Consider the following 72089-nt stretch of genomic DNA (forward strand, 5'->3'; position numbering starts at 1 on the left):
TTTTTTAGAAGCCCATGAAATGGCTCCTGAACCCATGTGAAAAACATAACCGGATGTGCTTTTCCGATCATCTACACTTCCAGCGCAATCACTATCAGTGTATCTAATTAATTCTGAACATTCTGAAGCAGTATATAAAATGCCAAACCTTTTAGTACCTTTAACATACCTCAGAATCCTTTTTGTTGCCTGCCAATGTGCTTCTTTTGGCCTCTCCATGAATCTTGAAATCAAACTAACAGCATGCATTATATCCGGTCTAGTTGCAATCAAATACATGATGCTGCCAACTATGCTCTTGTACAAACTAGGATCAAAATCTTTGCTGTTGTCCTCTTTGCTGAGTTTTAATCCCATCACTGTGGGAGTGATTGCTGCTTTGCTGTCCTGTATATTAAATATTTCCAACACTTTATTAACATATTTCGCTTGTGAGATAAAAATCCCATTTCCATTTTGTTTTACTTCTATTCCTAAGAAGTATCTCAGCAAACCCATGTCAGTCATTTCAAATTCTTCTTTCATGATTGTTTTGAAATTTTCAATAAGGTAATCATCATTACTTGTGAAAAAAACATCATCAATGTATACCACAACAATTAGTATTTTACCATCCTTTTCTTTGATGTAGAGGGTGGGTTCTCCCTCACACTTTTCAAATCCATTTTCCAGTAGATAGGAATCTATCCTACTGTACCACACTCTTGGTGCTTGCTTCAGCCCATAAAGAGTTTTCTTCAATCTGCACACTTTGTGCTTTTGGCCTTTCTTTTCATACCCTACAGGTTGTTCAATATAAACCTCTTCCATTAACACTCCATTTAGGAATGCTGACTTCACGTCCATTTGGTAAACATTCCACTTGTTTTGTGCTGCTATGGATAGCACTGCTCTCACAGTTTCCATTCTAGCAACCGGTGTGAAAGTTTCCTCATAGTCTCTCCCATGCTACTGCTTATATCCTTTGACAACAAGTCTTGCCTTGTGTCTTTCTATTTTGCCTTCAGCATTACTCTTGGTCTTGTAGACCCATTTAACTCCATGACTTCTTTTCCTTTTGGTAGTTCAACTAAATCCCATGTCTTGTTTCTTTCTATGGCATTGATCTCCTCATCCATAGCTTCTATCCATTTCCTATCCTTAATTGCTTCTTCGAAATGAACAGGGTCATCAACATGACAATATAAAGCAAACAAAGAGTTCATACCTTCATTTGTTGCCTCTTATTCATAAATGTCACTTAAATTTATGAACTTCTTACCTCTTTCATTTGGTGTACAAGTGCTTGAAGAAGCACTTGAATTTCCTCCTTGTGGTGTGCTTGGAGAAGCACTTTCATTTCTCCTCAAGGGTGTCTCTTGCTGCCCTTGTGTTGGTGCTGCTGTTTGGGGATGCATTTCAACCATCTCCTCATCATCTTCATCATGAAACAAAGAGTTTTTAACATTCATTGTTTTTTCTATGCTTCCATCCCAAGCTTCCTCCTCAATGAACTGAACATCTCTACTCACAATAAGCTTCTTGGTGGATGGGTAATACAACCTATAAGCTTTTGATTCTTCACTGTATCCAATGAAAATACATTTCTCCTCTTCACTGTCCAACTTCTTCTTTAGTTGATCTGGAATGTGTGCATAAGCCATACATCCAAAAACTTTCATGTGGGTGACTCCATGCTTTGTCCCATTCCATGATTCTTCCAGCACTCTGTTCATGACTGCTTTTGTAGGGCATCTATTCAAAATGTACGCTGCACAGTGTACAACGTCAGCCTAATAATCATTTGGCAAATGCTTTACCTTTAACATACTCCTCGCCATATCCATGATGGTCCTATTCTTCCTTTCGGTAACTCCATTTTGCTGTGGAGTGTACCTAGTGGTAAATTGCTTATGAATTCCATTTTCTCTACAAAAACATAGAAATTCTTTGAATATATACTCACCTCCTCTATCAGTTCTTAGAACTTTGATATGCAGCCCACTTTGGTTTTCTACAAGTGCTTTGAAATTGCAAAATCTTTCAAACACTTCACTTTTGTTCTTCAGGAAATAAATCCAAGTTTTTCTAGTAAAATTATCAATAAATGTTAGCATATAGTGGCTGCTTGCAAGTGATGGAGTTTGCATCGTTCCACATAAATCTGAGTGGACAATCTCTAAGGGTGCTTTTGCCCTTATGCTTTTGCCAGATGGAAAACTTTTTCTGTGTTGTTTCCCCAAGATACAACCTTCACAAAGGGTGTCTGGTTTCTCTATCAATGGTAATCCTCTTACCATTCCTTTTTTATTCAATAAGTTAAGACCTCCAAAGTTGAGATGTCCAAATCTCAAGTGCCACAACCAATTTTCATCTTTTTGTTCGCTTTGGAAAGCCTCTTGTGTCACTGTTGCTATTTCTTCTTCATTTTTTAAATCTGCTTTCATTCTGAGAGGGAACATTCTGTTCCTTGTCATCTTCACTTCAGCAATACATTGTTTGCTGGGTGGTTTATCCATGATGGTGCATACATCATCCACAAAGAAAACATTGTACCCCTTTTGAATAAGTTGTCCAATACTTATGAGGTTACATTTCATTCCAGGAACATAATAAACATCTATTATGGTTTTCTTTTCACCTTTCCTTGTTAAGACATTTACTTCTCCTTTTCCCATAACAGAAACTCTACTATCAGTCCCTAGTGTGACTTGTGACTTCACACTCTGATCTAACATAGAAAACATGGCTATGTTTTCTGTCATATGGTTACTGCAACTGGAGTCTAGAAACCATACATCTTCACTCTTTGCTTCAGCCATATAGGCTAAAAACAAATTATCTTGGCTGATATTTTCTCTAGTGAAATTTGCACTAGTTCTATTACTTATATCATGCTGCTTCTTCCTACATTCATTTGCATAATGCCCATATTTTTTACAATAGTGACATTGGACATTGGATTTATAATACCTTTGTCCTTGAGCATGATGTTGTCCACTTTGTTGACTGCTGCCTTGACCTTGGTTCTGATTTGGATTGCTGCCTCTTCCTTGAGCATTTGCTGGACTGTTTTTTCCACCTCTGTTTTGGCTTCTGCCTCTTCCTCTCTTGTTTCCTCTGCCTTGACCTCTTCCTCTTCCGAAGAACATCTGGGTCTTAAAGGCATGCTTTAGAGATGAGTTTTCATTTCTACTCAATCTCTGCTCATGTGTCATCAGTGATGCATGTAGTTCATCAATTGAGAATTTTGTGAGATCCTTTGTCTCTTCTATGTTGGTGACAATCACATCGAACCTTGAGGGTAGGATCCTCAATAGTTTCTCCACAATCCTCCTTTTTTCAAGAATCTCTCCATGAGACCTTATCTATGTGACCATTCCAATCACATGTGTGAAGAATGAGTCAATATTATCTGACTCCTTCATGCAGAGAGTCTCAAAGTCTCTCCTCAACAACTATAGTTTTGCTGTGTTCACTTTCTCCATGCCTTGATAGGCTATCTTGAGAGTTTGCCATGCTTCTTTGGATCTCTTGGCTGCTGCTATCCTTGGAAACACACTCTCATGCACTGCTTCATACAAAAAGTAGAGGGCTTTAGAATCCTTCTTCTTATTGCTTTTCAACAGTTCTTTCTCTGCCTGAGTTAAATCATTAAACTCATCTTCATCTGTTGGTTCTTCAAAACCATCCCAACAAATTCCCATAAGTCTTGGGAAGCAAGAAAAACTCTCATAGTTATTGCCCAATAGTCAGAGTTTTTCCCATTAAATTGTGGGAGCTGAGTATTATAAATACCCATGCTAGTGCTGGCTCCAATCATTCTTGCACTCTTAACTATGCTTCAAAATACTTGACTGTGTATTTAAAATAACTCACTGTCCTCAACAGTAACACAAAAAAACTAACTTGAGAAATACCTTGGATTCTTTCTTGACTGAGTCTTCACTCTGCTGGAGAAGCTGCTGCAACAAGAAATCCTTCATTCAGCTTCTTTGACACCTTCAAAGAGCCTGGACACGCTCCGATACCATGTTGGGAATTTCTAATAATTCCAAAACAAAAAAGAACATAGAATAATGCTATGTTTCTTAACACAGAAAAATAAAAAATGTTTCGGGAAGACAGAGTTTCACAAAAAAAAAAAAACTTGTATTCATTAACAAAACTAACTGTTACAAAAGTCTTCCTCTAATAGAGGGATTACCACAAGACTGCTTCAGAGGCAGTTTTTTTTTTTTAAACTTCACTCTGTCTCTCACTATATAAATTAACACTGTTGTGTGTAATTTTTTTTTACTTTGCACTGTTGTGCATTACATTGTATCTCTCATTTACAGTGCCCACACAAAACAAAAGAAACTCACAATATAAAATAGCAGTGCCATAAATTCATGCCCAGAAGCGGTTAAATTCATTCACCTTAGTCCACAATAGGTAATTCCAATTTTAGAAATCGACTATATGAAGTCGTTGCCGCACTTCAAGGACATTTACAAAGACAAGCCGATCTCTGCATCGAGCTCCACTTTGACAGCAGACTTGACACCTCTGATGCCACATCACGTAAATTATGGAGCTCAAGAATTCGAACAGTCGCCTTCACACAGATACGTGAGTAGCTTAGGTACATGTTTCACAACAATGCCACACAATGCACAATTACTTTTGCGCACGGTCTCTTTCACTGAACTTTACGCACCGGGGAAAAAGGTTGTATTGGCGAACCGCTCAAGGTACGTGTCGGCCGATGAGTGTGTTCAGTGCCCCCCAAGAATTACCACCATTTCGTAAAAGCGGTGCGGGGAATCCCATGACGGTTTTCCGAAAAAAAACTATTTGCGGTCGCTGTTTAATGGTGGATTCTGGCAAAGGACTAGCGCTATAGTTGAAAGTAATATTTCAACAAAATTCGAATCGAATTCTCGAAAACTTTGATAAAATTACAAACGACTAGAATCTACAAATTATAATGGAATTCTTGAAAAAATTGATAAAAATATGACAAAATAAGGACAGAGAAGCTTAAAAGGTAGAAAGCTTAGATACTATTTGGATAACATTGGTATGAATTCTGACTATAGTTACAAGGTTACTGCTCCTAGGTATTGGAGAGCATGTACTCAAAGATTCTCCGCTCTTTGGAGTTTGGGAGTTGATTGGAAACACTCCAAAACGGCTGGGAGCTTCAACCGGTACTTTGGAGCTTTTTGGATCTTCACTGCAACCAATTTTTGACGTTTTGGGAGTTTCACTACAATGAATAAGTGCAAACTTAGGTGTATTCGACGTTGCCAGCTTAAGTGCTACTTAAACTGATGGAACTGTGCGTAGGGAAGGGTATGCCGTTGGGTTTAGATTTGGATATGGGTCTGGAACTAAGAGAAACAACTTGTTTATGGAAAGCCCTTCTATCCAAATGAAGATGAGGCCTTTGGCCAATCCTGATCTTTGTCATTGGAAAGCTATTCATTCTCCTCATATATGCGGATGGCAGATGGATATAAAATAATTTAGGAAGATTGTTGGACACTGGCAAAACCATCATTATCGCAAGGGCTGAATGGACGAAAGATAGAATACTACACAAAAAAAAAATAGTTGAAATTATGAAATATAAATATTATTAAAAAAACAAATTTTAATTTAATTTTCATATTTATTCGAGTATAAAATATATATGAACTTGGAAATTTATAATTTTATTATACAAACTCTTTTTAAAATAACAATAGATTTAAACTCTATTATTTTACCCTTTTTTTTAAATTTCTATTAATATATATTTTATTTTTCTTATCTCTATGATAATTATATGTAATATATATAATATTGGTGAGGTTATATTTTATTTTTCTTATCTCTATTATAATTAGATGTAATATATATAATCTTGGTGAAGTTACATTAAGGGCTAAGAATTGAACCAATGACTTAACATATAGTGTTACATAAAATCACTTAATAATGGAGTAATAACAATTTTTTTTCCTGGTTTGGGAGTTCTGCATGTTTCTCTGCTACGAAAGAATTTGATTGAGAAATTGCTGATGGATTAATATTTTGATTTTTTTTTGGCAATGTTTCAAAGTTCAATCTTTTACATGTTTCTTTGCCAGATAGAATTTGATTGGCAAGTTTTAGATAGAAATAAATAAATTATTTTATTTTTATTTTTAATATATATTAAATTTTAATATATTATATTATTGCTATTCCCAATTTAACATTTACTGTAAATTTAGGCAATACTTCTAGCCGTGTCATATACTCGTTCCGGGTATCAGAAATACCAGCGTACCAAAGACTAACCCATTTCATATATTTTTGATACATAATAAATTTATATGACACCAAAGATGGATATAATCTATGACACCAAAGATAGATATAACCGAATTTTATTTCAGGGCACAAAAACAAATCTCGAACATGGATAATCATTGTTGGTGTCGTCGGAGGCGCAGCTGTAATTTTAATTATGACATTAATCGCCAGACATTATTTTTTCAGATTATACACTATCCGCTCGCAACAAAGACAAGGTATGCCGTATGCGCTTTGATTTCACATTTTAGAGTGTGCGTAACTTCTTTATGTCTTTATGTTTGGTTGCAAACTTTACATCTACCTATTTGGAATTGTACAACAGTCGACACTCTAGTGGCAACGGAACTCCGAGGACCCGTAGACTTTGATTTCAAAATATTAAGAGATGCTACCAATAAATTTGACACTGCAAATAAGCTTGGAGAAGGAGGGTTTGGTGAAGTATATAAAGTGAGTTACAATCATTAATGGAATTAAGGTCTTGGAGAATTGCCTCCCTTCAATGGTTTCTTAGACGCTGAAGTTTGATTTGATGCAGGGTACGCTGAGGAATGGGAAGGTGATAGCAGTAAAGAAACTATCTTTAGTGCAATCTGCCCGTGCCATATCCGAATTTGAGGGCGAAGTGAAGCTCATATCAAATGTTCACCATCGAAACCTGGTACGCTTATTAAGATGCTGCAATCAAGGCCCAGAAAGACTGCTTGTTTACGAGTACATGCCAAACAGTAGCCTCGACAGAGTATTATTCGGTTGGCCCCCTCATACTTAATCCCTCTGGATCTTCGTTTTCTTTTCGCCCAAAAGTTGTTGTGTTGTAGCTGAGATCATATAACTGTAATGCATGTGGCAACAGGAGAAGGCAGACAGAGTCTGAGTTGGGAAACGCGTTTTGGCATCATATTGGGCACTGCTCGCGGCCTTTCATATCTGCACGAAGATTTCCATGTTCGCATCATTCATCGCGATATCAAATCCAGCAATATATTGCTTGACGAAAATTTTTGTCCAAAAATTGCAGATTTTGGATTGGCCAGGCTTCTTCCGGAAGATCAGAGTCACCTCAGTACTAGAGTTGCGAGAACCCTGTAAGAAAAATAATCCTTTATACGACTGTTCTGATTGCATTTGCATTTAGGTTGTTTTGATTATATTTGCAGTTAGTGTTGAACATAATTAAAATGGAGTTTTCTTTGGTCAGCGGATATACAGCACCAGAATATGCCGTTCATGGGCAATTGACCGAGAAAGCGGATACCTACAGTTACGGTGTTGTAGTTCTTGAGATTGTCAGCGGAAGAAAAAGCATTGACATGAAGCAACTACCGCATATGCAATATCTTCTAGAATGGGTATTTTCTCAGTCCATTCACGCTATATTTCTCAAACTGGTGTGGATAAGGGAACTTAGGCCGTCTCAATTTGTTTTTAATTATTATTTAATTTATTTAAAGTTTTAAAAATAATATAATAAGAATATATATTTGTAATAGCAAATTTGAAGAATTGGGTTATGAATGTTGCAGGTCTGGAAACTATACGAGACCAACGAGGTTTTAAAATTGGTGGACGAAAGCATGGGAGATGAGTACGATAAAGAGGAAGTGTTGAGAACTTGCTTCTGTTGCACAAAGGCCGTCCATGTCTGAGATAGTGGCGATGCTGGTAAGCAAGAGGGACTTCAATAATTTGCAGACAACACCCATGAAGCCTGCTTTAGGATATACAGCGCGGACTACCAATTCTGAATCGGGCACGTCTTCATCGGCTTGGAATGCAACGGTGTCAACATCCCTCACTGCTCGTTAAATACAATTACAGATAAACAGCACTAATAGTTTCCTACCAAACTATTTTCATGCATTTTATAGATAAAATGCAACAATAGTTTCCTACCAAACTGTTTTCATGCATTCCGCAACGGAACGACTTTATAATCATACAATTCACATATTGTATATTTCACTTGTGTCAAATATTTTTTTAATAAATAGATTGATAGATTTACAATAATTTAAATTTGGTAAATTAATATAAGACAAATCATATAAAAAAAAATTATAAAAAGTACCAACACAGATAGGAAGTTAAATTACATGAAGGCGATTTTTTTTTTTTTAAATATTGGATTTGGATTAACCAAAAACCAATAAACAAAAGTTCCAAATGTAAGTCAAAATATGCAAATTTTAATTACCACCCTTACCCAAAAAACAAGAAATATTTATAGAATCCCAAGATAATAATGAATCTAAATCCAGGCATCCGAGGAATAAACCAAAACTGAAACGACTGTATCAAATCAGTTTTGATAAGTTTTAATTCTTTTAAATAATTTTTTATACGCTATTTTTTCTAAATTTAAGTAAAGAATTGAAGCTGGTAATGCAAAATTATTTAAACTCTTTTGTGAATTCTGCAAAATTATTTAAACTTTTTGTGAATTCTTAACTTTTTATTTGAAAGGGTTCTTAAATAAGTATATGAGGGCATAAATAAAGTTGTTTTTGTGAATAGTGGTGGACGGTAGTTTTTTCCATGTTTTTAATTAAATAATTTACATTATCAAAATATATATATATATATATATATATATATATATATATATTATTTTTGTTATTTTTAATATAAAAAATTGTATTTTTTTACTATTTTATATAGAGTGGGCACACCCCCTTTAAAATAATATGTATTTTTATTAATATTAAAATCAATCTAATAAAATGTGTAATTCTTATATATATATATGTCACACAATTTTATATAAATAGAGAGATAAAGTAATTGAAAATGAATATATATATAATAGGAATTGAGAAAGATGTATAATGTTAAGGATGAATAAAATTCTTTAATGTTCACATTAAATAACATAATTTTACATCAACGTTTTACATATAGAGAGAATGATAAATTAATAGAAAAATAAAAAATTCCCAATTTATTTTCTAACTATTATTTTCCTTTTTATATGAGCAAATTAAATTGCTTTACTATGGGTTGTTATCCTTTACTCATTCTTAGATTGTGTGAGGTGGACTCCTAGTTTAGTTTAAATGTTGAGGGGTAATGATATTAATAACACTAGAGATGAAAGTCTTGAGAATGATAAATTTTTGAACAAAATATTGTAGATATTTTATACATGTTACTATGCATCTTCTTTTAAAAGATTTCATGAAAAAAACTATTAAAATTATGCATAATTATAACATTTAAATAAAATAAGATCTTCTGAAAACACATTTAAAATAAGAAAAAAAACATGTCTTATTTAATTTCCATCTTAAATGTAAAATATAAATTCTTGACATAAATATAAAACAAAAATGATAAAATTATGATCAACCAATTGAGAACAACATTAAAATTTTAGAGAATATTTGTTTAAAAGTTAAACCTAAAAAAGCAATCTTTTAAAACAAGTTTGTAAATATAAAAGATAATGGAAATCCCATTCCAAACTTTTCTATCTTTTAAAATTTAAGATAAAAAATGTTTAGAACTCTTAAAATTAAAATTATGAAAAATGAAAAACTATATCAAAATTTATCATACTGAAATTAAAACTACAATTCATTATTAATATATTTTTTATAATTTATACCAAAAAAATAAAAAATTAAATATAAAGTAATATTTAAAAAAAATTAAATTAACATAGATTTATATTTAACTTAAATTTATTAAATTTACAAATCAAATTAAATTATTAAAATTTATAAATAATTTTTTTTTTAAAATAAATTTAAACATAACAATTTTATTAATAACAAAAATATAATATTATGATTTATCCAATTTATTATTATTACTAAATAAATAAATAATTATAAATCTTAATAATAATAATAATGTGTGATAAAACCATCCTATAAGAATAACGATGATAATATAAATATGATAAGAATAAAATTATCGATACTCCTCTGTCGAACAACTCTTCCATTAGAGTGTAGTGTAGTGTAGTGAGGTAGACTCATTTGCCGTTTCAGATGTGTCACCAACATGTGAAGCCTTTCATCAACTTCTCCCACGAGTTTTTGGTTTTCAGGCGCCCAGAAAAACATGTGATAGATAACAATGTACCAAAAACTGTGTTTTTCTTCGGATCTGAGAGAAGCAAATTCGCAACTGCTCCGCTGTGTCAGGGGCAGAGTTGGCAGAGTTATTTATGATGAGGTAAATATTCAAATTTATAATTACTAGCAATTGCCCCAAAAGGTGCAAAGAGAGGCCGATAGAAATGTTAAATTGAAAGAATTGTATTAATATTCACATGGACTTATTGAACAGTTTGGCAGGTCATAAAAGAAATAATCAAAATGAAACTAAAGGCCGTGGGAAAGAACAGTGTCACAATTTATCAAACATGAAATAAACACTGTGGAATCCCACCATAAAATGAATCATTCCAAATTTAAAAAGAACAATAGAGTCTGGAGGGACATTGCAGCACTAAATAGTAAATACCACAAGTTCCACTGCAAGTAGAGTTTTCCAGCATCAATCCTAGAGTGAAAGGGAAAACAAATGAAAGCATAATAAAAAGAGAAATGTTGAACTATCATCCATCTAATCCCCACTTTTCAGTCTGCACTTCATCATAGCTTCATTTCTAGTGTATACTTTCCCCATGCAACCTAAATCACATGATTCGCCAAATCTCAACAATGAAGTTCAAAAGTGGGCAAATTTGAAAAAAGGCATTGAAATTTGTTAATATTTGGGAAATTTTAACGGAAAATCAACTATGATGAGTCATCAAATTTTACGTTTGAGTTGCACCACATATGAAAGATATTCATTCTATTAAAAAAAAGAAAAAAATTAAACCAAACAATTAGCCTAAATCTAAGTCTAACCTACTCAACTCATATTTCCTTTCCCACCACCATGAGACATCTCCTCAATGGTTCAACCTCTCTCTTGACTCAAACTATGCTACACACTATAGCACATCTTTTCCAGTTCAACCTCTTTTACAGGATACACGCTCAATGCCACTCTCTCAACAAAGCCAAACCCTATCAGAGCTCGATCTATTACAGCCTCTGGAACATCTACAGTCTGCCTCGCATACAATGCTTAACAACTGCATATCTCATCTACTCGTTTGAAATAAGGAACCAAACATAGCTACAAAAACAAGTACAACCTTCTCTTTCCTATTTTATTTGTATATATGAGGCAAATAACAGTTTGTATGGTCCTGAAAGAGAGGATACATTAACGAAATACAAGTAGGGAAATTATTTGGGTGCAGAACGATACCACAAACTATTTATTAGTATTATTTAATGATTTACTAGAAGGAAACTACTTTTAGCTATATATTATCTTGATGAAAGAAAACCTACTTAAAGCACAAACTATTTATTAGTATTATTTAATGATTTCCTAGAAGGAAACTACTTTTAGCTATATATTATCTTGATGAAAGAAAACCTACTTAAAGCAATGTGAATGTGGAATGTAATCTAACAAGGCTAAATTTCCATGGTGAAACAATAATAAGGGCATACTACTTAGTGCCTGCCAAAGGTATGACAATATAGAGATAGGCAAACCTGCAGCAGAGTGCCTTATTGATATGGAACCATATAACATTAGAACATATGTGATGCTCTCAAACATGTACGCTGCTACTGGAAAGTGGGATTTTGGAATAATATTCAATTCATAACCTGGGCCTTAATTTTGGCTTCTGAATGCTTTGTTCTGGAAGGAAAAAAAACAATAACATGACCGGTCTCATGTTACATGAACAAATCTACTACACGTGATCTATTTTATTCTGGCACCTTGAGAAAGAAGACTATTTTTCAGATAAAATTTGAAGAGGTTGTTTGCACTCTGATTTGAATGCAATGGAAGTTTTAGTGCAATATGTCTATGCCATGTTCTAACCTTTGTAACAATAAACTAACTCCCAATTTTTTGGTAACATGATCTTGTGAACACTTATGCAGGTTTCTCAAGGTTACTCAACCTTCGCCGATGGGACATGCTGTGAGACAAAGCATACTATGCAAAGTCATGCTACGAGACTCTTATAAATTACGGTAAGTCGACCCAAATGATCATATTCGAAGAAGAAAAACATGGTTTCTACGGATTGAAGAAGAAAAACTTGGTTTCTACGAATTGAAGCAGGACATAGGGAGAACAGAAGCACTAATACAACATATTGTCGTCGATGGTTGATTCGTTACACATTGTTATGCCAGATACTATAAAGTTAATGAACAGTTAATTTGAAAGTTGGCAGAACATATTTCTATATGGTTATTTTACCATATGGTAATTTCACTACTGTTTAGGAAGACTTTCTCGTTGGGTTAAAAACTTAACCCCATCTTCGACGGGGTTAGCTGCTGACTTAAATGGAAAGTAAGAAATAGGCCGTACGAACGACCATTCAGTGATATGGCACATGCCTACCTCAACTTCACACAAAATGAGTAGGAGACCACATGTAGACCGTGAAGAAGTTAGCGATTTCATACCCTCTCCTCGACCCTCGTGTCTCCTTTTTCTTCCAATCGACCAAAGTAACTATTCTCTGTCCATTCCTCTGCAACCTAACAAGTACTTTTTGTCCTTTCTCCTGCAATTCCAGCGTAAATGAATGATTTTTGCGCGGGAGAAACAAATATATAATCACGGCTCAAATAAACCAAAACAAACCTAACCTCTTTCATGTTCAATTCCTTGTAGTGATCCCCATTCTTCACTGCTTTCCCTGTTACAAATAATTAACCAATTAGCAAGCAACTGCCAAGAAATATGAAAACCTGCAGATTCTATATCAATAATACCGTAGGACGACTACTGTTGCTCTAGACAAGAAATTAAAACCCTTGCGAGTGTGAAATAATATATTAAAACAGGTAACCTCTCGTATGGTATCAAGAATACAATAAAACTACTCTGGTTTTATACAACAAAATAAAATAAAAATTCCCCGCCAACGAATGCGCATAGGAAAATACAGAATAAATTAACGCTCATCCTCCACGACGTTAGCTGTTTACCTTGGGCATCCTTATCGATCGATTATAGGTTCAGGACATAACTCAATTGTATGTAAACAGAGAAATTATCAAATGCTTGCTGACAAACTGACGGAATTTTTACCCGCAAATAGAATGACGAAATGATTTCTCCCTTTTTGAGAACTAAGAGTATAATGAGAATGACTGAATGATTTCTCTCTTTCTGAGAAACTGAGAAAGAGAAATCTGTCCTTAACTAACTTAATGAAATGGAGGCAAAAAGGTATACGAACATCCTTTGGCATGTTCAAATTTTTGTCCTGAGTTTCCTCTCATCTCACAAAAGTCTCTGCAAAACTTTTAAGCACTGCCTTAAAATAAATTTGCGAATAAAAAATATAGAAATGAATGAGAAAACATAAGACAAATACAAAAACCAAAGCTTAAGTTCTCATATTCTCCGTCCATGGGGAACCTTTCTTCCCCTGTTAGCAAATTTTTTAAGCAGGTCAAAACGATTAAGCAAGAACGGCCAAACAATCTAAATGTAATCTCTACTATGAAAGCATTTGGGATTTTCCATGTCCTCAGTGTGAAATCGAAACAATGAATAAAAACTATCTGGGAAGTACTAAAAATACCAAACGATTCATCATCAACCTAGGATGAAATGCGTTCAGGGGGAGATGAGTTCAGGGTTTCCAAGCCCCACTCTGCTGGTTTTCCTCCACTGCTAAAATCATGGAGGGAGCAGTTCTGCATGTTGTTGTGGTTTTGGAGAGCTAGAGGAAGACGAGGGCAGAGAATAGGGAGGGAAGGGCGCACATTGAAGCAGCCCCTGCCTCCATTGTCGGACTGGGCGCAGCTGCCTTCACCTCTGCTGCTTCTGCTGCTCCCATCACCATCATGACAATGACCAACAGGGTTACAGATAAGTATTTTCCTGCGCCTGCCATTCTTTCTCGCACTCACAAGAAACCTGCAACAACATAGACTCGTTTACTTGTAACAATGAGGACGATGGTTCTCGAGCTCTCCGCCGATAACAACCCTCCGCCCATAACAGAAATGAAGGCCATGTTCCGCCCGTAACTGAAGGATGAAGGCCATGTTCCGCCCGTAACTGAAGGATGAAGGCCATGACGAGTAATTGAAGGAGGAAAAGCGTGACGAATATCACGAAATGTGCACAGATGTCAGTAGAGAGCGGCCCTAAAAAAACTGTGCACAGATGTCAGATGTACATTCTCGTCTGAAGAATGCCAGGTGTCAATCTCTCAAAGAAAAGAAGCACGGGAGACAAAGGGAATGGCATAACTGTCCACGTGTCAGCACGGGAGAAAAAGAAGCACGGGAGACAAAGGGAATGGCATAACTGTCCACGTGTCAGCACGGGAGAAAAAGGAACGACGAAAGTCTGTTCCAAAGGGAAGGCCTATCGGCCTAATAAAAATAAATTTATTAATTTCATATATGGAGGTGGGCGTATTGATATATTTAAAAGAATATTTTTTATATCGAATTTGGGTTTTCTTGTTACTTTCCATGACATTAATATATTGTGAGTAGTGTTAGGAAATTTTTTCTCATGCACCCCACACAATATATTAATAATTATATATAGCATAATTATATACATAATTGCTATAGTACATAAATTCAAAATTTTTCAAATTTAAAGAAAAACAAAATATTATTTTTTAGGATTTAAAACCTCTGTGGTTTATATCTTTTAAATTAGAAGCCGGAGAACCCACAGTATTAACTATATACACAAATGTTTTATTATGAAAAACAAAATCTTTATTTTTCTAGGTAGTCCTTGATTTTACCTATATATATGGTGAGCTCTTTTAGTTGTTGAAGTGTATAAATGATACAGATAACATGTTTGAGTTTAGCCCTTGGAATTGTGTTAATCATATAAACAACCACATTAATTCTTCACTTAAATGATATAAAATTTGTCATCTTATGGATTCTTTTAGGCCATGCACTCCGCTAGCTCTAAAGGATACACTATGAATTCAAGCCTAAAACAAATAATGAAGTCTAAGTGGCTAGTGTGATGTAGTGTCATCTTTCACTTATTTTGACAACATGAGCATCTTTTCGTGTTTGCTTGCTTTGGATGAGATGTGATTACACAGAGTGCAAATATACAAAGTAAGTTTTCATTGTGCTTAAAGGAAGTTTTCATTGTGCTTCCTCTGCACTCCACACAATGAAAGATTTTTTGCACCTCCTCACTCTGAACAATGAAAGCTTCTTCTACACCTTCACATGAAATTGATAAATTAATTTTGTGTCACTTAAATTTTTGGGTATGCACTTGCTTCATATATAATATTGCTACGTGTTTGCCTTCCCCCCATTGTAATCCAGTGGTTTGATTTTCTATATCTTTAGGGGTTAGAGACAACTGTTATAACATTAGGGTGATACGAAAAGACTTTCATTATAAGTAGCATGTAAGTGCAGCTCGCAGAAACGATTGCGAAAACATAATGTTTTCAATTAAAGACAAAAATGTGAACCCCGCACAAAATGCAGGGAATACTCTACATAAAAATATTATCATTATTTTTTATGTTTTTAGTTTCATTGATTTGACATAATTACCATTGTTTATGTTATTAGTTTCATTAATTTGACATAAAAATAATATTGTAAAATCTTACTCGGTATCAATAAAACAAATTGAAAATAAGATTACAAATTGTATTGTAATAATGTCATATACATAGATGCTAAATTTTAATATGATGTCCAAAAGTGAATGAAATGGCTTAATAAAAACTATCATACTTGAATGGGTTAGTGGGAATTCCAAGACAAATAAGGAATAACACAAAAACAAATTAGACCACTTTTTCATTTTTATAAAAAATAATATTTAACTCTTTATTCCTTTAAATACTTTTAATATAATTAATGTGATTTTTTTTTTTTTTAAATAAAACTATCATCTTTAACTTCTCTTCTTTTGGTTGAATTTTTATAGCTACAGATTAACTTTTATATGAAAAAGGTTGTTTGAGCTTACAACCTCCACATTCACTACAACACAAAGGGGGTTTTTAAGACAATATTTGAGACAATTTTTAGGTTGATTGTCTTAACTTGAGACAAAAGGAAACTTGTGTATTGTCTTTAAGTAGATGTCTCAAATTATTGTCTTAAAAAATTGTATCTATAAAGACAATATATAACACAAGCATTATTGTCTCTTATGAGACAATTTCATTTTTGTCTCTCCAAAGACAATAGTTTGGATTAAAGACGTATTGTATTTATAGAGACAATATGTCTTTAATCTTAGCTATTGTCTCTTTAGAGACAATAAAAAATTATACTTAAATTTTTGTCTCCTTAGAAACAATATAAAACAATGAATCCAGAAAAATATCTCACCATTGAAATGGTAAAATAAATCATTATAGCAAGTATTTAATTAAAAATAAACTATAATATTGTTGATTAATTCATCTTAGGGCACGGTGGAATCGAATGACCGACCTTTGTATAACAAGTTCTCTTCCAATGATTGAGCACATTTAACAAACTATATGAGAAGTTATGTAATTTATTCTATTGAATTCAGCCATAAATTGTACCTAGCCTCAACCCCATGGACGGTTCTTAGCACAGGGAGCAAACATGCCAAGTTTTGAACCTGGAGCATAATTTCTTCAAGCTAGAGAGAAACTACAGGGTAGGAAAACAAGTCAGTGTTTCTTTGGGTTGGTCCTTTCAGCCAATTAATTTATAAAATCAATTTTATTTAGTATTTTTTCCAAACTAAATGGAAAATCATATGAAGGATGTCATACATTTGAGGAGACTTCCCGTGCCACAAGAAATACTTTCTAACTTTACTAAGTCTAAAATGCATGGACATATCCACCTTCTCTCTGAAATTCCCAAAAGAATGGTCTTCAAATTTATGTGTCCTTTGCATCTACTATTGAGAAGAATTCCAAGTTGAGTAGCTCACCAAAGGGAAGAAAATAATGGTCCGCTAAATATAAATTCCCAAAATAATGGTATTTAGATTTGGTATATCCTTTGCAACTGTTACTGAGAAGGATTCCAATTGAGTACCTTATTGAATGGGAAGAAAATAATGGTTTGATATTATTTACACAAGGACACATTCATAGTAAATTGTCTCCACCAGCCTTGGATTGCTTACTTCACAGCCCATGGGACAAAGGAAATATTTACTCTCCTTCATGTGATCTATACAAGATATTTCCTTTTATATTTTTGGAGGTAAGTTCTCATAATCTTGATTTCAAGGCCCCTGTTTTTCCAGTATTTGAATAGAATTTCCCTTACCCTACCATTATTACCTCCAACAAAAAATGCAAGAATGGACCACTTTCTTACAGGTAACCCCCCAAGACCACGGGGTGGTTGTTGTAAACACTCCAGGTTGGTTTTAGGAAGAGCACCATCCTTGCCTAATACAAAGTAGCCCTTAGATAGATCGGCATTGTAAAGAACTTTTATGGCATTTAATCTGAGTTCAGGATGCTCTTTTGTTGTGTAAGGTCCCTACAAGAAAGTTGTTCTTTGTTCAACATACAAAACAAATCATCTTAACATAATAAGATAGTGACTATTATAGAATAGAGTCATTTTACCTACCATTTAAGAAATAGAGGTACAAAATATTAATAGAGCACATACTAAACTTATCTAAAGTATAACTTCTTTGCTTTTATCATAATAATATAGAAATTATTATTACCTATCATGTAAGAAATATATTAAAAAAATAAATAGAGAACATATTAAACCTATCTGAAGTCTTATTTTCTTTAAGCATAATAATTACGCCGATAGGCGTCTTTCACATGAGCTTGGCGTGGGAAAACCCTATTCACCCCAGCCAATCACAGGTGTTCATTTTCGTCATCCTACTTCCAATTAAAAACTGCCACATGACTACCTCCCATTGCTTGATTCAATCCATAATCTTGTCTGTCTTCTTCTATCGCCAAAAGGACAACTTCTCTAGTCAGAAGGAAAAACTACATCGAGTTGAGCTTTAAACGCTTACTTTGTTCCAAAATCTATGATCCGCTGCCTTCCTTTGCTTTTCTACGCTTAAGAGAAACTTTTATTATTTTCTAGAAGACAAAATATTTGTTGGAGGACTGTAGCAGGGACGCTAGGAGGCTATTACTTTGGAGCAGCGGTTTCCATTTATGATTGGGGAGTGCAGGAGGAAATTTTGTGAGCATATTCTAGCGTTGTAAGTATGGCAGGAGGAGGCGGTGGTAGTGGTAGGGGAGGTGGTGGTGGATATCCTAAGGTTGATGAATTGTAGCCTCATTCGGCCAAGGATCAGCTTGCAGGAAAAATTACTGCATAACCAGTCCTCCTCCATGGTGTATGGTCTCTTTGACATGATAATGGTTTGTAATGCTTTCCGTACCTAACTTCATCTCTTTTATGTGTTTTATCTCATACTAATAGGGTTTTCCATTTGTGAGATAATTTACAGTTACCATTACCTATGATGGCTCAAGCTTGACTATCAATGCATCTACAAATCTTGCTCTAGCTCTTTGCCATGCATTTTTCTTGTGGTCCAACTTCTAATCTTGTTCAATAGTTTCTTAAATGCATTATGCCTATGACTGTTTTGCATCTATGTTTTGAAGCCATGTCTGATTTAGTTTAACTATTGTCCAATTGCATATCTTGAGATAAATTTGTTTCTCACCTTAGATATGAGTTTGCCTAATTTTTTTTGTGTACCTTGTTCTGCAACTGTTTTTCGTTCTAAGTTTTTTCTACATAAATTTTTCTCCAACTGATTTTCGTTCAGTCAGTGAATAACTTGTTGCAAATGTTTCATTGGAAACATTTGAAATGAAAATATATTTTTCTATAACTGTTTGTAATGCAATTTATCCGAGATCTATATGCATGTTATGTTCTGAAATCCCTCTCAATGCATTTTGTAACCATTTCATATGGCTATCTTGCACTAGAACTATTTGCACAAGATTTTGTGTATGCTCCATATGCATATATTTCTTGAAATAGGTCTTATTCAGTTTGTTTGTGCCTCTGGATTTGTTGTATAATTTTCCCCTATGACTGTGGCTATCACTAAAGCATTTTATCCTTTACCCATTTGTGTGTCCTTCTCTGAATTTCCTTATATTTTTCTAAAACTCTTCTCCAATTGGCTATCTAAGTATTTACTTATAATGGTTTTCATATTAAGGTCCTATAAAGCATTTTACATTATTTGTCTTCAAATACTGCTATGAATTTGTTTATATTATTTTAAATCCCCTCTTAGACCAGCCACCAAGTATTTACTTACTAATTTTTCCATATTAAAGTCATATAAAGCATTTTTCCCATTAGCCATCTTCATATCCTTCATTGAATTTATTTCTAATAAGTTTCTTTCAAAGTGGTGACCTAAGTTTACTTATTATGTTTTTCATATTAAGGTCCTACCAATCATGTTTCTGATTACCCTTGTCCATAGTGTGCTTGGAACATTCTTCTTTTCTATTAAAGATCCTCTCAGAGTGGCGACCAAGTATTTACTTACTATGTTTTTTATATTAAGGCACTCTCATTTTGGATTTGGGGCTATTGGTTTTTTAGTTCATCATGTTTTTCACTGATTTATATTTGCCAAAAAGTTTTGACTGAGACATTGTCTCCATATTTTATAGGCGCGTCCAGCTCTGCATCTATTTCAAATGCATTTTACCTTCAACATGTATGCATATTTGGCTTTATAAGCTTCAAATTTGATGCTTTTCATGTTTCTTGTTGGTGTTTAGACATAATCAAAATTTTCACTGCTTTTGTTGCAGTGGAAGCCATTTTATTAGGTTTCCAACACTATATGGTGATGTTGGGTACCACTATTATCATCCCTTCAATGCTGGTTCCCATGATGGGTGGAAACAATGTAAGTAGAAAATACAACCCACTTCACCCTTTTTCTATGACAGTGGAACCCTAAAATTTGAGTTCTATTCAATTGTGGAAAAATGTGTGGTTCACTAGCTTGGACTTCACCTTAGGTTAGACTCCAACCACTGTTGACTAACATTTATATGTTTGTGCAGACGGATAAGGCTAAGGTTATCCAGACATTACTATTTGTGGCAAGTCTTAATACACTATTCCAAATGACATTTGGTAGTAGGATGCATGCTATTATATGAGGCTCATATGCCTTTATCCTTCCTATAGTTTCCATCATTAGTTTTGGAAGAAACTAAAGCATTCTCGCTAGTGCTGTCATCTGTAACGATCTATCTCATCTTGGCGTAGCTAGAATTTTGTTTGGATGTTAAGTTTTAGGTGCATTTCCATAAGTAATCTAAGATCAAGGTATTTGATCCTGAAGACCTCTATAAGAACTTGAGATTCCTCCTCAATTTCTTTAGTGAGGGCTTTTGCCTCATCATAACTGTACTTGCTAACCCTATTTCCATCAGCCTCCCCAGTGCTACTGTTGACCTTGTAATTGTATTTCTCATGGAAGTCCTTGGTACCCTCCTCGTCATCCTCATAATCAATAATGTCATCATGGGGTTTAGCCAAAGTAACAACATCACAGTCACAACACCTCAGAAACCTAGATGTATACAATCTTTGTGCAATCCTATCTCCTCCTAAATTCATTTGGACAATCAGAGGCTACAACCATGATTTCATGCTCAATCAAACACGAAGTTATTTATTTTGCTAGTGTTTATTTTTGGATATTCCCTTAGGAAACAATCAAGAATTTAGCCCTACATAATGGATTCCTTCCTAATGCAGATTTTGTAGAAAATAGTCTTGACATTGAGGAAAAGTAGTAGTAGAAATATAGTGTAGAGGGAACCCTGTAAGGGATTTCATTGTTGATCCATGGAACCATATTTTAGCTCTCCCTAGAGATTCAAACGGTTATATTGCAACTCTAAATAGACCCACAAGTTTTCAATGTGAGTGTATTTGGCTTGTCTTCCCCCATTGTATTTTCTTATGCTTCATGTACATTGACATCAGGGAAATACCTGTAGGGTTTAGGATTCACAAAGAGGAAGGGAAACATAATATTTTTGCAGAAAATTCTTCTGTTGTGGAAGAGGCCTCTGGTATTATGAATGCCTTGGATCTTCCCAAGCTTGAGTATTCACAAAGTTTTAATCAATGTTACTTGCATGTTGGATCATGAGTTTGGGATGAATCATATCCCCTTTACTAGGCCCCCTATTTCCCTTTTATTGATCCCAGGTTTTGATGCCAAGAGAACGAGAGGCTAGATAAATTTTACATGAAATGGTAGTGGCAACCTTTGGGCTGCAATATTCCCTGGTCAATAGATCTCTTCCCTAATGTTAATATTAGTTTGGAGAAATAGATGACCTGAGTTTGATCTAGAATTTCAATTAGTTTGGAGCTACATTTCAAGCTATAGTAAGAACATGGTTGCCTAATAATAATGTAGTTGCATTTGAGCCCTGAGTTTTTCCAATTAAAATCAAAATTAATATTCATACCAAGAATAATCTGAAAGAGTTGCATGACAATCTTATATCCCCTATGTTCTATTCAAGAAGGATAAAAAAGAGACCAATGGAAGTCTTATCTTATGCTGATGTTATGTGATTCAAGAAAGTTCAGACTGAGACCAATGGCATTCTTATACTAACATTGTTTGTTTAATTTGATTGGTAGTCTTTTACCAATGTTTTTCTCTTTGATGTCAAAATTTTAATAAAGTTTCAAATTGAACACCATTATAATTTTAAAGAGAATTGAGCATAGTCTGGTAACCTTTGTGGGAAAATATATATTTTGTGTTTGAACTAATTTCCTTTTATGTGATATCAAATTCAATGCAAGAAACATGCTAAATAGGATACAAAACCATCGAGCAGTCTTTGTTGGTGATTCAATCAGAAGAAACAATGGGAATCACTCATTTGCATGCTAGCAGAGGTAGTTCCAAATGAACTCCAAATATATGAGGTCAATGGAAGCCCCATTTCAAAGCACAAGGGATTTTTGTCCTTCAAATTTGAGGAGTTCAATTGCACTGTGGAATATTATAGGGCACCATTTTGGGTTTTGCAAGGATGTCCTCCTAAAGCTCTCCCCCTAAAGTTAGAATTACACTAAAATTGGATTTGGTTGACTGGACATCTCAATATTCAAAGGATGCAGATATTCTAGTCTTCAACACAGGGCATTGGTGGAACTTTGAGAAGACCTTCAGAGGGTAAGCTTTTATTTTGCAGTTTGACAACAATGCAATTACTGCATTTGGATTCTGTGTTATTTAGTTGAAGGCCTTAATCATGGAAGACTACATAGTTTATGTTGGTTGTATGTTCAGACCCACAAATAAGAATCCCTTAATGGTGATCCTTTCTCTAACACAAAGCACCATAAAATGTTTTTGGGGCTACTTCTTGGTATTTTTCTTTCCAAAAAATTAGATTGGAAAATAAGAAATCCTAATTTAAAACATCACAATTCTTTCCATGCATTCCATATTTTATTAAACTTGAAAAACTTCTTCCTTGTTAGAATTTGCACCTTAGCTTTTCCATATGGATTGACAAAGAGAGTTTCACAGGGGTTGCTATTTTCAAGAAGGAGAAACAATAAACATGACACTAGATCTGCTGACTACATTTGAGAGATCTATGAAGACTATGATGGAATGGATTTGTCAAGAAGTAAATACAGAAAAAAACACATGCATTCTTCCATACCTAGGCTCCTGTGCATTTCAAGTTTGTGTCATATCTACTACTTTGATAATCTCTACACACTTAAATATTTTTCTCTTATGGTATAATATCCAAAAAAGGAGGATGTTGAATTCTGCTATATCTCATGTTGTGTTCTTCACATGTAGGGGAGGTACATGGAAAACTGGTGGGAATTGCCATTTAGAGACCCAACCAACACTAAGTCTAGTTGATTTCCTTGACCCACATCTATGGAGCAACAATCTCATCATCTCCAAAGCACTGCAACAACTTAACCACAAAAAGAATGTGCAGTTGCTAAACATAAGATATTATTCAACTAAGGAAAGATGGTCATTCATCACTGTATTATTTAGGCAATGGATTTGGACTTGCTTCCCTTAGTAGGTAGGATTGCAACCACTGGTGTCTTCCTAGAGTGCCAAACACATGGAATGAACTTCTCTATGCCTTTTTATTGCAAGAGGCTTTGGGGATCAAACAAATGGAATTTACAACATGTAGAATTCCACCACATTCTTTGTAAAGTTAAATTTTCAATATATATTCTATCATGGAGGTTGTTATTTATTTATCAAATTCCAAGTGAATTTGTGAGGAGGCATTTGGTTCAAGTAGAGAGACAAAAGAAATGTTCATTTTCTAAGAGTTTTCACTAAAAATCACAAACTCCCCTCTCTTTTTGGACCCTCTACTAAAGGGGTCAAACTATTTTATACTATTTTATTCAATTTGGTTTTTCCTACATAAACCCCTCTATAACAGTCAAACCATTTTTATTCATTTTGGTTTATACTACTTGTGTGAATGTGTGAAGTATTTTATTTGTCCTGTGGTGGTTTTATCCAATTTGGTTAAGGATTTGACTTTCTCGTCTTTTGGATTGTTTTACCTATGTTAATCACTTTTGATGACCAAGGAAATCAACTGTGCATCTCCAACATCACCTCCTCTCGCTCTTGATATACAGAAAATGAGTTTCACCTATTTTAAGTAGTTTTGATGACCAGGGAAATCAACTGTGCATCTCCAACATCACCTCCTCTCGCTCTTGATATATAGAAAAGGAGACTTTGGGCTCTACACATTCTGAGGTTGAATCTTGGCTATTTCATGCCAACTGCTTAATTTCATACCAACCACCATGCCACCGCCCCAATGTTTCCTGGTTACATTACAATGGCTACTTTTCACCACTTATCAACAAGTCACCCCACTTTCCATAACATGACAATTCAATCAATACAACAACCCCTTTATGTTCAACTAGCACAACAGTTCCTTTGCAGTAGTACCTGGGCCATATTTTGAAGATCCCAACCTTTATGGGGTTGTGACAATGCCTAGCTTTTTCATTTCGAAGTATTCAAACCTTGATTAAACTAGAACAACGCTCTTCTTTCACTTTTTTGAGGACTTAACCCTTACGAGGTTGTAACTGAGTATTCAAACTCTGGTGGGGCTCTAACAATGCTCTTCTTTCACTTTCTTCAGTACTCAAACATCTAGGGGATATAGAAACACCTAACTTTCAGTATTTTGAGTATTCATACCTTGCTGGGGTTGTCACAACGCTTTACTTTCTCTTTTTAAGGATTAAAGCCTTATGGTGCTATAACAATGTCTAGTTTTCAATTTTTAGAAAATTCAAAATGTGGCGAGGTTGAGACAATGCTTATTTTCATGAAATTTGTTCATCTAAACCCTGTTGGTGTTGAAAACAATGCTCATTTTCACTAACTCGGCTGGTCCCTTGTGGTTAGTATATGACTAGTTCATTGGGATGTGAAAAAAGTCATCCAATCTGTGAAGAGAACTATGTAATATCGCTAACGAATTCTGTGGATTCAGTGAAAAATCTTTGCCTTTTATCATGAAAATATTCAGACTACCTTGTTAGATTGACTAGGATGTGGGAACGTTTCTCAAAATTTCTCAAGGATTATGGCTCTATCTCCATCAATCAATAACGAATCCCAAAACTATTCGATTAATTATGAGCTGATCTCTCATATCATCCAATATTTTAAGAGAAAAATGTAGTCTCCCCTAGACACACCCCTCTTTCCATTTCTGGAGTTCTATATTGTGAACAAGGCCTAATGTGTGTCTTTTACTGATTTTAACCTTTAATTATTTTTTCAAGTCAGTGAAACCACAAATATATACAAACATATTTTAAATCTTAAAATTATGTATGGATTCTTCATATATGAAAAATTTTGATTCATTTAATCTATATTAAAAAGATAAATAAAATCAATCTTGGCATTTAAAAAGATATGTAATAAGTTAAACTAAATATGATTAATATTTTAAAGAATTGAAATATTAAATAGATTTATAGGTTACTTTTTTTAATAAAAAGGTTTAATGAATTATTTATATGGTTAAGTCTAGATAAAGTGACCAAACTTGATATGAAATAAAATATAAGTTAAATTAAAGAAATTGTAATATAATATACTTTAAATTAAGGGAACATAAGGGTGTTTTTGGCAATGAATATAAACATAAAGATGTAAATTTGAAAATGTTTTTAGTTAGAAGTGTAATTAAGAAAATATTAAATTTATATGTATAAGTATTGGTCAAAACCCTATGCTACATATGAGAGAGTTTTGGTAAAAGGGACTTTTCTGTGTACTGGCGCATTTCGGTATGAAAAACAAAATACAAAGGAAAGACGCTCGAAGCGATAAAGCGGACCCGAAAGGGAATTATAAACGTGGTGCCATGTTATTTGAGTTCCGATAAAGCGGGATTTTGGGTGTGCCTCAGGCGGTAAGTGGTATTGGGTTGGCTCGACCCAATCCCATACAATGAACGACATGTGGCTTGGGGGAGGATCAGAGGAACTGCCTTTTTGGGTGGGTAATCTTCGTACCCTTAAGCCGCCTGAAGCTGCATGTTGACTGTTGGATCGAAGATCACCCAGATCGATGGTGGAGCTTGTGAGAGCGACCCAAGGAAGAGTTGATGTGATATTAGGGTGATTTCGATATAATTTGAAGTCCGATAAAAAGGATTTTGTCAGGTTTTTCGTGTATTTCCCATGTATTTGGGATTTTACCCAAAACGCTTATGCGATGCGATATAACGCCTAATGGCGGACTCGATAGAAATTTTAGGGGCGATTGAATGGGATTTCAAGTCCGAAAATCATGCCCGATAGTGTATTTTGTAGATATTCTCTGTGTAATGGGATTTTCTCAATTTTTGGGTTTTTGCCTAAGAGTAGGCCCCAAAAACTCTATAACTGCTCCAGATCCTCATGCCATGCTACAAGAGAGTGTTTTTACAGGAAATGATGCATTTTGAAGCCAAAGAGCAACAAAGCCAAATGGCCAGTCGAATTTACAACGAGCAGGGAAGCCACAGAGGCACAGAGAGATGATGATACACAGAGAAACAACTGGGTAGCCGAAAAGCCAGAAAAGTACCTCAAAGGAGGCAAAGAGCTCAATTGAGAGCAAGGCAGAAGCGGGAAGAAGCAAGAGAGCAAAGAGAGCAAAAGATAATGCGTAGAGTAGCTAAGGGAGTCGCTTGGAGGTCAAGCGAACCTTTGATGCACCCAGAGCTGAGAGCCAGAGTCAGAGCCAGAGCTAGAGCCAAGAGCTAGAACCAAGAGCCAGAGTCAGAGCCGAGAGCTGAGATCCAGAAAGCCGAGAGCTTCAAGAGCCAGCGATAAGATGATGTCTAAACCCATTGTGATCTGTGTAAACCAATGGAGTTGATCCAGGAGCTTGTAAAAGGACTTATACCATAATACCAGAGAGCCTAGTCGAGTTGACTAGATCTCACAGAGACATAGCCCAAGAGTTTTGGGTGAACTCCTAATTAATATTGCTATCTGATGTGTTTGTTATTTGCTGCACTATTTTACTATTATATGCATGTTATATCAGCATAAGTAACATAATTTTAAAGCACATAAATAATAAAAAATAAACAGAAGCATACACCTTATTTTCAAGCACATATTTAATTCCGCATTGGTTAATCATAAAGACTTGGGAATATTTAAGCTTTGGAAGTGGGAGAGGTTCTTGTAAGTTAGACAAGAAGCCTAAGTGCCCCATTTTCAGATCAGGTGGTATCGAAGCCTAAGATTGGTTAACCTCACCTTCAAGAAGGTGATATTAAAGCTGGGTATACTAGAGCAAGTGGTATCAACTCAGAATGCTTGATTGACAGAGAAAAGATTGCTTGTTTGAAGGGTGTTTGACAATCGAATCCTTGACTGATTGATTGTCTGATTAATTGTATGCTTGTTGCAGACTGACTATTTTCTGAGTTTGCAGAGGTCAAGGGAAAGCTATTGATACCTCAGTCTAGGAAGGACAAGAAGGAAGAAGGGCTGAAGGTATTCTTCTATCCCAAAGGACCTCAAGGCAATCTTGGAAGTATAAGATGTTTGTTGCAAAAGGTTTCTTGGGTAAGGTCTTTATTAATCTTGTTTGAAGTTCTTTTGTTCATTGGCATAATGATAACTTCTACAAGTGAGTCCTCAAATTCCTCCTTCATCATAAGATTATTTGATGGAGATATGAAGCAATACTTGTTCATCATGATGGACATGGTGAGGGAAATGTATGAGGATGGAAGGAAGAGCATCATACTTAGAGAGTAGTTGAATTCTGTGGAGGAAGAGAAGCAATTGCTTTTTGACAAATTATAGGAAATGGAGAGGCAACTTCATATTGCAAATATGAACCTGAAAAGTATGCATGAGTTGGAGTCACAACTCTTTGTTGCCAAAGAAGCCTTGATCAAGTATCGGCTTGAAGAAGAGGTAAACCATTCCATCTTGTCTTCAAATTCTTCTAAGAATGCTTATATTGGTTCTTTTGAAAAACATACTAGAGGCATAGATTCCAAGCTAATGTCCAAGATGGGATATGAAGGAAAAGGCTTGGGTAAACATGCACAAGGTATTTTTGAGCCAATAGTGGTTGAGGAAAGGCCTAAGTATTTGGGTCTTCGCTATGGACAGTCTTATGGAGAGAGTTCCAAAGCTGCCATGAAGGCCATTGAAACAACTCCAAGATGGAGTTGCATTGTAGAGTGTGAAGATTGTATTCAGGAGAATGCAATGGCTTGAAACATCATTTGTAGGATGTAGGTGTTCAGAAGCACACACTTGAACCAGAGAGTTGTGGAAACTCTGAAAGCCTTGAAGAGATTGATGGTGTTCCAAAGGGAGCCACTTCTTCATTTACTTCACCTCCTCATAAAGGCAACAAAGGTGAAAGAGAAAGGTATAAATTTAGTTCTAAGCATATTCCTTTTGATTTTGTAAAGCATGGTAAATTTCCATATAAACATGGGAAAAGAATTGCATGTTCCTTTTGTGGTTTGGATAACCATAATGTTTCTAGATGTTGGAAGAGAATGGCCATATATAGGAAACTTTTGAAGGAAAGGAAGCAAGAAGCCAAAGGTCCATTGGACAAGGCAAATCATGCTATCAAGAGGATGCACATGTGTTGCACTTACTACCATAAGCAAGGGCATCTTGTTGAAAAGTGTTGGACTCTGAATCCAACAATGCTTCCACAAAAGTTGAAGAAGGTGGAAAGAGAAGATGGCAAAAATGGAAAGGAAGTTTCCATGATTGATGTGTCTCAGGATGATTCACATGTTGATGCTGATGTGCAGATAAAGAAAAGGCCTTTGAAATGGATTGGTAAGAAATGTTTAGAATTCTTATCCAATTAAGATTTCATGTCTATTGATGCATCTGTTTGCATTTCTGTGTTAACGGAATGCAAGTTGCAGGATTTTACCAAGAAGGTGAATGGAGAAGTTGAGTAGGAGACTCACTTTGTTTCTGCAACATTATATTTCATTTCAGCTTCGAAAGTACAATGTTCTTAAGCGAAAGCTGAAGGATGAAATGCATGCATGAGCTTGATGTGCATGAACACAGGGATGTTGATGTTTCCTTGTTTTTGAACATGTGTGTGTGATTAACTTGAAGGGTTGATTGCCTTGTTGTAACATGCATGTAATGTTGACTTGAGAGAATTTAACATGGTCTCCAAGATGGGGATAATGATGAAGTGTTTCATCTTTTGAAAAAGAGTCCTAATGGTCTTTTTCTACATGCTTGACTTGAAGGGTAATTTGTTTTAAAGGCATGTTTTGTGGGCTTGTTATCTAGTCCATCATTTGTATGCAGATGTAAGACATGGAGGTGTTCACAAGATGTGAAAATCTATTTCTTTTGTTGAAGCAGGAGGTTAGGCCATCCAGTTATTGTCTATATTTCTATTTTTGTTAACAGTTGTTGTTGACAGCTTGTCAAATAGGTACAAATGAAATTTTTGTGGAGCAGGTGTACTTCACATTTGTTTGAGCCACCTTGGATCAATGATCAAGGCAGAGAAGTTCAAACTACCTTCTATGACCATTTCAGCAGGAGTTCTACAGGAAGGCAAGGAGGAAGGCAATTCTTCCTAGGAGGACTAGCATATCTAGGAAGGAAAGTGGTCAAAGGCTTTGGTTTAGAGGCACTATGCAAGGCAAGTGTATGGAGGCTGAAAGAAGAGGGTGATGTTACTCTCATTTATTGTTCAGATCAGTATATCAGTCTTTTGGAGACCAAAAGTTCTTTTAGTGGGAAGGCGTGATCCAAAATGGATTTTGGATAGACTCCTAAGTCTAAGTGTTCCTCACAGAGGAAAATGAAAGTCCAAGGAAGTTCCTGGAAATAGCCCCATGGTAGAGATATTTTCATTTTGAATCTACTACAACTTGAATGGGAAAAAATGGACTTAGGATGCAGAAGTTATCGCAAATAGAAGATGCCCTTTGTTCTTTGGAAGAAGAGGCAAAATCCCCTAAAATGGGAAAGAAACCCTTATAAAGGGAAATCACATCAGAGGAGGTCCAAAAGGTGGACTTAAGCAGAAAGGGGAGAAACCCCTGATTGACAATTCCCGACATATCGGGTTGGAGGCAAGCTTGTGCATATAACCTAAGGCAAGGACCCCGGGTCGATGCGATATTGCGATCGCCAATATCGGCGAATCAGCATTGGCGATGCCATGAGGCAAAGGACGGACCCTTGGGCCAACACGACTTGGGATTGTGATATATTGAATCGCAATGTTGCCTTGCAGTGATGTAAAAGGGGTGATAACACTGGACCCGATGGACTTTATAGGTGCGGTTCGACAAGTTTTGAGTTCCAGTAAAAGGGACTTTTCTGTGTATTGGTGCATTTTGGCATGAAAACCAAAATATAAAGGAAAGACGCCCGGAGGTATAAAGTGGACCCAAAAGGGAGTTATAAATGTGGCGCCATGTTATTTGAGTTTCGATAAAGTGGGGTTTTGGGCAGGCCTCAGGCGGTAAGTGGTATTGGGCTGGCTTTGCCCGATCCCATACAATGAACAACACATGGCTTGGTAGAGGAGTAGAGAAACCGCCTTTTCGGGCGGGTAACCTCCGTACCCTTAAGCCGCCCGAAACTGCATGTTGACCATTGGATCGGAGATCACCCAGATCGATGGTGGAGCTTGTGAAAGCGACCCAAGGCAGACCCGATGCGATATTAGGGTGATTTTGATATAATTTGAAGTCCGATAAAAAGGATTTTGTTGAGTTTTTCAAGTATTTTCTATGTATTTCGGATTTTACCCAAAATGCTTATGCGATGCGATATAACACCTAATGGTAGACTTGATAGGGATTTTAGGGGTGATTGAATGGGATTTCAAGTCCGAAAATCACGCCTAATAGTGTATTTTGCAGACATTCTCTGTGTAATGGGATTTTCTCAATTTTTTTGTTTTTACCTAAGAGAAGGCCTTGAAACATTTGTAACCGCTCCAGATCCTCATGCCACGCTGCAAGCGAGCATTTTTACAGGAAATGATGCATTTTGAAGCCATAGAGCCATAGAGCTAGATGGCCAGTTGAACTGACAAGGAATAGGGAAGCCGCAGAGGCACAAAGAGATGATGATACATAGAGAAACCATTGGGGTAGCCGAAAAGCCGGAAAAGTTCCTCAAAGGAGGTAGAGAGCTCAATTGAGAGTAAGGCAAAAGTAGGTAGAAGCAAGAGAGCAGAAAGAGTGAAAGCTAATGCGGAGAGCAGTTGAGGGAGTCACTTGGAGGTCAAGCGAACTTGTGATGCACCCAGAGCCAAGAGCCAGAGCCAGAGTGAGAGCCAGATCCAAGAGCCAGAGCCAGAGCCAAGAGCTAGAGCCAGAGCCGAGAGCCAGAAAGCCGAGAGCTTCAAGAGCCAGGGATAAGATGGTGTCTAAACCCATTGTGTTCTGTGTAAACCAAACGAGTTGAGCTAGGAGCTTGTAAAAGGACTTGTACAATAATCCCAGAGAGCTAGTCGAGTTGACTAGAACTCATGGAGACGTAGCCCAAGAGTTTTGGGTGAACTCCTAATTAATATGGATGTCTGATGTGTTTGTTATTTGCTGCACTATTTTAATGTTATATGCATGTTATATCAGCATAAGTAACAGAATTTTAAAGCACATAAACTTTAAAAAATAAACAAAAGAATACACCTTATTTTCAAGCACATATTTAATTCCGCATTGGTTAATCATAAAGACTTGGGAATATGTAAGCTTTGGAAGTGGGAGAGGTTCTTGTAAGTTAGAAAAGAAGCCTAAGTGCCCCATTTTTAGATCAACAGTAAACCAAACCAAATCAGGGTAGACCGACAAAAATTCATGAAATATACAGTCACAGACCTTGAGGGAAGAAATGAACCTATTGCCTTCACTAATAACATTGGAAACGACTCAGCTGAGTCTTATTTAGGATCTTTTAATGCTCAGAAGTCTCCCTTTTTAGATAATGCTGTAGTTTCTCAAATTGAGAATTTCTCACAAACATATGCTTCCAAGTGTTTAAATTTAGTTGTTAAAGTTTATAATGACTCTCTATTCTAGACTCTCTATTTTGATGGCTCTAAATCAGAAGACGGTGTAGGTGTAGGATGCATTTTGATCAATATGCAAGGATAGAAAATTGTGATGGCTTGCAGACTTGAATTTCAGTGTACTAATAATATCACTGAATATGAAGAACTGATCAAAGGACTGTATAAATCCATTGGTCTTAATGTCAAATACCTTTGAGTCTATGATGACTTTGAAATAATTGTGAAACAAGTGAGAAATACAATTCACTGTGTTTCTGGGCATCTTAAACACTATCAATCGTTAGCTCAGAAATTGACTTCTCATTTTTCTGCTTTCAACATTTCTTCAATCCCTAGACTCCATAATGAAAGTGCTGACTTAGTTACCAATGTGGCATCTAGAATTATACCATCAGAAGACTTTAGTCCAGACATATTTTCAATAGAATTAATATTTAGGCCATATATTCCCGACAATATAACAAATTGGAGAGTATTCAATAATGATGCATATATAGTAAATTTCCTTACATCAGAAGGATCATATGAAGAGCAGATCATAGATAAGCATGAGCATGATATAGAAATAAAAAATAATCTTGATCTAAACCCAATTCCTAAGTTTGTGGTTAAGATGGAAGATCTTTATGATTTGAAGGATAGATTTAAGAAAATTACTAACTCTAAAACTCAAAGTTCTACTCTGAGATTTGAAGTAGTAAACCTAGGATCAAATGAGAAACCTCAAAATATCAACCTAGGTCTTGACCTAATATCTCAAGAAAGAGTATGATTCATCAAGTTATTGAAGACATATAAAGGTTTCTTTGCTTGGGATTATGCAGATCTCAAAACCTATGATACCTCTATAATTCAACATACCATACCCATGACTTCAAATGAAAAACTAGTTCAACAGAAGCTTTGAAAAATTCACCCGAACCTTGAAAGTCAAATTAAATTAGAATTGAACAAGCTTCTGAAGGCCAAGATAATCTTCCCTGTCAGGCATTCTAAATGGGTATCGAATATGGTACCTGTGAGGAAAAAGAATGGTGATATTAGGATCTGCATTGATTTTAGAAACCTAAACAAAGCTTGCCAAAAGGATAATTTTCCTTTGCCTACTATGGAACAGGTACTGCAATCAATTGCAGGTTCCAAATTAATGTCTTTTCTAGATGGATTCTTAGGATATAATCAAATCCTTGTGCATCCAGATGACAGATTAAAGACAACATTTAGGACCAAGTGGGGAACATATGCCTATCAGAAAATGCCTTTTGGACTCATAAATGTTGGTGCCACATTTCAACGTGCTATGGACATTGCCTTTAGAGTTATAATCAATAAATCAGTCGTTATTTACTTGGATGATATCATATTCTATTCCAAGTATAGGAACAATCATTTAAGTGACTTCAAGCACATCTTTGAAAGATGCATGAAATATGGCTTTTCCTTAAACCCCAAAAATCTTATTTTTCTTTACTAGAAGGAAAACTCCTTGGGTTTATAGTATCCAAGAAAGGAATTTACATCGATCCTGATAGAGTCCAAGAAATAGAAAAAATTCCCCTCCCACAAAATAAGAAAACCATGCAATCATTCCTAGGCCAAATAAATTTTGTTAAACGATTTGTCCCAGATTTTTGACAAATAGTCTTACCCCTTCAAGCGATGATAACAAAAAATGCAGTTTTCAGATGGAACAAGGATGAAAGAGAATCATTTGAGTTGATAAAGAAAGCCATTATTAATGCCCCTTCATTAACAACTCCTAACTTTCTCAAACCCTTTGTATTATATACTTTTTCATCTAATACTTCGTATGCTGCAATTTTGACACAGCTGAACGATGAAAATGTCGAGGCACCCATCTCCTTTTTTAGTTCTAACTTGCAAGGCACTGAATTAAATTATTTAGCTGTAGAGAAACAAGCATTTGCTGTCCTTAAAAATCAGAATCATTTCACACCTTTTCTTCTTAAAACCCATACAAAGATCGTTGTACCCTACTCTGCAGTAAGACAACTACTGATTCAAAGAGAAGTAGCTGGGAGAAAAGAGATAATTGGGTAACTGCACTCCAAGAATATGATGTAGAAATCCGGCCAACTAAAATTGTTAGGGGCCAAGGTTTTTGCAGGATATTAACAAGAGCTTTGTAGTTGCCATCAGAAGAAGATCAAGGTAATAAAGTGAAAATATTAGAGGTAAGCCTCAACGATACGCAATCACAATATGCTGATTTGAAATTTTATCTTAAAAATGGATATGCTCCTATGCTCCTTAATTTTAAAACAAAGCAAGCTTTAAGATTGAAGTCAAATTAGTATGAGCTAGTCAATGACATATTGTTTATAAATAATTATGATTAAGTATTGCTAATATGCTTAGAGAAACCTAAAGCTGCGAAGGTCATGCAGGAATTACATGATGGACTAGTTGGAGGACATTTTGGAGGAAATACCACTTCTCACAAAATCCTACATGCAGGATATTACTGGCCAACGGTATTTAAAGATGCACATGAATATGAAAGGGAGTGCAAAACTTGTCAAACCACGACTAGAAGAGAAAGAAAACCATCATTCCCTTTACAACCAGTCAACATCCAACAACCATTTGAACAATGGGATTAGATATAATTGGTGAGATTATTCCTAACTCTTCCAAGCATCATAGGTATATCCTTACAGCTACTGATTACTTACTAAGTGGGTAGAATCTATCCCATTAAAGATAACTAATACATAAAACATCACAGATTTCATTGATCAGTACATAATTACTCAGTTTGGCTTACCCTCAACTTTAATGTTTGACAATGCATCTTACTTTTTTGGAATTACAATGGTAGAATTTTCTCTTAAGCGAGGTTTCAAGTTAAAATATTCAGATAATTATTATAGCCAAGGTAATGGATTAGCAAAATCAACAAACAAAAACCTCATCAGAATTATCAAAAGAACTATTGATCAAAATCATAGGAATTGGCATAAAGCATTAACATTTTCTCTATGGGTAGACAGGATTACTCAGAAAGCCTCTATTGGTTCTTCTCCTTTTGCTTTAGTTTATAGAAAAGAAGTTGTTATTCCCACAAACGTAGCAATCCTATCTCTTGCACTAGTACAATTTATCAATGAAAACCCTTCATCTTCTCTCCAGGGTAGACAATTTCAAATTCTCAAACTCGAAGAAGAAAGAGAAAAGGCTAAAGCAACCCACTTCCATCATCAACAATTAGTAAAAGCTTCTTTTGATACAAATTCTGCCAGTAAAAAATCCCTTGAAGTAGGTGACTTAGTTCTGAAATGGGACAAGGCACATGAGGAAAAAGGTAGACATACCAAATTCCAAAGACTATGGCTTGGCCCTTTTCAAATTATTGAAAAAATTGGACAATCAATGTTTCTTTTACAAGACTTGTCCAGTAGGAAATATTCTTTGCCCGTTAATGGGAAAATATTGAAAAGGTATTTTTCTTAGGAGATAACCTCTTCCAATTTTGTAATATATTTCTTTTTAGGAAAATAATGGTTAACTAGTATTTACTCCTAGCTTTTCAAACTAAGTCTTTGATAACATTTCTGATTTTTCACTTTTATAAGAAAATAGGAATTAAAAGGAACAATTAGGACATTTGAGTACTAAAATAAACTTCATCTCTTTGGAAAAACTTGATCTTGCTTAAAAACAATTATTTTATGAAAAATCTCTTATCTTTATAGGATATCAAGGTTTTGTTATCAGTCATGAAAATAATCTTTAACCTAGTAAGGACTTCCTGCAGATCAATATCTTAAAAATTCTATCATTATCACCCAAAACCCTTAAGAAGGCCAATGGCCCACCCCATCTGTTAAAATTTTCCTTTTTCAGAGTGTAATTCTAAAATTTAATAACTTAAAAGATAAAGGGTCTCATTACGAGCTTGTTTACCATGTTCATAGGGAATTAATTAAAACTGATATTACCAATATTGCATATCAAAACAGGGTAATAGCTAATGATCTTCTTGATCAGAAGACAAGGGGTCTCATCAAGAGCCAGCTTGTTCAGTTTATTTACAACTGGTGAATGGCATTGTCATCAGTAGGTTACCATGCCTAGACAATGTCTTTTAAGAAAAAAGATCACATTCAAAAGGTAAAAAAGAAGAAGGACAAAGTCCAAGTGAGATTCAATTCAAACGAATATCATTTTGAAATCTGAAAATTCATACAGATGGGATAATGGATCATTGTTGGTTAAAAGGTAACCCTGTCGAGGCTATGAACGCCTGCTGGCAGCAGAGGCTCTATCTATGATAAATGAGTAAAAAACCAAAAACTAATCTGCAAGAGGCACCTACTATATTACTTTAAACCTTATTATTGGTTGATGCTAACATTTATATTTCTATCATTACAAGGGTGAAGTAATTAAGCAGATGGGCCTGAACAAGTAATGGTGCTTCAAGAGAAATGTTGTTTACCTTATAACTCATGAAATCATTATTCTTATAACTCCAATTACTTTGGAAGTTTTTAGAAATTTCAGAAAATTACTCAGAGATAACTGGTTCTCCTAAGTGAATCGCCAATTGTTGTACTACGAAACACCCCCCCCCCCCCCATTTTTAACTAATAATATCTAGCATTTGAGTATAAATGGGGACCCTTCTTAAATTTTTAAGCCTAGGATAATAATGCCTAACTCTAAAGAAAAAAACTTAGCAAAACCTTGCAAAATAAGCTAAGGAGGAAACTTATATTGCAAATCGCATATTGCGCTTTTCCACATCACTATTTTATAATACCTTTACGAAATTGCGATATATGAAAAGGTCTCCCGCTGCGATAACCTCATCTTGTCATTACAAAATCGCACTTCGCAATTCACAAAAAACTTGAACATGCCTTAGGACAAACGTTAGCGATTTGCGAAATGCAATATTGCGATTTTCGCAATCACATTTTGCTCGATGTATCTGATAAGAGTTATATGGTACCCCTTTAAAGACCATGATCTGTGATTAAGGAGGTAAAGTGCATGGAATAATTATGTTTTAAATAATAAGAACAAACGAGTTGATAGGTTATTTAATGTTTAGCAGCCTGAGGGAGGATAATCATTTTCTAGGTTATGGGTAGTTATAACTAAATATCTCATATAAACCTTTCTCATGATCCAAAGTCATTTCATAGAGGATTTCAAACTTAATTACTTGATATTGTCTGCACTGATATATCTTGTCTGTTTCAGGGAAGTGACAAAAGACATGTCCTTAAGAAAGGTGTTGCAGAAGAAATCTAAGAAGACTGTTGTTGAGACAGAGGATATAGAGATGGCTCCTATCTCTTCTGCTACAGTCTGTGATGCAGTTAGAGGTGCAACAACTTGGGAGGTAATTTACAATAGACTGGAGGATGAGCGTCCTAAAATAATTGTTACGAGAGCAACAACTGGGCCAACAAAGCTTTCAAGACCTTAATGCAGGGATGCCTCCAGTTCTTTCCTCCATAGGATAGGAGAAAGAGACAAAATCATCCCCTACACAGACATGATCATATGGGTGGTTGAAAACCTTATCATTGAAGATAGGAAATTCAAGAATTCAAGGATGGAGCTCATAGGATTGTTTAGGGAAGAAGACTTGAAGGCAATGTATCACATACTTGACTTGCAGGAAATCTACGACAACACATTTGTGGCTAACTTCGCAAAGAATAATCCAGATGCCTTCAAGTTAATTCAGACTTGGAGAATGTTAGAAAACAAATTAAAGTATGACAAATTGGGTATGTATGCAATAGCCTCTTTGGAAAACCCCTACAATTATGTAGCAACAATGTTATGTAGAATGTATGGACTGCCAAATAAAACTAAGTTTTCAATAGAATGGATTCCATTGATCAATGCTTGTGTTAATTCCTATATCATGAATTGGCCTTCTATCCTATTTGATAACTTAGCCACCTCCATTACTGAATATTGACAAAAGAAAGCCTCCTCTTCAGATAACCTCCCTCCCTTCTATTTCTATGCTTATATTATGGATGCTATCTATTTTTGCATGACATTTCCAACCATGGGATGGAAATGGACCATGCAAGATCCTTACCCAATCCATCTCAGTCATAAAAAATATGAGAATTGCATTACATACCCCACTTCTATAAGATATTTCATTCTATTGTGTTGCCCCTACACCAAATGATTTTCAATGAGAAAACCCCTAGGTTTTCCCAAGAAGCTACAATAGACCTGCTTGTTGTAGGAAGTATTTCATTGAGAAATGGTTCACCTACATTAGGGTTTTTGGTAGCTACCTACTAAGCCACATGTCCTTCGTTTATATGTTTCTGATAAGTTATTAGCAAGGGAGATTGCCTACCTGACTCTAGGAAAGGGCCTGACTAAAGTTCTTAAAGATGGAAAGAAGTAATTATGGCCTACTTTCCTTATCAAATATGGCTCTTTTACTTTAGCTAATTTTGTTCATGCTACTAAGGAATCAACACAAATGGAAGCCTTTGTAGAAAATCTGTGATAGGTTAACTTGATAATGAAATATAAATCAAAGCAGAATACTATAACCTACTTCTGTTATCAATTTGTGGAAGCTTAAAGATAGAGCTGAACAATATAACTAGAAAAAGAAGAATCAATGGCACAATACACTTGAAAATACTTTAGGGAAAGTCTCAGATAAAAACCCCACACTATTGTATTATCATACATGGTGGAAATACATAGGAATTATACAAAGTGTTAGCTCTCATAGCTAGCCAGCTCTTAGTATAATCCTCACAGATGCTCACAGGAAATCTTAGCTTCTCTCCAGCCTTCCTCTCTACCCTCCAAGCTCTTATTTCCTTGCATTGTTCCTTGTGGATGATTAGCCCATTACCAAGTTGAAAAAAAAGCCTTCAAAACTGCGCAATCCTCAAGGATGAATCCTTGTCTGCATTCATGAGTTTTCTCCATGAGAAAACACATGCAACTGATAGTACACTATCCTTGAACATTAATCTCAACTAGGTATTTCTCAGAATAGACATGCATGAGTTTCTGATGAGGGAATCTTCAGTTAATTGGAGTAGTACTAGTTGAGTGCATTAATGCATCAACTGACTGTTAACTCACTATTAGTTCCTTAAACAATTTGGAACTAATTTAACTGGACTTAACACAGTAAACTGAGTTAACTAATTACAACTCAAATATAACTCAATATTATCTCCTTAATTTAATGGATAACTCTTGCATGACTTCAGAAAGACTTCTAACTTGAATTTCTCCAACTAATTAATTTAAAATTAATTAATTAATTATTTCCAAGTCGCTGTTAAGACTAAATTTGATTTTAATTCACAATTTAATTTAAGGACAAATTAAATTGGAATATTCTTGTTGCCATATTTCAACACTCCCTCTCAACAAGAAAGGGATTATCTGCCACTGCGATCCTGTCTCTATGGAACTCGAATTTACACTTTGACAATGCCTTTGTCAAAATGTCAGCATCTTGCTCCTATGTTGAAATATACTGCAACAACATGATCCTCTCGACCTGTGAAAATCCATGGGAAACAAATCTTGCCTTAAGCTTCTTCACACTACCATCAACATATTGCTTTACCTTGTAAAGCTAATGGGAACTCACAACTCACTTGTTCTCTCATCTCGAAATCACGTCCCAAACACTGTTATGAACTATGGAGTCATACTCCTCCACCATAGCATCAACCCAAATCGGCTGCTGCACTGCTTCCTTAAAGGAAGATGGCTCGGTCTCAACACATTCCCCAGAAAGGGCCATGTATCCAGTGTACCTCTCAGGTGACCTCCTGTGTCTGCGCTGAGAAGATGGTGCTCCCACATTCTCTCTCGCATCCTCCAACAATTTGTTAGCTTCTCTTGTGCGCTTCCGTCCATCTTTGGAAGACTCTGCTTGAGTGGATGTCTCAACTCCTGGAACCTCTACATGCGGCTGCTCCACATCAGTTTGAGGCTCCTCCTCCTTAGGAACCAATAGTTCCTCCATAGCCTGTAGTTGGAGCTCTCCCTGAAGGGAAACTCGCATGGCCTTTTTCTCATCAAACTTGAGATCTCTGCAAACCACTGTCCTCCGACTAGTAGGCAAGTACACCCAATAGTTGTGAGGTGTATCAGTGTACCCCACGAATATCCCCAACTCTGCTGTCGGCTCAAGCTTCTTCTGTGCATCCTTTGTCACATGGCAAGATACTGATGAGCCAAAGATCCTGAAATGACCCACATCTGGCCTCTTACGAGAGAAAGATTCCTCCGGTGTCTTCATCCCAAGTATGCGATGCGGGCTTCTATTCTGAAAATAGACCACTGTGTTGCATGCCTTGACCCACAAGTGAAGTGGTAGGCCTTGGTCATGCAACATTGCCTGTGATGCCCCTACAATAGTTCTATTCTTCCTCTCTTTCACCCCATTCTGCTGTGGGTTATGAGGTGCCGTAAACTCTCGTTTAATTCCTTCCGCTGCACAAAATTCATTAAACTCTTGAGGGATATATTCTCCACCATTGTCACTTCTCAAGGCCTTGATCTTCTTCTCGGACTCTTTCTCGACCAAAGCTTTGAACTCACAAAATTTTGTGAAAGTTTGGTCCTTCTTCTGCATGAAATAAATCTAGCATTTATGAGAATAGTCATCAATGAAAATCACATAATACCTTTGCTTCACTATGGATGTCGTCGAGAATGGTCCACATAAATCAGTATGAACTCGCTCTAAGATAGCCTCTACTCGACTGTCTCGATCATGAAAGGAAGACTTGGTGTACTTTCCCAAGGTACAAACTTTACATGTGTCAACTTGTTCAAGTTTACCTTTGGGAAGTCATGTACATATCTGTTGCATTATCTTCAAAGCCCCATGATGCAAATGGCCCAACCAATTATGCCATAACTCACCAATGTCTTGGCTTTGCACCAATTCTGCTTTCGTACTCAATTGTGCACAATCATATACCTCTACTTTATAAAAGGTTCTTCACTTGAATCCCTATCCTCTTGGTCTGACCCGTGGCTATGTGTCTTAGGAACACCTTTCCTTTACTGAAGACAACATCGTAGCCTTTGTCCTCCAACATTGCGACCGATACCAAGTTCTTCTTCAGTCCAGGCACATACATCACATTTATCAAGGTGAGAGGAGCTCCATGCTCCCTTTGAAAAGCAACCGTGCCCACTCCTGAAACACTATACCTTCCGTCGTCACCCATCTCTATGCGCATCTTGAGGTCTTTCTTCTCCAAGGCACTGAATACATTTTTATCACCAATCATGTGGAATGAGGCTCCACTATCAAGATACCAGATACAACCCATCATCGATGACACCATGCATGCGATGAGGGTAAAGTCCATTTCGAACTGAGAGGCTAATGCCTCACCTTCCGAGGATCCCTTCTTGGACTTCTTCGATGGGAAAATAGTCACATAATGTCCCATCTTGTGACAATTAAAGCATCTTACTTTAGACATGTCACCCTTTTTCCCTCCATGAGAAGAATTCGGTTTGAAATGGGAAGCCTTCCCCTTCCCTTTACTTGCCTTACTTGCTAAGGCCAGATTTTCTTCATCATCATTCTTAGATGAAGAACCATCTCGTGTGCTCCTCCTAATCTCCTCCTGCATAAGATCCGACCATAGTCATTCCCCATCCGGCAGTTTCTCCCTTCCATTCATAAAGTCCTGGTAGCTATTCCAACTCTTTGGAAGGCCAAGGAGAGCAAGGCTCACCATATCATCATCGATAGTAGTTATTCCCACACTGCCAAGCTCATCTCTATAGGTGGTGAGCTTGTTCAGATATGTGGAAATAGTATCACCCTTCTCCATCTTGATTCTTCGAATCTTATCCTTGAGCGCCAATTTCCTTTGGTCACTACTTTTTTGGTAGAGGCCCTTCAATGTCTTTCACATTGAAAATGGAGTATCCTTCCCATGGAGACTCGAGACAATATGGTCTTGTACTCCCTCAAGGATGATCTATCTCACCTTCGCCACATACTTCCACTCAACCAACTCTTGTGCATTAGTTGAAGCTGGCTTTGTGATTTCTTGATCAATGAATTCCTTCAAGCCATTTTCTTCTAATATAGCCTCCATTATATCTTTCCATGCTATGTAATTCAAGCTACCTTCCAAGGCATACTTGAGTCTCAAGCCATAGTATGCCATTGGCCAACCTTGAAGTATGATATGAATTCGATTTGCACTTGCAACCCCGAACTTTCAAACTTCGAATTCTTTTTTCATTATACTGCTCACAGCTTTGATACCATGTAGAAAATTTGTGATAGGTTAACCCGATAATGCAATATAAATCAAAGAAGAATACTATAACCTACTTCTACTCTCAATTTGCAGAAGCTTAAAGATCTAGCTGAACAATATAACCAGAAGAAGAAGAACCAATGGCACAATACACATGAAAATACTTTAGGGAAAGTCTCAGATAAAAACCCCACATTATTGTATTATCATACATGGTGGAAATACATAGGAATTATACAAAGCCTTAGCTCTCACAGCTAGCCAGCTCTCACTACAATCCTCACAGATGCTCACAAGTAATATTGGCTTCTCTCCAGCCTTCCTCTCTACCCTCCAAGCTCCTATTTCCTTGTGCTATTACTTGTGGATGATTAGCCCATTACCAAGTGGAAAAACAAGGCTTCAAAACTGTGCAATCCTCAAGGATGAATCCTTGATTGCATGCATGAGTTTTCTCCATGAGAAAACACATGCAATTGATAGTAGAATGTCCTTGAACATTGATCTCAACTGGGTCTTTCTCAGAATAGACATGCATGAGTTTCTGATGAGGGAATCTTCAGTTAATTTGGAGTAGCACTAGTTGAGTGTTGTTGGGCATGGAATCCCCCCACAATAGGTTTTGGGCTCAAAGACCAAGTTTTGGTCAAAGGTTTTGTAAGACTTTGCGAATTGCGGGTGTGGAGCGCGAAGTAGAGGTTAAGTCATAGGGTTGTCTGCCCTAAAGTAATGTAATGTAATGTATAGTCATGTTGGCCTACCCATGGTTCATGGACCATGGGATTATATAAATAGTGCGAGGTTCTAAGTTGAAAATTTAGTAGATGATAGAGTGAGTAGCGAAGGAATGGTTCGAGCTTAGAGTAGGATTCTAAGTGTATTGGGTCGTAGTAGTAGGAAGAGGCTCTGTAGCTGAGTACGCAGAGGCCTAGTAGAGTCCATAGCTGAGTGCGCGGACAACTGCAACTAAGTTCGTAGGGAAATGTTGAGTCTGTAATTGGTATTGAAGATTAATAAAGAGAAGTGATTCTTATTTCTATGTGTTTGTTGTGCATTATCTTCTTTATGTTTGTATTAGTTTATATATCGCATGCACTGATATGATTGCTAAATATGTTGTAATAACCATAAATCTTACACACATAATTTAAGTAATAAGTTAATTAGCAAGTAAATTGGGTATTATACGGGTCATGCCCTGAGCAGGGCTGCACGGAAACATCAGTACGGGTTGCGAAGGAATAGCAAGTGTGCATAGTGACGGGTCGGACCGCGAACCTCCAGAAGCCCATCAAACATTCCCAGGGTGGGGAAACCTAGTTCTAGCACCCTCCCATACTACTTCAGGTGAGACCTTAGTCCATGCTCTTTGGACTGTTGCCGAAAGGGCTAGTAGTACCGGGATTTGTTTGGCTAAATCACCTCTGAATCTGGGTCAGGCCCAAACAAGCCAACAAGTGCATTAATGCATCAACTGACTGTTAACTCACTATTAGTTCCTCAAACAATTTGGAACTAATTTAACTGGACTTAACTCAGTATACTGAGTTAACTAATTACAAATCAAATATAACTCAATCTTATCTCCTTAATTTAAGGGATAACTCTTGCATGATTTCAGAAAGACTTCTAACTTGAATTTATCATCTAATTAATTTAAAATAAATTAATGAATTACTTCCAAGTAGATGTTAAGACTAAATTCGATTTTAATTCACAATTTAATTCAAGGACAAATTAAATTGGAATATTCTTGTTGCCATATTTCAACAGCCCTTAGGCTTCATACATTGCGTACAACGCAATTCGACCCAAACAAAGTGGCATACAACGTCACTACAGGATGTTGAAAAATGTGCAACAAGAAATGCTAAATTTAGAAAGTGATAAAAATAGATCTGCTAAAAATAGCATGTCTAAAAATAGCAGTTTGGCCAATGAGAATTTTGGCCACCTTGGGTGAGAGGTGAAACTGCTAAAAATAGAAACTTCTAAAAATAACATTTCTGGGTCCCTTCCTATTTTTAGCAGTCCCTGGTCTAACTATAGGAAGTAAAAACGAATTTGGTCTTACCAGCAGTTTAAAATATTAATTAATTAATCTCCATGAGTTAATTAGTTATGGAAAATTAAACTTGAAGTATTTGTGAGATCATGCAATTATTTTCTCTCTTGATTTAGGAATTTATCCCTTGATTAAAGGAGATAAGGTTCAGTTCTATATTGAGAGGATCAGTTGACTTAGTTTAACTTAGTCAAGTCCAGTTAGATTAATTTAACAAGTTGTTAAATTAATGAGATATAGTTTGTTGATGCTTTCATGCATGTGACAACTATTATTTTCAGATAACTAAGTATTCTCTCATGAATAACTGAGGCATGGTAGTTCAGACAAAGACCCAGTTGAGATCAGATGAGGGACAGTGTACTATCAGATGCTAGGATATTTCTAGTAAGTATTCCTTATATGAGGAATGAATCTATTTTCTTCTATGACTACGTAGTTGGACCTAAGGTGACAACATGTATGATTAGGCCAATTTATAGCCTATATATTGAGGCCTAGGTAGTCCATGATTTTCATCATCAGAGTACAGAGAGAGCAGGATAGCTTTTGAGCTGATTCTTTTTGTATGTTGTTGAGGATTTCCACTTGATTGATAATACAGTGTTGGGGTTTTATGCTGGTGCTTTCCCCAGTGATATATTCTGTATTATGTATGATTAATTCCTTCTTATCAGTTATATGTGTTCATGCTTGATGTTGCTCATGGTTGATTAGCTTCCGCAAAGTTTATGGTAGATGTAGATCTAGTATTATGCTTTAGTACATTTCATATATCAGTTTGATCTGCAGGTGAAATTTCTACATGATATCAGTGAGCTAGCTGATTTGTAGAGAAAATTCTACATGGTATCGGAGCACAGGTGATCAAGGAAGAACAATATACAAGAAGGAATTCAAAGTTTATTATTCGAGATATAGATCTCAAGTTCTTATCACGTCTATTTCACCGATGGCATCTAATGGTTTGAGGCTTCAGTATGCCCTTGATGGCAGCTCAAACTATATAGCTTGGAAGGATCGCATGGAGGCAGTATTGGAAGATAACGACCTTAAGGACTTCATTGATCAAGAAGTCCCTAAGCCTACTGATGCTACTCAACTGGTGGAATGGAAGAAGTGTGTGGCTAGAGCTAGGAGAATTCTCTTGGAGGGAGTGCAAGATCACATTGTCTCGAGCCTCCATGGGAAGGAGACTCCACATGCAATGTGGAAAACATTGAAAGATTTATATCAGAATAGCAGTGATCAGAGGAAGTTGGCACTAAAGGACAAACTTCAAAAGATCAAGTGTGAAAAGGATGAGACGATCTCTATGTATCTGACCAAGCTCATCACATGCAGGGATGAGCTTGCAAGTGTAGGGGTCGTGATAGTTGATGATGATATGGTCAGTCTAGCACTCCTTGGCCTTCCTAAGGGCTGGCATAGCTACCAGGACTTGGTTAATGGAAGGGAGAAACTGCTAGATTGGGAACGACTGTGGTCAGATTTGATGCAGGAGGAGATCGGATGAAGCACTAGAGATGGTTCTTCATCCATGGTGGATGAGGAGAAATGTGCCTTAGTGAGTAAGGCAAATAAGGGGAAGGAGAAAGTTTCTCTTTCCGAATCCAGTTCTTCCAATAGTGGGAAGAATGTTGACAAATCGAAAATGCGATGCTTTTGTTGTCATGAGGTGGGCCATTATGCTGCAAATTGTCCACAGAGGAAATCCAAGAAGGGATCCAGGGAAGGATCTGAAGGTGAGGCACTTGCTTCACAGTTTGAGTTGGATTTCACACTCTTCGCATGCATGGTTTCATCCATGGTGGGAAGTGGTTGGTTTATTGATAATGGAGCTTCTTTCTACATGACCGGCGACAAGAGTTTGTTCAGTACTTTGGAGGCGAAAGATCTCCAGATACTCATAGCAATGGGTAATGATGAGAAGTATAGTGTCTCAGGTGTAGGCATAATTATTTTTTAGAGGGTGCATGGAGCTCACCTTACCTTGACCGATGTCAAATATGTACTAGGACTGAAGAGAAACTTGGTGTCGATCGCGATGCTGGAAGACAAAGGCTATGATGTAGTCTTCAGTAAGGGAAAGGTTTTCCTTAGACACATCATCACTGAACATGTGAAGCAGATTGGTTCACGGGTCAAGAACCTATATGCTCTTAAGGTTCAATATGCATGCAAAGCCTTAAGCAGCAAGGCAAATGATGGAGACTTGGTGGTTGAGAGGGAGGGTATGTTACCTCTCAACATGCAACACTAGAAGAAGTCTCAGACAATTGTGGAGGAGCCACAATTGGTGCAATAGCTTTAGGAGGTTGTGGAGTAGCCACAACAGGGGAAGCTAAGTGGAGATCAAGTAGAGACATCTACTCATGCAGAGACATCCAGTAGGGGGAAACTTCGAGCCAGGTGGGCAGAGGGATCACATGCAGCCATACCTTTAGGTAGGAGGTGGGGCAATATAGAGTGATCATCCCAAGGAGGAGGGGCAGGATACTTGAGGTACCCAATGGCATTTTGTTTTGTTTTGATAATGCCATCCTCTAAATCAGCTCCTGGTGTAATGATTTCTCTGCTTTCTTTTGAAGTTTCACTAGGTTCTTGACTGTTGGTAATGGCTACTTCAAAATCTTCAACTTTACTTTTCTTCTTCATAACATTCTCATCATTAACTATAATTTATTCTTGGGCATTGTTACTTTTGGTCTTTTATGGCTCTTCTCAGTTTCAATTTCATCTTCAGTAACGACAACATATTCTTCACTGACAGTTTCAACTTTATCGTCTTCAAAAGTAACTTGTCTACCCTTGCTAGATTTATCCACTAGAGGACTTTTTTTCTGATCCCTTGGATGTAGTTTTGTAGCATCATCAATTACTACATTTTGCTTCTTTTCCATACCTTCTTTTGACACTGAGTAGAAACTGCTGACAACTTTTATAATATCATGCTCTATGAAATGAATGCCTCCCAACCTAATTGAACAACTTTCAACAAAATTCTGCCAAACAAAATATCATATGTCAATAAAAACAAAGTTAAAAAAATATAGTGCGACAGTTACAAGAACAAAAAATACAATATAAATAACAATACTTACGATATTTTGTTTCATCTCATTTACGATTTGTTTACACAACTTTGTAGATACCTCTCTCGTGTCATACAATGAATATGATAACTGGAATTTAATCCTTTCATGTGACTTGGGCAATTTTGTAAGTATGTAAACAACTTCACTGTTCGGTACCAAACACATGTCTATGACGCTTCCCATCACGTCATAAATTCCATTATCATTCAGTATATCAATATATAGATATATATTTAGATTTTTGCTTTCTCTTTCTTTCACATACCAGATTCTTGATGGAAGTCTCACTTCTTTTGAATTCTTCCAGTATGAAATCATCTTCTTATCATTTGAGGCACTTGAAAGATTTGTAGCCATTAGCTCAGGTGGAGTTCATTCACCAATGTTTTTTGAATATCCACCTTTAAGAGTCTTTGGTCTAGAAAGATTCATAGAAATCTTCTTTGATGCCATTTTCCTGAAAAAAGAAACACACAAATCAGTAAATAATGAAAACATATTAACTTAAATTAACAATGAAAATGATAAATGATTTTATAAATCATAACAATTTCAAAAAAAATAAAATTAAAAAATACATCGCCCTGCCGCCGCACCCTCAAAATCGACCGACCAACCAAGCCAGCTGTTGGGTCTGGGCCCCTAGCCCACCATAGCGGCCCAACTACTACCATCCACTCAACCCCTCCCATGCCACTCCGATGGCCTGCCAGATCGCGGGGCGATGGGGGGCGAGTGGGCCGCCGAGGTGGCACGTGGGGGGGGGGGGGGGGGGGGCGCTATGGAAGTCTCCCCCAGTGCCACCTTGGCGGCCCGCCCACCCGCAGGGTGGCAAGGTGGTTCTCGGAATTGCCCCGCCACCACGGGGGCAGGCGGACCACCAGGGTGGCACAGGAGGAGGCTGCCGTAGCCCCCCCCGTGCCACCCCAGCGGCCCGTGTCACCTGGCCACCTCATGGGTGGGTGGGCTGCCGGGGTGGGGGGGGGGGGGGGGGGGGGCGTTGTCGCAGCACCCCCCCACGCCACCCTAGCGGCCTGTGTTGACTCGCCACCCCGCGGGTGGGCGAGCCGCCGGGATGGCATGTGGGGGGGTTGCCGCAACACCCTTTGAGCCACCTCGGTGGCCCGCTCGCTCGCGGGGTGGCGGGGCGACAAAATTGTTGCCCCGTAGCCTCGCGGGCTAGTGGGCTGCCGAGGTGGCATGGGGGGGTTGCGACAGCCTCCCCCCGTGCCAACCTGGCGGCCTGCCCGCCTGTGGGGTGGCTGGTTGCCGGGGTGATGCCAGGGCAGGCTGCCGCAGCACCCCCCCTCGCCACCCTAGCGGCCTGCCCACCCGCGGGGTGGCGGGGAGACACAATTGTGGCCTCAGCACCCCACGGGCAAGTGGGCGGTCTGTCGGGTATCACAACCTCCCCCCATGCCACCACGGCGGCTTGCCCACCTTGCGGGGTGGCGGGGCGTTTCCACCCCGGCGACCTGCCCGCCTGCAGCGTGGCAAGGCGATTCTGAGAATCGCCCTACCACCCCGAGGGTGGGCGGGCCGTCAGGGTGGCACAAGGGGGGCTGCCGCAGCCTCTCCCACGTCACCCTGGCGGCCTGCCCGTCCACAAGGTGGCGGGGTGATTCTCAGAATTGCCCTGCCACCTTGCGGGCGGGCAGGCCAGCCATGCTCATTGCCCCTAACCTACGGGCCCGTTTGGCCACCGTGAGCATTATTGGGCCCGTTTGGCCGTCGTGAGCTTTATCGGACCCACCATGCTCACAGCAGATGTAGTGGGTAAATTTGGCTCGCAAAAAGTTTTAATTTAAAAAAAAATTCTACTTCATTAAACTTATTTAATATTAAAATTTGTAAGGAAAAAAATTTAACTAACCTTTCAATTGCGAGAATTCTCCGTTGAATATGTTGTTGATAGCAATGTAGCTGCTCCACAAATTCGCTCCATGTCTTTCAACAAACCTCAGAAAACCTTGATGTGATGTGAGTAATAGTGATAATGGAATTTATTATATAGGTGAAATTACGGAGATGTTTTACCATACGGTTAATGTGGGATTAATTTGTTTTAAAAAAAAATAACATGTTAATTTTTTTTTACGACAAATGAAACTATGATAAAGAGAATATTATGGAATTGTTTTACAATGGGGTGAATGTGGGATGAATTTATTTTAGAATGTATTATAAAAATTAAAAAAAAACATTCAATTGTTTAGTAAATATTATATACTTTAACTATTAAAATAATTTAGGTAAAAGTTGTAGTTTACAATTTGAACTTTAAAGATAATTTATTTCATAAAAAAATTTAGTTTACATTTCTCAATAAATTGTAGAATAAAATAATGAAGGGAAATAAATCTAACAAATTTTTTGGAGGGAAATATTCTGGTGAAACTTTTTGGAGGGAAAATTTCATTCTCTAAGCTATATAATATTTTTAGGAGACCCTGCATTTGTATCATTCATCCTCTTCTATTTGAAAGGGATGGATTGCCCTGGTAGTGAAGTTTCGATTTGTACAACATCAACATCTTCATTGCGTAACAACTCTATTCATATTGATGAATATAACAAGAATTCTTCCACTATGAATAGAAAGTCAATTCTTCCACTTAGTCCTAATCCTAAGGACTATGAGAGCAGCACTGATGAAAGAGGGGATGGAGAATTTCAAATAAATAAAGAGTCACATATTCCACTTAGTCCTAATTCTAAGGACTATGAGAGCAGCAGTGATGAAGAGCATGATGACAAATTTCAAAATAATGGAGTGTCATGGTGTCCACTTAGTCCTAATCCTATGGACTATGAGAGCAGCAGTGATGAAGATCATGATGATGAATTTCAAAAGAATGGAGTGTCACGGTGTCCACTTAGTCCTAATTCTAAGGACTATGAGAGCAGCAGTGATGAAGAGCATGATGATGAAGTTCAAAAGAATGGAGTGTCATGGTGTCCACTTAGTCCTAATTCTAAGGACTATGAGAGCAGCAGTGCCGAAGAGCATGATGATGAAGTTAAAAAGAATGGAGTGTCACGGTGTCCACTTAGTCCTAATTCTAAGGACTATGAGAGTAGCAGTGATGAAGAGCGTGATAACGAATTTCAAAAGAATGGAGTGTCACGGTGTCCACTTAGTCCTAATTCTAAGGACTATGAGAGTAGTAGCAATGAAGAGCATGATGATGAATTTCAAAAGAATGGAGTGTCACGATGTCCACTTAGTCCTAATTCTAAGGACTATCAGAGCAGCAGTGATGAAGAGTGTGATGATGAATTTTAAAAGAATGGAGTGTCACGGTGTCCACTTAGTCCTAATTGTAAGGACTATGAGAGCAGCGGTGATGAAGAGCGTGATCATGAATTTCAAAAAGAATGGAGTGTCACAGTGTCCTCTTAGTCCTAATTCTAAGGACTATGAGAGCAACAGTGATGAAGAGCATGATGATGAATTTCAAAAGAATGGAGTGTTACAGTGTTCTCTTAGTCCTAACTCTAAGGACTATGAGAGCAACAGTGATAAAGGACATGATGATGCACTTAGTCCTGATTCTAATGAGTATAAAGGTAGCAGTGACAAAGGACAAGATGTAGCATTTTCAGTAAGTAAACAATCACATTTTCGACGTAGTCCTAATTCTATGGACTATGAGAGCAGCACTAACAATGCACACGAGGAAGAATATCCAATAAACATTGAGTCAAATTTTTCATTCAGTCTGAATTCTAAGGACTATGAAAGTAGCACTAAAGAAGGGGAAGATGAAGAATACCCTCCAAGTTAGTATTTGAAAGGCATAGTTGATCATAGTGTGGATAACATTCCTCTTAATGATGATGAAAATACTTATACAAATGATGATCCAATGATGGAGATGTTGCCAAGAAATATTGTATCGAGGAGTAGGAACGAACCTTTTCGTATTAATGCAAGATGCTCTAGTTATACAAGGGGTAGAGCAGAATATCTGACGAGAAGAAGTTCTATCAGTGCTCTCATTTCAAGTGAATGTTGTCAAAAAGATTGACTGAAACATATGGATTTCAAATTTGCATTAGAGAGCATGAAGATATTTTTGTCAATGAATAAAAGCATGCAAAATTCATATATAGTTGGGTGCATGCAATCTACATTGTCAGGTTATGATTATCATATGGGGACATTATTTATCTATAGAAAGGCTTTCAAAATGTTTCATTCGATTGGGAATTTTCGTCTCTCGAGAATTCAAGAAAATTTGGAAAAGGATCACACATTTTATTCAGAAGTATGTCATAAAATACAGTTTGAGCCATTATCAAACACTGCAATTGCATGGATGAAAGATTTCTTTTCAAATCAGGGAGAGTGTATGCCAAATAGAGAGACAATACATATTCTAGATAATTTTTCAAGACGAGAAATCTACAACTTATACATGAATATGTGGAAGGTGTTGAGGGACATGGCCAGTTTATTACATATCAATATTTTGTGAAGGTATGGAAGAAAGAATTCAACAATGTCCATATTCCTAAGAAGACAAGGATGGGGATTTGTAGTGCATGTGCTTCTCTTAAATAAAAAAGGGACAAATGTGAAAGGTCAGAAAGAGGTAACCATTCATAACTTTAACTTTTAAAATTGTATAGTCATCAACTATGAAAACATATTTCTTAATGGATTTCTTTTATGTTGTGTAGATTCAATTGTCAAAGAACTGCAGGAGCATCATGAGCAACAAACAAATGAAAGGAAAAAGTTGTACAAGCATCGAAAGAAGTGTTATGATAATCTGAATAAATATTTGGGTCTGATAATTGATGGTATGGACCAGAAGAAAACACTTTTACCACATTTTGTTCGCGCACCCAAAAATTTACAGGAGGAAAATTTTATTCAGTATCACTTGGTCGGTTGTATGGTCTTCAATGGGAAAATTTTGCCAAGGGTGTATTCACAACTCCAAATATTCATAATGATGCAAATATGACCATAACCATAATTCATGATGTGCTTTCTCATTGGTTTGGTAATCTTCCTGAAGTTTTGTATCTACAATTGGACAACACTTTCCGTGAAAACAAAAATCAGGTTTTTTTTGGATATCTAAACATGCTTGTTGAATTGAGAAATTTTCAGAAGGTAAAGGTTGGTTTCCTTCTTGTCGGGCACACTCATGACCATATTGATCAGATGTTCAGTCGTTTTTCAGTCACATTGAGGAGGAAGGAAGTTGGGAGCTTGCCATCATTAATTGAATGTATTAAGAAATCTTACATGCCAAAGCTTACTTTTGATGTGTTGGAAGAAACTGTTGACATGCGAAGGTTTATTCTAGGATCACATGGTGAGGGGAAATGCATTGAACAACTTAATGACATTAGTTTCCAACATCAATTTCGTATCAAAAAAATTGATGGAAAAACACTAATACGGGGCAAGAAGTATTCAACTACTGCAAAATGCGCATCGTCATCAGGTTTGGAATTTTTGAAGTTCATTCCAGATCATCCAATATTTGCATCAAAAATATTGTTATTACAATCAGTTGGTGAAGTTCATAATGCACGCAGACAAAGTAGAGATATAAATTACATATACATATGAGTACTTTGACATTGTTGATTCAGTTTGGTGGGAGTCATTTTTCAATAATCAAAGTGATATCATTTCAACAACAACAAATGAATATATACCTTTGAAAAACCCATTTATTTGGCCACAAAATGTGTCGAATGAACATAATGAAATAAAGATTGTTGAATAGCAACAATCTCAAGGTATTATTAATTATTCACAGGCAGAGGAAAGAGAGATGTATATTGGTTTCAGAAGATTTCATGCAAAACGTGAAGCCACATAAGACCTTTATAGGGGTTCAGTACAGGATATTAAGGAGGGTTGCATGATCGTAGTGCTAGCAGATGGAGATCCCAATGGCTATCCATTCTGGGTTGCTAAATTTATAAAGGTCTTTACAGAAAATGAAGATGTTATAGGTGTTGAAGTACATTGTTATGCCATAAATACACACCCATTCAATGGTGTGTATAAGCTAGATATGGTAGTTGACAAAAAAAATGGCGGAAAGAGAAAAATAAAGGGTACAAATATAAATCACCGCCGCACAAACATATCAAAATTGGAGGATGTTGACATACTTGTTTATGACTTCAATTTAACAAAGAGAGGAACTCTTCACTTCAAGATGAAAGAGATTCTGAAAAGGTTATTACCAGAAGGAACAGTGTTGAGATGGGAGTCTGCTGAAACCAGTCGTAGATCTAGAATAATTTTGGAACCTGAAATGGTGGGAATGCATGTGGACTCAGATGGGGCACTAGTTGATGAAAGAGAAGAATATGGAACATCTTCGTCAGCATCCAGTCAGTCATCTAAAGATGTGAATTCTGATGGTGTGCAAAAAAATATGAGTGATTTTGAATAATTGTTTAAGATAGTTTAGATAACTGATGTTTGCACCGTATCTTGAAATAAAATTTTTGATTTCCATATGGTGTTAAATGGGAAGTTATGAGTCATTTTTATGTTGTTGGATTATATGTCTTAATTATGATAATTTTTATTGTTTAGAATATCTACAATGCAACATTAAATTAGAGATATAATGGATGTTTCATTCAATATACAAATAATGACTTTTGAATTCATTTAGTCATGTAATTTGTTCATAATGTCATGGTTTTTTAATTTTATGGTTGAAAAAATTCCAATTTTTTTTGTATCTAGCATGTTATGGTTGAGAACATGTTGAATTTATACTTAGGAAAGAAAAATGTTATTCTACCAAAAACATTAGTGTGTTTTTTTTCCTCATAAACAACTTTTTTTGGCACATAAAAATTCGGTTTTACTAGCATTTTTTAAAAATGTTGAACATTGACCCTAAAAAAAATCATCGTTCCAGTATCATCACTTTTTCGTTTTCAAGGTGTTTTTTGCATGAAAATTTTGTTTTCATTGCCATTTTTAAAACATGTTCAAAATTGACCCTTACAAAAAAAACCATCGTTCTAGTATACACACTTTCGTTTTTAGCACTGTTTTTGATGTTTTTTCGGGGTTTTTTGGTCAAAGTTCCCCTTTTGAGTTTATAGTTCCCGTTTCAAAGTTTACATTGTTAAGGATATTCCCACTACTGAGGAATTCATTGAAGAGGCTCTAGAACTAAATTGTCTTCTAGTCAAGCAGCAAGAGTATTTTTGCTAGAAGCTGTCACACATCACTCCCTACCTAATTACTAGCGACCAGCTCACATGCAAAGCCATTGATCGGAGAATAGAGTTTAATGATTTAAACACCAAAATCTTCGATTTCATTGAATGGTAGGAATCAGAAGATGGAAAGAAGGCCAATATACCCGAGATTGAGGAAACTCACAAAGACATCCTCTTCATTGATTGGGATGCTAGGATAAAAACAGGCCAAGCTGGTAGTCGCGAGGGCAGCTGGAGTATTGAAGAACATCATTAAGGTAGTAAATCATACCCTGTTCACTACCAATCTCATGAAGGAGGGTAATACAAAAGAAATGCCTAAGTTAACTTCTCTGAGTAAAGGCTGGAAATAAAAAAGTGAGGAATCAAAGAGATGCAATTACAAAAATGATTACGACCGATTGGGAGTCGTATTGGCAGTATTTGGTCAAGCCACCTAGCCAGATTATGACCCTCAACTGTTCCCTTCATGTGACTCAAAGGATGCTGCCACCTCTTGCCAATGCAATCTTTAGAGGACAACTCAAATCTCATTTCGGGCCACCTCCTCAAATTCAACTGATGATCGATATTTGTGATTTAAAGGACAAGATGGCAAACAACAAGTCATCCTCTTAGTTCTGTTTAGTTGATCTCCATTTATTTTTGGATTTAGTTACCTATGTAGGAGGAAGGTTGTTTGAAAGCTCCCCAAATTTTTCATAATCTATTTTTTCACATTTAGCTACAATAGTATTTATACCCTTCTCATGCATTTAGAGAAGGGTCCAGAATTTTATCAAAAATATTTGCAAAGAATGTGCTATTGTAAGTTTGTTAACGCTTTGGTGAAATGATGGAACATGATCTTTTCTTTTAGATATCAGACTACTTTCCTTTGTTGATGCACTTCTGTATTCTTGGGAGACAATTTGATTTGAAGGAAGAAGTTGGTCTATGTCATTTGTCAAATGAGCAGGACTTCATACATCTGGTACTATTATCGTGTATGCATAATTCTGTCTACATTTAATTAGTGGCAAAACTTTATTTTCATGAATTATATGTGAGATTTATTGTTTCTGTGAAGCATTAATTGCACTTTTGTATGATGCCATAACTGAAGTTTTGATTTTCATATATAACTCATTAGACATGCGATATATTTTATAAATTTCTTTGACTAACTATTTAGTCAAAGGAATTATCTTTTATGTTATCATCTCCATTTAATTGTGTTCAATCTTTATTATCACATGTTAAACATATATCTTTGTAGATCGAATACCATACAAGACACCCAGGTTTATATTAAAATAAGTTAAGTTAGGGAAATTGAATCATAGAATAAGTCACTTAGATTATCATTATTCTATTGCAAAACACTCATGAACCACCCACTCTCATCTTAAAACCCACATTGGGAAACTGGTCCCAGTATCCCCAATCCGAGCCACCCTTTAAATAGAAAAGGAGTTGTCTTAAGGTTCGGACCGGGTGGTTATCCCCCATGTTTCGGCAACAGAATTATGAGGCTGCAACAGGTTCCTAGATTCAAAGTCCCCATAACTAGACGTAGAGGCTTTCCCTGAGATAATCTCAGATGATGAGTCCATTATGTGTCATCGTTTAGTTCATAGTTTTGGTGAATATTCTTCAGATGAATGTGTTGGTGAATTATAATTCCATTTGAGAGAGTCAATCCCTTTAGAGGACAATCTTTTAGACATTTTGGGAACAACTTTTCTAGGAAATATGACAAGGGGAAATGGAATCAGAAGACATGTAATTCAGTGATGCTAATACCTTAGTGCAATAATATGAGCAAGCAAGAGCAGAGGAAATATTCTTTGAGACAGATGAAGGGTTTTTTTTCTTGGGAAGATGGATTGATGCCTATTAGGGAAAGGGAATGTAGAGGAATAGTAGTGACGATTCTGGTAATTCATTTGACAATACTGTATATCTTGATGCATTTTATGATGCAGCAGAGATATCCAGACCACTCAGAGCAAGTGAAATAAGAAATGGAGAAGGGGCTTCTGTGGATGAATTGAACAATGAAGATTTAGTAATGTCTACTGGCATTGCACTTAGATGAAATTCTTCACACTATCCCTAAAAAAATAAAAAATTATAGAGGGTTCATGATAGCCTCATTACCTGTTTAAAGGTTCTTGACAATTTACTTGTAACTCAACTGGAGAGAGAGAGCATGAAAAACATTTGAACAATATTTTTATTCTCTTCCATATAATTAGAAAGAGAAAGTGAATGTTTTCAACATTTTAAAAGGACGTGAAACAGGTATGAGCTTTGGAACACTTTTGTTGTGCAACTGAAAGAGACTAGGCACAAGAAATGGTAATGCTATTTCATTTTCCAGCTCTATTTGTGTAGCCAAAATGGCCCCTTGTGCATGCACAACCACTTACCCTATTTCCAAATTGAAAAGGAACTCTACTGAAAATTCTATAGAGATTAACATTTTAAAAGGGCATGAAATATTAATAGGCTCTAGAACACTTTTTCTATGCAACTGAAATAGACTAAACACAAGCAATGGTAATGCTATTTTATTTTCTAGATCTATTTATGCAGTAAAAATGGTCCCTTGTGCATGCCAAACCACTTACCCTATTTCCAAATTGAAAAGGAAATCTACTGAAAATTCTACAGAGATTAATAAGAAGTTTCAGCCCAAGCAATTTGAGTATCACCCATTTGACTCTAGTTTGATGGTATTTGGGACTTTGGATGGATAAGTAGTTGTGATCAACCATGAAAGTGGTAAAAGCGTTGAAAATGTTCAGTAAATTCGAGAAAATCATAGTATTCTTGGACTCTGTTGGCTCAACAATGACCCTTCCAAGACAACAACAATAGAAACCATTCCACTTACATCTATGAAGAAATTGAGCAAGTAACATGTCCATATTAATGCAACAGATAATTACTACCTCGCTAGTGGATATTCAAAACATGTTTCTTTGTATGAGGTGTGAAGTGGAAAAAAGTTACAAGTTTTTGGATATCTCCACCATGAACATATAAATGCGGTAGTGTTTGCTTATCATTCCCCATACTTGTTTGTGGGATATACAACAACATTCTACACATCCTTTATATACAACGACCATCTTAAGAGAGAATGTGATGGTGTGCTTAACTTGTGATGATCATTATATCCTTTCCTCAACTGTTGATAACAAGGTCAAACAACATTTAGTTGTGGATGGGAGGCTACATATGAAATTTGGCATTGCTCCTACAGGAAGTGCTCAGAACTATACTCGGTCATATTACATGAATGGGGGTTATTACATTATTAGTGGGAGTTGTGATGAAAACGTTGTTTGTATATGTTGTGCTCAAATTGGTAGATGAATTAAGGATCTTTCCCTTGAAAAGGAATATTTTGTAAGGAAGAATGCCTAATTCAAGTTTATGAGGTAGAGCCACCAATGAATATCTGATTGTTACCAACAACTTATACACAACATTTAGAACTATTGTTAATAGACCTAGCAGCATGAATTGTGACAATAGTCCCCCATGTACTTTAGGCGTTAAATTATCAATTTGGCTATCTATAGGGAGAAGAGTTGGCAACTTCATTGAAAGCATTTTTTTTTCAATTGTTAAGGCCCATTTGATATTCCTGCATTTGTAGATGGTGGCATAATGTCAAAGAAATTCTAGATTATACACATAGAGATGATAAAAGGAATTCAAGGACATGGTTACTATGATGATTTATTTTTCCCAATAATCGAAAAAATTGCTTCTGAATATGAATTAACAAAATATTATTTCAGTAGAATCAATTTCCAAATCTACATACATGAAGGATAGAGCATAATACTTTCAGGTTTGCATACTAGTCAGAATTTTAATAAAATTGGGAGGACAATTCTTCTAGAAAAGATACTCAGATAATTAGAATACAAAACAAAGACTCAAAGCGACTACAAGTATAATAACCTATCATTGACTACAAGTAGTAAGGGAATATATAAACAGATATACATGGTACCTGTTGCTAAAATTCTCTAGGTAGTGAAAAGAGTCAGTTCTTATTTCTTGGTGCCACTGAAAATATATCTATCTTTGAGAAGATGGGAGTTAAAGAGTCAAAATTGTGGGATTCATTGTAGTGGTTGTAGCCACCAATCAAATTACAATGAAGCTTGTGATCCTAGGAATTTATAAGTGGTTGGGGATCGATTTCTTGGTGGTTATGATAACTGTGGCAACTTGAACCTTGATGAAAAATAATATGAGAGATATTGCTGGAAATTTTCACCAAAACAAAGGTATATTGAAATTAAATAATGACTCCCAAGGTACCCATCCTATTGGTGATGAAGAGGGTGCACTTTTCAAGTGTTATATCAACATTTTCAATTGGTGTTGGAGGCTGATGCCATGAGGGATACATAGCACAATGAAGATATACCCTTAATAGAGATATCAACAACAAAATGAAAATTATTCTTACTTAATAGTTGCATCCATATAGTATTCCTCTCTCTAGGACAGTGTGGCAATCAACACATCCTCAGGTCGATAATCATAGAAAGGCTACATGCCTATGAAGACATGCTTAAACTTAGTAACAATGCATTTCTTGAACGCTGATTAAAAGAAGAATACCTTCAATAATACAATGTATGTAGGGGTTTTATATCAGCAATTGAAGAGAGCTGATTATATTGCACTCAAGTATGTTCTTAGATAGAAAAGCATCGACTTATAAGGTTTCTATTGCAAATGAGTTCCAAACATTTGAACAAAGATTTTGGGTATCTTAGTTAGTTTGAAATACTCAAATTTCTAGAATTTTACCATGAGACAAAGAAAGTTAGCAGTCAGTTTGGAGAGATGATTAAACAATGATTTAGATACAGGGAACCTTATTATTTCCAGATGAAATTAGTCAGTGAAGCAAAGGTTATTGTTGTGTGAGTTTGGCACTCCAACAATTTGGAATGACACCTTTCCTTATTTCCTTTAGACGAAAGCTCATTTATGGAGGAATTTTTATAAACATTTATGTTTATTTAAAAAAATTATGCTTTAATTTTTAATGTGTAAAATTATAGCTTTTTAATTCCTACATACATGCATATATCTTTAATACACCTGAATTTAAGATAATTCTATACTCATTAATAAAAATAACTACAGTAAACCCAATATATATCCTTACTCATGTAAATCTGTAGATTTGTCATTTGTATAAAATATAAATCGGCATTCTAGTGGTATTTGCAATAAGAAAATAATTATAGAAAATCTAGTATATGTATTTCTTGTCAGTTTTATTTCAATTGTATATTTTTGGAATATTATGGGATCTAACGACAAGATATTTATTTATATTTTAGATTTAAAGAATATTTTTAAATCTAAATGACAACATTGACGTCAAATAAAACAATTGGCTTTGCTCTTATTATTCAAATTCAGAAATATTCGCCAAATATATTATTAAATTAAATTCAACTTGTGCATACTCATACAAATATCTATATCTCTCATTTGTATAAACTCCAAATATGCATCTCAATGGGATTGGAAAACTTATAATAGAAATTAAATAACCTGAGATTAGTGTCTACAAGGTGACAAAGCTCTATCTAATGTTCAATACTTTACACATCGACTTGAAGATAACATGGGACAAGAGTTTAGATGGGTCCATTACCCATATTTGAGGTGACAAGGCTCTATCTCAAATTTTTAGTATTTTACACATCGATGTTAAGATATACAAGAGATGAGAGTTTAGATGGGTCTATTGCCCATGTTTAATGTGCCCAAAGCATCTGCTAGAGTCAATGTATTGTGCATGAAACAAGAGCTCACATAAATTTCCTAGAATTCCAAAGATGTACACTAGAGCTTCATAAGTGACACCACTAAGTTGCATATCAAACCCAGAGGCACATATATAGATGAATTTGTTTTAGTGTAGATTCAATGCGCCAAGCAGAAAGAAGGAGTTGATATATCGATGCCCTAGGCCCTCACCTTCACTATGGGGTTTTAAGATTTGTTAGCACTTAGTCCTAAAAATGAGGTTCTTTAAGAGATAGGGTGGGAGAAATAGTAAAAATTGATAAAATTTCATCTATTAAGCATAAAACCATGGTGGGTGAGAGAGATGATAAAAATATATAAAATAATTTAGAACTTATCTACAACTAAATGATTTGAACTAAAATTTATAGCAAATGTTTTTATTTTCCCTCTAAGATTAAGATATATTTATGTTACTAGATTACCACATGAATGGATTAATCACCCCATTTGTAGCTCTACCCAACCTCTAACTCTAGATTGCACCTCAAAAATTTATTAATCATGCATGGAAGAACTCCATTGACCTAAAATGCAGTGAACTTCAAGGGTGATTTTGGCTCAAATTTCCCATCTTAAATCCATCTTTCAGGTTTGAACTCCTTCACATTGTCTCCCCATATATGTATGACATTCTCCCCATAGCATAAGGAAAATAATTCACAGAATTGCACCTCTTCAAATTGAATCCATCTGGAAGAGTATCCTCATTAACTATGTTCTTCCCATCATGTATCATTCAAAAGAATCAAGGAATACCAAATAGGCCATAATCAATTACAATTATACAATGCCCATGGTTCACCGATGGAAAAAATTTAGAAAATACGATTGCTGCACAAGCTATTGGTTCACTGGTGGAAAAAAGTTTGAAAATAGTTGGATATAAGTAGATACTTTCAGACAAAGATGCATGAAGATAATAGATCTTACCCTTGGGCATAGATGGTTATATCATTGCATTCGGTACTATATTGATCCTCATGTACAATGAGTTTCAGACATAGATGCATGAAGATAATACATCTTACTCTTGGAAGAAGGTTTATATATCATTGCACTTGGTACTATATTGATCCTCATGTATGCTAGTAGTGGAAATGATTTTTTCAAGGAACTTTTCTTGTACATGTTGATTCTTGCAGAGCATGTAGAGGAACCATGATAATTCAATAGTTGTTGTGTTAGAAGAAACAACCAAGAAATTGAGAATAACATCATGTATATATTTATCAGAAAAATTTCCATCTATATCCTTGCCATTTATGATGATATAATGAGACAAAATATGTGGTCTTATTTGTATTGGGAAATAAAGAAGAAAAAATCTAAGTCTACACTACTATAACATTGAAATTTTGCACTGGAATTAAGAGCACCCACTTGGAGTGTTTCATGACAGAAGAGTAAATTAGTGAAATGAATTTCATTCAAACTTGGCAAATGATCTCTCTGCTCTTCTTGAGACCCACCAATTATCTAATCTTCTCTGATTATAATGGTGTTGCGTGATTAAAATGTTTAACCAGATGAGTATCTTTATTGAGATGCAAATAAACCATTCCATCACCAAGACGAGGAGTGTGAAGGGTGCTTTTAGGGCTCCTACTATCGATTCGACACCAAAAAAATACGATATAAAATAAAATTACAAGGGTTTAGCGTTAAACTGTAACATGTACAAAGTTTATATAGAATATCAATTTTTCACTCTTAACACTAGACTCTCAACATTTGTAAATTATACATATTAATGATCAAATCTAGGTTACTGAAAGTTTTCCAACAATGCAAATATCAAAATGCTCATCCGATAATTCCATTCACAAACAAACTAATAATAGGATTACATTTCAATCATTTAAAAATTATTCATATTCGTGATAAAAACTAGGTTACATATCATATTAGGTTTTAAAAATATTTTGAAAAGAATGCAAATATCAAAATGTTCATAATTTTTTTAGCTCGGAAATATCTTTTTCTTATATCAGTGGAAGATTGATAAACAAATCATTTCATTATTGGGCTCTTCTGAATGAATGATCCAGAAATTATTTTAATAAGATTAGTGTTATGAGTAGGACCTTACGAGTGAAAGATATAGAGACAACGTTGACTGGATCAGTTCATTATTTAGTTATGCTTAATGAAAGAGACAAAGAAATTATTTTGATTAGATCAGTTGTGTTATGAATGGAAATTTTAATATCAAATCATTTTTTCTTTGATCATATCAGTTGTGTTATGACTAGAATTTTTAATATCAAATCAATATGCCTGGACCTTCTGATATCAATATAAGTTAATAGTGAGCTCAAAAATATTCTTGTGTAAGTTTATTCTCATATCATGTTGATTGCAAATTCCAGAATATTTTAGGATTGAATAAAAATAGCCAAAATCAACTATATGATTTTGTACAGACACATTAGATCTCCAAACTCTTCTAAAATATGAAATATACATAACCTCACCCATTTTCCAGTTATATATCTTCTACTCCACCATTTTCTAAATAATTTCTCAATTTCTAAATCAACTATGAAATTTTTATTAAAAGCATTTTGATTGATCTTCATCAACCACCTCTTTGCCTTTAACATTTAGTGCTAGTTGTTCTGCAATTTTCTCTTTTCTTGTTTGTTATGCAATATATAGAAAGAAAACTCATCATATATGAAAACATTATCTCACATCTTAATAACCCAACAAAGTAGTTTGGTCACCATTGTCTCACATATGAGGTGTCCAATAAAGTAGTTTGTTGTTCTCACCTAAGTGCTTTAACAAGGTAGTTTGACGTTCTTACCTAAGTGCTCTAACAAAATAATTTTCCTGCCCACCATAGTCCCACACCTTAGGGTTTTAACAATTTTTTTTATCAAAGATCAATATTTCAATGAGAATGTACCAAATCTTAATTACGTCTTCTCTTCTGTGTGTATTCACAGAAGAGTTGGATTTCTTATTTCTTACATGCAAAAAAATGGAGATAGTATACTTCAAATTTTTAGCATGGGTGTCTATAAAAAAGAGCCTCCATAAGTGGATTTTTTGGTGTGCATGGTTAATTTATTCAAAATTTTCTTACCCGATCACTACTTTCTGATATGGATTGAGAAAAAGATAAATTGCAGAAACTTTGAGTGTCTCTCACTTGTTGTTCCAAGGGATTATAACCACTATAAAAACGCATTTTAGTGGAACTAACAGTTTCTCCATCTATGGATCTCTTTGATACTTGAATTTATTTTTTTCTACTAACCTTGCAGGAATCCCCAACATCTGTAGAATTTTCTCAATTCCATTGCCTTGGTTGGGTCTGGTAGAAGACCTTCGATATGATGAGCTCCCCTTTTTCTCTTCTTCCTGTGAACCCTGTTAGTGTCCTACGTTATAGCAATGTTTTAAGACTCCGACTCCAACTCCAACTCGGCCGAGGATCGACTCCGACTCCGACTCCAAAACGGTAATGACTCGGCCGACTCGATTTCAATGACTCGGTCGTTGTAAAAAATACATTAAATATTTATTTTTTTTATAAAAAAACATAATTTTAAAGATTTTAAACATAATTTTAAATATTTTCATTCATGTTTCGAAACACACAGCATTATAATATAGATGGAAGACAACATATGATCAAAGTAGGCTCATGAACCAATCCATTATATCAAAATGGTACCCAATGGCAATACATAGTCAACTGTCATACATGATCGAAGACTCAAAACAAAAAACACATAACCAAGGAGGCTAGAAATGGCCTCTACAACAAAAGTAAACTGTGACGGTGACCAGACTCCAGTACTAGTACTACAGTACTACTGGGCCACTGGCTAGTAGCTACTGTTAGAGGAGCCAAGATCACGTCGATCAATCTCTGGATCATCATCATCAGAGTCAGACAGTGGGCCCCATGGCTCCTCCTCATCATCATCATCCCCAACTGCAACTGTAGAAGTGGTACCACTAGCAGGCTGTGCAACTGCAGCAAATGCAAGCTGAGATAGAGTAGATATGCGGCTGCGCTTCTGTCGTGGCTGAGCAGAGGAAGCACCTACAACTGGAGTCCCTGCTGGCTGTGAGACTGAGGCTGGTGGATTGGGATCTGCATTCAACTGAATAGGCTGAAGTTGAACAGCATCTCTAAGTTCAGCTGATGTCTCCAGATCTAAATCTAAATCAAGATCCTCATCAGGATCAAACTCTGCTGGACAACTCTCCACTACCCAATCTGATGTTGGATCAATGTCTTCCAACACAATGGGATCTGAATCCGGTCTTTTGTTCAGCAAATGGTTTCGTCTGAGCCGGAGGTTGTATTGGACAAAAACTAGATCATTTAACCGTTTTTGATCCAAACGGTTTCTCTTCTTTGTGTGAATCCTCTCAAAGACAGCCCAATTGCGCTCACACCCAGATGCACTGCAAGTTTGACTCAAAATACGAATTGCAAACCTTTGCAATTCAGGACAATGGCCACCAAAGGCCTCCCACCATTGTGCTGCAAAAAACATAGGAGTGTAATGAGTTAGCTCAACAAAATTACAAATTATATCTAACTTTCAAATTATAAACGATTTAACAAACTTTAAAAAAAATTAAAACTATTAAGAATTTGAAAATTGAAATTTTTGTTTACCTGGCTCATCTGCTTCTCTTGCAATCTTTGCTAGGTTCTTCCCAAAGGTACCTGCTGCATTGCTGAAGACATTGGCCTGTCGGTGTATCTCCAGCTGATCAGACTCCAATGGGATCATGCGTTCAATGCAATCAACCAGTCCATCTCTGACCTCCCCCGTCAAAGCTCCTGACTCCTTAGCTTTATAATGATACCGTGGGTTAAAAAAATACCCAGCTGCATGTATAGGGCGATGGAGTTGATTGTTCCATCTTTCATCAATGATTGCCCAAATGGGCCCATACTTTGCCACTCTATCCTTGTATACCTTCTTTATTTGCTCCTTTGCTTGATCCATAGCCTCATAAATGAAGCCCATAGCCAACCTTTCCCCATCCACCAACCGCAACACCTTAACTAGTGGCTCAGCAAGCTTCACAATCTCTGCTGCCTTTCTCCAAAAAGTTTCTTCATGGACTTTCCTTTTCAATTCTTTGCCTTCTGGTTTGTTAGACCAATTGCTTTGATTCCATTCATCACTGGAAAACATCTTTTGCAAGTTTCTATGTTGGGAAAGCATAGATTGCAATGTCAAAAAATGTGTAGCAAATCTAGTGATGGAAGGCCTAATAATATCCTTGCCCCCAGTGTGTTTCCTCATGAGGCTCAAAACCAATGTATGATTGTAGATAAATTTGGTATGCTTTTGGCATGATCTATAGTGTTTTTGACCCAATCTAATTTTCCAATATCCTCAAGCATGAGGTCTATGCAATGTGTAGCGCATGGGGTCCAAAATATGGTCTTGTGTTTTTCCTCTAACAATTTACCAGCAAGAACATAGTTAGAGGCATTATCTGTGATGATTTGAACAACATTAGCCACCCCCACCTCCTCAACAACCTGATCCAATAGCTGAAACAACAAGTGGCCATCTTTTATCTTATTAGATGCATCAACTGATTTTAAAAACATGGTTCCCTGTGGGCAGAAGACAAGAAAGTTTATGATGGTACGGTTTCTTTGATCAGTCCATCCATCTGACATGATGGTACGCCCTATTCTTGCCCATGAGTCCCCGAACTCTTGCAAATACTCATTAATGGATTGAATTTCTTTCTGCAAACGAAACCCCTTTAGCTCATGCATAGTAGGGCCTTTGAAGCCTTTTCCAGCAGCATGTATGGCATCAAACATAGGCTCATAATATGGTGAACGAGCAACATTAAAGGGGATATCAGCATCATACCACCATCTAGCTATGTAATCACGAGCAGTCTCCCTCAATTCTTTCTTCCAATGGTCATCTAAAGTGGGCTGCATTTGAGGTTTACTAACTTCAGGACCATGTGCATCTGATGGAGAGGAGGGAGTGAAATAAATTTTGATAGTCACATCACCCTTTCTCAAATTCATTCTACCCTTTCCCTTATCTTGAAAGGAAGCAAAAGAGGGAGGAACATATCGGAAAGGGTTGGATGCCTCAGTTTGAGGGATAGAGGAAGAACCCTCAAAATCATAGTGGGGGTTGGTAGCCATCATTTTTTGTATCTCCCTCTTCCTCCCAATTTCAGCCTGTATGTCTTTTTGCCTAGCCTTATCTTCTTTAAATTTCTCAAAGCTGGCCAACAAATTCTTTCTAATCTCCCCAATTTCTGGTGAGGTACATGGGGTGATTTGGCCTCTAATCCCTGCCAAGTGTTGTTTCAGCTTATTAATGCCCCCAGGACCTTCCTTAATTTTCCTATGGCAAAATTTGCATTGCATTTGACTATCAACCATTTCAACATATGCCCAAGCAGGATCTCTTGCTCTAGGTGCCATTTTTTGACTAGGAAATGAAAGCAAACAATCTGAAAATGACAAAAAAAAAAAACATTGATTCAATGTTCATTTATTTGACAAAAAACACTCTCTAAGCTTTCTAGATATGCACCTAAAATTTACTAAGCAAAAACCGATTTATAGAGGTGGAAAAAAATACCTCTAGGCACAAACTGCCTCCTCAAGCTTGCTCCAAGAATCAGCTCCTCAATGCTGCTCCAAATGGCTGCCCAAGAATCCTCACTCCAGCTACAATGCTCCTCCAAGACTCCTCACTGCTACTCCAAAACAAGCTCAAGAACTGCTCACTAACTCTCAAAGAAGACTCTCACTCAAATGCATAAGACTGTTGTGTGTGAATGAGAGCACTTGGGTCACTTAAATAGGGTTTGGGAGGGGGAAATGGACCCCAAAAACCATTTAGCAAATTCACATACCTATTTGGAGTCCAAACCAACCCAAAAAACATTTAAAAATCCATCAAACTTTTAAAAAATCGTTGTAATACGCGTCGCTGGGGCGGTTTCTTGTGACTCGGCCGAGTCATATCGGAAACGGCCGAGTTGGCCGAGTCAGCCATGACTCGGCCGAGTCATTCTGACTCGGCCTCCCGGTCCGTTTCAAAGGCCGTTTCAATATTTTGGTTGCCAACTCGGATCAACCCGGCCGTTTCGGTTTCGAAACGGCCGTTTCTTAAAACAGGGCGTTATAGTAGTCAAAGCCAAGTTTAGTATTTTTTATTTTTTGGTCAATTTGTAAAATGTTGCTATGATTTCATAGATATCAAGACATAGTGTCAATAGGATATACTAAAGTCTGATTGGTAAATGAAAATAAATTTGTCAAAATTTTAAAAGATCTAGTTTTAATAAGTTTAGGAAAATGTGTCATCCAATTCATGAGTGAAAGATAGTAGTGGGTCGTTATTCTATCATCATTGAAATAAATCAGTGGTGTTTTTTGTGTCCGTTTCTAGGTCAAACCAAATATTTCATCATAACATTACCACTGCAATTTGATGTCGCGCTTTCCTTTTTTCTATGCATCTCTTTTTTGTTGCTCTTCAATATTCGAAATTTGAGTAAACAATCATTGTAATTAAAAGAGAGCTTGGATTGCATGGAGGGTGACAAATACATGCATTGGTTCTAAAAAATTCATCGAGCAGGTTTTTTGTCCTCCTCAGGCACTATGAACAACAAATGAGAGTTGTTGCATTTTGGTTGTAGGTGTTAGCCTCCTGTTGCAGTAGGTATTCATCTTTCATGATTAACATTTTTACATGCCAAATATGTCATACTTTGCAAGCTGCAGTGTTCCATATTTCCACAAGAAGCAATGAAAGTGTGCTGGTCCAAATGCCACTGCTGTATTCCATTTTTGATGAGTTTTTTTAGTTAAGGGAAGGCCAAACAGCTAAATCCTGGCCTCCCTAGGTTTCAATTTCCTGTTTTAGAATATAGAGAATGATATCTGTCCAAACAGTTTAATCTTGGCAGATTTATAGATAGGTAGAGAATCAAAGGGACCCAACTGTTTAATCTGGGCCCTGGCAGAAATAAGTGTAGATCTAGATAGGAGGAATTCAAAAGAAAATTGTAAATCTGGGTCTGCAAGTCTAAGTGCACCCAAAGAAAAAGGAAAAAAATGTTAGGTGAGTAGGCTGGGTAGGTAGCTGTGGTTGCAGAATGATGATTAATGATCAATTTTGTGTTTCAAACTGTTTTATCTTTTCAGATCAGTGTAGGCAGTTTTATTCAAAGGAGCTGAGAGCTGGACATCACTAACTTCCCCCTTCTTCTAATTTCCCAAGTCACTTACTAACTCCCCAAAGAGGTCAATATCTGCTTGAGCCTCTTAATCTCATCATACTCCATATCAGTTGCCTTGGTGAAGATCTGCTTCACTCAAGGAGTTCATTTCTCTACAAGTTCTTTTCCCCAAAATTAGCCTAAGGTCCCTGACCCTAGTGCTTGCTAGTCACCTTCATATTAACTACTAACAGTATTATATAACTCCCTATCAGTTTTCCCATTCCCCTACTAAAGCTATGTACATATAACCCCCTATGTAAATATCCCCTCCCTGGCAATATAGCCATATTTTTATAAGTCCGGGAAAAAATAGTCCATCTGGGGCTGTTTTTAGCCCATCCGAGTCATAGCAGGGATTAATCTGACACCTGGTCAGACTAATAACCTCTCCCCTAGCCCTAAAACCCTCAAAAAACCATGTTTTACCCCTTTTTTCCCTAAGTCCTAAATGTAAATATCATACTCCGCGCGCGCAAACCCCCTTTCGCCGCCCCTAACCCAAAGTTTTCGTGTAAAATATTAACCCTGCCCCTATTAACCCTCATAATCCACCGTTCCCTAAGTTATAACCCACCGCGCGCATTATTAAAAAAGGAATATTCTTTGAATATTCCCCTGCCGTATTACCTTCGCCGCCAGCTGTCGGATTATTCGCCCTGCAGATCAATGGCTGGCGGGCCGCCCCATCCCTGAAGTGCCCGAGCTTTAGCGTCCGGGAGATGGGTGGTATTGCCGCCGTATTCCCGCCATGCGTCAGCTCCTGGGCTGTGGCGGAGGCCCCCCTCACGAAACTGCTCTCCCCCAAAGGTGGTGCACCATAATATTGCTTACCGCCTCCTGCTCGGTGACGTCACCGCATACGTCACCCCCTGCACAGTCACCGCTTACTTCACCCCCTCTGCCCAGTCACATGTCTAGTCATCTGCCTGCGTGGCCCCTTGCCACGTGTCATGCCATGTCACCGTCCGTACATGATGACGTCATGCTGATGTCATCCCGCCATGTCATCATGCTGATGTCATCGCTGACGTCACCCGCCGTACAATGTCACGTCATGCTGACATCATCATCAGTTTTTGGCGCAGAGGCGAAAATCGCACTTCGGGGCCCTGGAATCCAATTCGGAGGCAGTTTTTGATGAGCGATTTGCACTCATCGCTAGATTTTTTGGGCCTGAACGGGGAATCTTCAGGGAATCTTTTCATTCTGTGGCCCCCAGCAAGCCCGAAAGGCGCCGAATGACCCATTTTTCTTCGCAAAACTTACCGGAAGGGGCGGAAAATAGTTTTGAAAGAAACAGAGGCCGAACAAGCGGCCATTAATTTGTGAATGAGACCCACAGCATGCTAGAACAACATCAATTTATTGCCAAAGAGTATCAGAGGAAGGAGGAGAGCCAAAGAGTATCAGCCGAAGATTTTTTAGGGGCTCGAAGCACCTGAACATTAATGAGCCCCCCCAAAAAGTCAAATACAAGAAGAGTATGCCCGTCCTGGCTCTCAAATCACAGTCAGAAGCATTCAATGCCGCCGAACAGCAAGGGTGCAAAGACCAATGCACAGTTATAAGAGATGAACAGCACACAGCCACCAGGACAGACATTAACTCATCTTATTACAGCTGCCCCCAGCATAGCTCAAAGATATTTTATGGCATTTATTTCTGGATAAGATTAGGTTAGAATAATCAGTTTTCTGTCATACCTCTTAGGTCGGCTGCAATAGATAAATTTTGGATAAATCTTCCCTATATATACCACCCTCTGTATTGTTTTAAGGGTCGGTTGGTTGATAGTCTTCAGTGGAGACTCGCACTGTATACTTGATATGTTTCTGTAATCAAAGACTGTTGAAAGGCTTGGAGGAAAGACTGTCTGCTCTGTGTCTAATGGTTTTGAAGAAGTGAATTTGGAACTCTTGTGCTGCAACATGACTCAATAAGTTTTCCTACCTCTGTTTTTCCATTGATATACCGTCTAAAATAGTAGAAAGAAAGAATAGTCTAGAATTGGTTTAAACGCCCTCTATGCTCATTTTCTGCTATTTCTTTATGTTTTCATCTGGGTTAGTAATGAATATGAATCCCATATGGCTCATGTTTCCCCTAATCCCTTCATCTTTGACAGTTGTCTAGGAATTCTTGATTGCTCCTAGACAGAGCTCATTCACCTTCCCCCTTTTAAGCCGAGTGAGAGATTCTTTATTGCCTCTCATTCCTTATCCCTCATTCCATCCTTTTAATCTTTAAGTGTTGTTTCATGAGCAGCTACCTTGCTCCTTATTTCTCTTGTGACCAAGAAAACGCACCAGCAGTCCCACTCCTTGACTCCACGCCCAATGGTTTGAAACTTACCAGACTATGTTTTGCCTCTCTACTTGAGACATCTTCCTTCCCACCAAAAACAAAACAAAAACCCTCTGAACTCAAGACCTAGCCTAAAATCCTTTTCAAACAAAGCTAAATCTAAAAGAGAGAGCCCTCTCTGATTGCAGGTTGGCTAGAACCTGCAGTCCAAAGTTGGTCTGTGGTTACCTCGGCCGTATCCTTTTCCGGAGCTTAAGGACAACCTGAGTGATAACATAATGGCGACTCCACTGGGGAACTTCCTCAGATAGTTTCACAAAGAAAGTTGGAAAGCTCCACTGGGAAGACCCAGACCTTCAGAACTACTTTTCCAAAGTTTAAGTTCTGATCTTTGATGGTGGACAGAGATCAGACACCTCAAAGATGATTTATCCACCTGGCGACTCCACATCATCCTCATAATAAAGACTCCACTGGAGAAATGAACCCAAAAGAAATTTATGAGCAGATCAGGCTTTTGACCTGGATTATTATCCAAGAGGTCATGTTCTTTCTCCTCCATAAAATTTTGCTGTACATATTGTTTGAACTTGACTTTTATGTTTTTCCCGTAGAAAATGTTGAAGAAAGCCCTCCTTGCACATCCGAACAGCATCCTTTAATGCTGCCAATGCTCACTTTGTAGTCAAGGAGGACACTACTGTCAAAACAAATCATCCTATCCCTGTTCATACTGAACCCAGTCATTTAGTCCCTGTACACAATCCCGTGCCTCGTAAAGTTCCTGATAGATATAAACCACTTATTCTGCCTCCCGTGCTTAATCCTTTGCCCAAAAATCATCCCATGTATCTCCCAAGATTTGATGGAGAGAGTGGAGTTACTGCTTAAAAGCATATTCAGGCCTTTGAAGATTATTTGAACATTTTTGAAGTGGAGGATGAGGATGTTAGTGTTAGGCTGTTTGCCCTTTCTTTGCAAAGTGAAGTTAGGATTTGGTTTAAAGCA

The 72089-nt window shown here is 36.7% G+C and overlaps 1 long non-coding RNA gene and 3 pseudogenes across 2 annotated transcripts; 3 read left to right on the forward strand and 1 right to left on the reverse strand.

The window, feature by feature from the left end:
- Positions 1-6411: 6411 nt before the first annotated feature.
- Positions 6412-8176, forward strand: LOC149232183 (cold-responsive protein kinase 1-like; annotated as a pseudogene). Its single transcript, XR_016248457.1, has 5 exons — positions 6412-6759; positions 6848-7061; positions 7166-7397; positions 7511-7661; positions 7836-8176. The product of XR_016248457.1 is annotated as a cold-responsive protein kinase 1-like (transcript).
- Positions 8177-12746: 4570 nt separating this feature from the next.
- Positions 12747-14399, reverse strand: LOC149232184 (uncharacterized). The gene is made up of 2 exons (XR_016247523.1): positions 13005-14399; positions 12747-12919 (listed from the first exon to the last, which is right to left on the reverse strand). It is a non-coding gene; the product is annotated as an uncharacterized LOC149232184 (long non-coding RNA).
- A 6940-nt stretch (positions 14400-21339) lies between these two features.
- LOC149232185 (protein trichome birefringence-like 11) lies at positions 21340-37453 on the forward strand (annotated as a pseudogene).
- A 129-nt stretch (positions 37454-37582) lies between these two features.
- LOC149232186 (protein DWD HYPERSENSITIVE TO UV-B 1-like) lies at positions 37583-58085 on the forward strand (annotated as a pseudogene).
- The last annotated feature ends 14004 nt before the right edge of the window (positions 58086-72089 follow it).

The sequence above is a fragment of the Pinus tabuliformis genome, chromosome J, assembly GCF_031772625.1.
Source record: "Pinus tabuliformis cultivar Carrire ecotype Pingquan chromosome J, CPIR1, whole genome shotgun sequence".
Lineage (NCBI taxonomy): Eukaryota > Viridiplantae > Streptophyta > Pinopsida > Pinales > Pinaceae > Pinus > Pinus tabuliformis.